Source organism: Mirounga leonina, unplaced genomic scaffold, assembly GCF_011800145.1.
Source record: "Mirounga leonina isolate KUSES-001 unplaced genomic scaffold, KU_Mleo_1.0 Mir_115, whole genome shotgun sequence".
Lineage (NCBI taxonomy): Eukaryota > Metazoa > Chordata > Mammalia > Carnivora > Phocidae > Mirounga > Mirounga leonina.
The window spans coordinates 74,335,889-74,393,075 of NW_023270268.1; the positions used below are offsets into that span (position 1 = coordinate 74,335,889).

A 57,187-nucleotide genomic window follows, 5' to 3' on the forward strand; every position below is an offset into this window, starting at 1 on the left:
CAGGAACAGAGGGGAGGGGCAGAGGGAGAGGGAGGGGCAGACTCCCGCTGAGCAGTGAGCCTGATGGGACTCCATCCCAGGACCCTGAGACCATGACCTGAGCCGAAGGCAGGCCTTTAACCTACTAAGCCACCCAGGTGCCCTGTACTGAGGTTGGAAGAAGGAATCAACTCGATTCCATTCTGTCCTCAAGGAACTCAGTTTGGTAGACTCAGTGACAGCAACTATGCTTTCCAACAGACCCTAAAAGGGCCACATGAAGGTCACTTTCCTCCATCGATACCTGGTCAGAACCGCCCGCCCCCCGGGCCGCCCCACCCACCTCTGGGGACCAAAGTGACCCCAGGCTGCTGAGGAACAGCCGATCCCCCTGGGGTCCAGAGCCAGGGCCTTGATGAGTCCGCGAACGCGGCCATCCTGGTGAGATCTGCCCTTTCCTGTCTAGGGAGCCTAGGCGACCGCCACCAAGCTCCCCGCAGGCCAGGGAGCGGAGCGCAGGCGGCCGAGCTCACCGCTGGGTGTCCGCGGGGCCCGGTAGAGGGCCCGGCCATCTGCCGTGAGGCCAGCGAGGCGCGGAGGCGGCCAGGGGCGGAGCTCGCGCCGGGGCGGGGCCGCGCCGGGGTCGGGGGAGGGGAGCCGGCCGAGCCGCAGCGCAGACCCGGGTAGGGCCGCGGCCACCGGAAGAGTCGCAGTCTCCAGCGGAGCCGGGAGAGTGGGGAGCGGAAGCGGCGGCCGCGGTGGCGGCAGGCGGCGCTGGGACCCGGGAGCGACCGGAGAACAAGGGAGCTGGCGCCGCGGCCGGCCGCCGAGCTAGGCTGAGCCGCTGGGCCGCGCCGAGGGCCGTCGCCGCCCGAGAGGCCCGGCCCGGCCGCCGGAGCAGGCCGCGCGCGGGCCGCCGGGCCCGAGGCCGGAGCCATGGGCGAGACCAAGATCATCTACCACCTGGACGGGCAGGAGACGCCGTACCTGGTGAAACTGCCCCTGCCCGCCGAGCGCGTCACCTTGGCGGACTTTAAGGGCGTTCTGCAGCGACCCAGCTATAAGTTCTTCTTCAAGTCTATGGACGACGATTTCGGGTGAGGATGGCCCCCGCCTCACCTCCGGGGGACCCCGGCCCCTCCGGCTTCTCGGGGCCCACTCGGCCAGTTTGGACTCCCCTTGCTACACTGGCTTCTGGCCCTACTCTGGATTCCAGGGGGCGACTTGGGCATTTGGGGCCCCTCTGGCTTTTTCGGAGGCTGGAGTTCTAGCCCCTTTAGGGACTCTCCTTTTACCTCTTGTGGGGGACCTAGGCCCCCCCAGTTTTAGGGGGACGTCCAATTCCCCAAGAGCAACCAGAGTTCCAAGTCCCCTTCACCTCCTCAGAGACCAGTGGCCTACGTAGACGGACACACACCCCCTCCACCCGATTCCAGAGCCAGAGTCCCCAACCTTCTGCCCGCCAGGGGAGCCACCTTTTTAGCAGAGACTTGGGGTGTTTGGCACTCGGCCTTTGCCCTCTCCATCTTTTCACCTCCCAACTCAAAGCCGTATTTGGAGTAGTGCATCCAGGGGCTATGCTGTGGGACTTTGAACTGGGGGGAGGGGGAGTTGGGGTGGCGGTTCAGGGGCCAGCAGGCTAAGGCCAGCAAGCCTAATGTTTATTTAGCTGTCTCCCCTTCCTTGTGGGGTGTTAAGGATGTTGTCAAAGAATTGGAGTGCCTGACCCCTGAGAAGTCCCCACTGGCCTAGGTGCTGATTTCCCTTCAGAATTGGGGCCTTTTTCCTCCAGATGGTGGCCAAGGGGGAGACCTTGGAAAGGGCCTCAGAGCCTGGATGGGAGGGCCAGGAAGAGTCTCTTGGTGTTCTTCATCTTCCTCTGCCTGGCGGGGTCTTCTCCACCCATCTGCAGGGCTTTGGGCAGGCGGAGTTTGGAAGCAGGGACTTCCCCTTTAAGAGGGGATGGAATGTTGGAGCCGGAAGGTTCTGTAGCAGCTGGCCTGGGAGGGGGAGCCTGGCCCATCCCCTCACCCCCCCCCCATCTCCCAGGGGACTGGGGGAGGGGGAGGCCCCCAGACTTGCCTGCCCCACACTAACTGGGCACTGGGCCTGGAGGCCTGTGGGGAAGGCCTTCCCGGGCCCTGAAGGCCTAAAGGCTGTCTCTCCAGCCCCAGCCTGAGGCCTGCACTGCCCTTTGGAGCTGAGGCCCCAGAGCTGAATGAGGGGAGACAGTCTCCTCCCTGGTGTTGATGAGTCTGGCTTCTCTTCCAGGACCCCTGCCCTCTTGGCCTGGGAAGCAAGCACCTTCTCTGTCTTCTGCCTAACATGTTTTGCTGTCATCTTTCCCCACGGAACTCAGGGTTTGATGAGCCCATGAGAGCCTGTGTGTGAGAGTGCTTTGAATGTGGGACGTGGGTCGTGCTATGCAGCTTCTGACCATTCTTGCTTCTTTTGTTGTTCCTATGCTGGGGTGGGGTACTCCTGGTGTAGTAATGATTGTCTGGCTTCAGTCCAGAGACAGACACCCCTGATGGGAAGATTCTGAAGAGGGATCGATCTGCAAGGGGTGAGAGTGAGGGGGCAGAGGCCTTGGCCTGGTAAGAGAAAAACAGAGTTGGAAGAGACCAAGATGCCGCCTCAGGGTATGGGATAGGGGAAATCAGCTAGAGTGCAGTGTGCTGGAGCCACCCTGGGACTGGATGCCTTGAGGGACTGGGATAGGCCTGTGCCTCTACCCTCAACTCACCCCTGAACCCAGTGGGCTTAGCCCCCACCTCCTAAACTTATACCTCTCTGGGCTACCTCCCACTCCCGCCAGACTGCTGTCAAACCAGGCCTAACCATAGTCATAGGAGGGTTCCCATTACATCTGCTCACGGTTGACTTAATATTGTTCTTTAAATCCAGTTCACGCTCTCTTTCTTAGCTTGACCCAATCAGTAATATGAAATCACAGGTCTGATTTTCTACTTGTATTTCTTTCTAAAATATGTTAAAAATAAATACTTAACTATTGAATTAAACATTCATTCAGGTGCACCTGAAGCGATCTTGCATACATGAGTGGTACTTGAACCATCCTTTGCAAAATATTATAGTAGACTGTTTTAACAGGATTGAGAACAAACCTAAAGGAGGAGATTGATTTTGTTTTTATCCCCAGAAGGATTATTGAGCAGGAGAGGGCTAGAGCTGTCTTGTCACAGAGAACTGGTAGCTGAGAAGTATATATATTTCATGTATTTAACAAACTCTTTTTATGGTACTTCAGTGTGCATGCACTGATCTGAATGCTTTTCAGATCTTTACTCATTCAGTCATCTTAACAGCCTTATGAAATAAGTAGTAATATCCCCAGTTTATAGATGAAGAAATGTTAAGTAACTTACCCAAGGCCACACAGCTAGTAAGTGGCAGAGCTTGGTTCTGCATCAGAAATCTGGCTCCAAAGGCTAAGACCTTAATCACACAATTGTAGGTGTTATTATTATCATCACCATTGAACAGCTACATCCTCTCTGAGGGAGATGCTGAGCCTTGGCAAACTGTAGAGGTGATAGGGCTGCCACTTATCCTAGCCCCATGAGACCAGGGTTGGGCAGAGGCCAGCGACCTCTGCTGACAGATGGGAGAGTGGGTCAGAGGAGAAAGGCTGCTCTCCAAGCTTACCCTCTGAGGTTCTGGTTTGTGAGGACTGAGGACTCCCCAACTCCCATCTGGTCTCCAGAAGTATTTGTCAAGTTAAGGTAGGCCAGACCCTCTTAAATTACTTGGGAAATGGAGGAAGAATAAACATTTTCACCACTGATGGATGCTAGAGTGGCCTTGAGCTGTGGGCGGGAGCAACATGGGAAGTTGGACTACAAACCGTGTTGCTCCCCGCTCCATGTCACATACTGCCCTGCCTCTGGGCCTTCTACCCTGAGCACACTGCTCTTCCCTTTTCTTCCCCAGGTCCAAATTGCCTCATCTGCATTTAGCTTTTAAAGTTATGATACTTTATCCCATTTATCCTTACACCTACCCAGCTCCTAGCCAGGACCTGACACCTAAGTAATACTCAGCAGATGTCTGTCCAGTGAGCACATCTGCTGTTCTTATGGTTCTGACCACTTCCCACTTGCCATATACTTGTATGAACTATCCATTGGGCCATAACCTCCAAGGACAAGGCAGGCTCCTGGTCTGGTGCTTCTTGAGGTTTATACAATGGCAAGCACAGGACTTAAAACCCACTGGGCTCTTAGCAAAGGCTTTTTAATTGAATGAACGATGATGGACAATGAGTGATGCGTAGATTTGTTTGGTCCCCGCCCTTAGAAACTTACACCTAGTTGGAAAGAGTATGGAACCTGCTAAAAATGGACACAGCTAATAACTAGCTTTTATTGTAAGCCTACGTCATGCCAACATTTACAAATCACACTTACCAGGATAAGACAAAGGTTTGGAAAAGTTAAGAAACTTCCCTAAGATAGGAGGGCTAACAAATAGCAGAATTAGAACCCAGATTGGTTCAGCTCTGCTTACGGCGTGTGTGTGTGTGTGTGTGTGTGTGCGCTGTGCAACCCTGAGCCATTCATCTCCATGGTGGGAGGGGGAGGTCTCTCTGAGGTCCCCAAGGCTGTTGCTGAAGATCAGCTGATCGTTATGAGTCAGCAGAGCCTTGGCGACCTGTCGGTGACCCCTAGAAAGAGAGGAAACATCTGTAGCATTGGAGCTATGTGGTGGGGCCTGCTGGGGGAGGGAGTGGTGGGGACTCAGCAGCAGTTTCCCACTGCAGGGAGACCCCCTCCAGAGCAGGTCAGTCTCTGCCCTAAGACCCACATACCCCATTTTCCTTTGAGCCCCAGTTCCCATATTGGACTGCAAGCTTAGGGTAACCCTGTGGCCAGCCTGGCTCATGACTCTGAGCTACCTCCATGTCCCTTCTTTTCAGCATGTTCTATCCCTAGGCTTTCTGCCATCGTGGGCTTGACCAGGATGATTAGAGCTGCTTTCCCAGGGTCTTTGTGGGGTTGGAAATGGTGGAGGAACCAGAGCTGGATGGGAGGGAGAAGGGCAGGCTCGGTCTTCGAACTTGGCTGTGAGTCCAAGAATGTGAGCATCACAAGGAGCCAAGCATGTTCCCGGCTCTGGGCAGAAGCTGCTGCAAGAACAAGGAAGGACTAGGCTTCCCAGCCTCCCTCTCTGCTCACAACCCCAGGCATGTGTCTTTCTCTTGCCCCTGATCACATCTTTCCAGCTCTGTACTCCTGGGGTGTTTGAAACAGTCTGGGGCCCTCAAACTTCTTCATTCCTTTCCCTGGCCCCAAACTGTAATCATGGTCTGACTTCTTGCCTTGATGCATCCCCAAGCCAAACTGCATGCCTATACACATCCCACCCCCTTCATGCCCCACATCACTGTCTCCCCCCACAACACCACACACACACATCCACATCACGTGTCACGGTATGAGAAGAAAATGTGAAATACCATGGAAAGACCATAGGTTTTGCAGTCAGGCAAGCTTGGGGCTGAATTCCAACTCTGATATCTTCCAGGCTCTGTGACCTGGGACAAGTTACTGAATGTTTCTCCATTTCTTTACTCGTAAAATGAGAATCTTGTCCATACAATGAAGGTGATGTGAAGATTATACATTCTAACTCTAGGGAGATAAGATGGTATAATAGGTAAGAATAAAGGCTAAAGAATCACGCTGACCAGCATTCAAATTCCAGCTTTTATTAGTGGTGTGACCCTAAGTGAATTTCTGAACTTACTAAGCCTTAGTTTCCCCATCTGTATCTGTCTTAAATGAAATGACACAAGCAAAGTGTTGGCCCATGATACATGCTTAATAAATGAGAGCAATTGGTACTATTATCATAAAGGCAGTGGAGGGTGTTCAGTAAATACCTTTTCTCCTTCTCTTTCCTAATTTCCTTAAACTCCTCATCCAAACCTCCCAGAAGAATGTCAGGATTCCCAAGAAGGGAAAGACAGAAATAAGGATGTACTTTTTCCTAGTTTAGGGTCAGAGGGAAAGAGTAAGTCTAGTCCAGAAGAGATATATTGGGACTGGGTAAAGCACTCTCATGATTCTAGGGAGTAGCCACATTCATGAGGGACAGCAATTTGTCAGGTGTAATTTGCAGTCACCTGGTAACTGAGAGGATACCCCAGGATGGCATCCGGCCTGGGCAGGGCTGATGTCTTCCTGGTGGTGCTAAAGAGCTGTCCCTAGGTGACTCCCACTTCTGCTCCCATCTGAATAGGCTTAGGCTGGTGGCATGATTCCCAGTTTAGGGTGGGGGAGCCCCTGAGTTAGGATTGTGAGGACCCTTCCATTTCCACCTCAGAAAGCTCACTTGGACACCCCCACACTTTCCCTGCAGAGTGGTGAAGGAGGAGATCTCCGACGACAATGCCAAGCTGCCCTGCTTCAATGGCCGGGTGGTGTCTTGGGTAAGAAGCCCTCCTCAACCCTTCCTCCTCCTGCGTTCCTGCGGTGGGCTAGACAGAGGAAAAGCGTTGCTAAGATTATAGCTGGTGGTTTTATACTTCAATATCGGCCTCTGCCCTGAGTTTTCTACCTGAACTCTTTCTCACCCCAGATTCTGTAGCCTTGGTGAAAGATGGGGGGCCGGGGGGAGGTGGAATATGGAGAGAGGGAGGGACAGAAACACTCATCAGAGACACAAATGTCTCCGACGCCCTTTGAGGCACTTTGCCTCAGGTTCCAGCCAACCTCTGCCTTAGACCACTGACCCTTGTTCTCTGCCTCCATCCCACTTCAATAGCTCATGCCTCCCATCCTCCCCATCCACCAGCAGTGAGTCCATTCCTCATCTCAGCTGACCTTGCATAGTCCTGTTCCTTCTACCTCCATGTCCCTTGCTTCATTCTCCCCAAGTCTGCATGCCCTGCCAGAAGCCAACCATCTGCTATTTCCCTGGTGCCCCCTGTACCACACTACCCACCCATTCTTTCCCCATCAGTTGGTGTCTGCTGAGGGCTCACACCCAGAGCCAGCTCCCTTCTGTGCTGACAACCCATCAGAACTGCCACCGCCCATGGAGCGCACGGGAGGCATTGGGGACTCCCGGCCCCCATCCTTTCAGTGAGTGTGGCCTGAGGGTGGAGCAGGCCCATGGGGGAGGGATGCATCAGCTCAGCCCAGGGCTGGGGGGAGGGAGCCCCCAGCCTGCCCCCTCTCCCACCAAGTCCTCTCTTCCCTGCAGCCCTCATGCTGGTGGAGGCAGCCAGGAGAACCTGGACAATGACACAGAGACAGACTCCTTGGTGTCTGCCCAGCGCGAGCGGCCACGCAGGAGGGATGGCCCAGAGCACAGTGCGTCTTCCCTGAACAGACACCTTCCCTCCCCACCCCCACCCACGCCTACCCCCACCGCTTCCATTCAGCTACCCACTTCTCTGCCCTTTCCTGAGCTCTGGGTATGCCTGGCCCCAGTGCAGCCCCTAGCCCAGCCCTGTGTCCTCCTTTCCCTCCTGCATCGGCATTGTGAACCCAGCTGCCTCTGTTCCCTGCAGCAACCCGGCTAAATGGAACTGCAAAGGGGGAACGGCGGCGAGAGCCAGGGGGTTATGATAGCTCATCCACCCTTATGAGCAGCGAGTTAGAGACCACCAGCTTCTTTGATTCGGATGAGGATGACTCCACCAGCAGGTGGGGCTTTGGTTTCATTGGTACTATGGGGCAGGTGACCCCCGAGCAGCCCTGACCCCATCTCCCCCCAGGATGGTGGGACCCTGGGAGGGCTGTGGGCTTTGCATGGGGGACTTGGGCCCTGTGGTGCCTCTTGTGGGGCAGGGCTGGGCCAGCCTGGTGGGGAACGACTGTGGGCCCCCCAGGTTCAGCAGCTCCACAGAGCAGAGCAGCGCCTCACGCCTGATGAGAAGACATAAGCGGCGGCGGAGGAAGCAGAAGGTTTCGCGGATTGAGCGGGTACGGGGCCTGAGATGCCTGGGTTGGGTGGGGGCAGACTGTGCCCTGTCCAGGCAGATCCAGGGTGTGTGCTTCCTTAAACCTCCTCCTATGGGGCCAGCATTTGAGCCTTTTAGGGGAGGGGTTGCTGAGGGCTCGCCTGGAGGAGGACCTAGGTGGGAGCAGTGAGTTCTTGCCAGCCCTACATGCTGCTCAGGGCCTCTGTCTGTTCCAGTCCTCGTCCTTCAGCAGCATCACGGACTCCACCATGTCACTCAACATCATCACAGTCACTCTCAACATGGGTGAGTCTGGTGAAACAACACTCTTGAGGGCCTACTATATGCCAGACACTGGGCAGACTTGAAGAGTTCAAAGAGGCACAAGATATGTTCCCTGACCCTGAGGAGCTTTCATAAACATAAACCAGTACATAAACCGATCATCTCAGTAGCTCGTGATCAGGGCTATGACAGAGACAAGCACAGAGAGCTGTGGAAGCAGAGGGATGGCATCGGGGAAGGCTTCCTGGAGGAAGTAATTTCTGATTCCTATCCCGCTTCCCTTTTTCAGCCGATGCTTGTTGCTCTCTGATTTCTGCCCTAGGTACTGTCTCTAGGAGATAGCTGGATGTCGTAAAAAGAGCCCCAACCTTAGAATTTAAGTCTGTGTTTGAATCCTGGCTTTGCCACTTAATGGCTTAGAAAAGTCACTGAAGCTTTTCGAACCTCAGTGGCCTGCTTTGTGAAATGGGATGAAGAGTCCCTGTGGCAGAGCTAGCAAGGCCTGAATGGAAGCATGCTTGACCATGCTGAACACAGGGCCCGATTCAGGTTTGATGAATGTTAGTTCCTCCCATCCCTTTCCACCCTTTTCTAATAAGGAACTCAGAATTTGGGTGGGAACCTTGTTCCTCTCTTAAGGTTGTATTACTCTCTGTAGAAAAGTACAACTTTCTGGGCATCTCCATTGTGGGCCAAAGCAATGAGCGTGGTGATGGAGGCATCTACATCGGTTCTATCATGAAGGGGGGTGCTGTGGCTGCAGATGGACGCATCGAGCCAGGAGATATGCTGTTACAGGTACCACTGCCCACTGGAGATGGTGGTGTGGATGGGGAGTAGGGAGATAATGCCTGCTCATTTAGAGGCCACTTCTTGGTAGGGGGAAGACCTGATCACCAACCTCAGCTTCCCTATCTACCTCCCCAACCCAGCTGCTTATCCCACTTCTGGCCCTCTCTCCCAGGTAAACGAGATCAACTTTGAGAACATGAGTAATGACGACGCAGTCCGGGTACTGCGGGAGATTGTGCACAAACCGGGGTATGGATGGGATGGGACATTGGGAAGGAGGGGGCAGGCATTTCTGGCTGTTAGGCAAGGGGATTGGTCTGGACTCCGTGCATCCTGCCCTCACTAGGGACACCCTTGCTTTCAGGCCCATCACCCTGACTGTAGCCAAGTGCTGGGACCCAAGTCCACGTGGTTGCTTCACACTGCCCAGGAGTAAGTGGCTGGGGGACCTAGCCCTAAAGCTGGTGCTTGGCACACGTGAACCCTGTCTCTCCTTCCTTCTGTGTTGCCCTGAACCCTCATACCTACCCTGTGGGGCCTGCCAGTGGGCAGCGTGGGCAGCCCCTGACTCTCATCCTCCCTGCAGGCGAGCCCATCCGGCCCATTGACCCTGCAGCCTGGGTCTCCCACACTGCAGCCATGACCGGCACCTTCCCTGCCTATGGCATGAGCCCCTCCCTGAGCACCATCACCTCCACCAGCTCCTCCATCACCAGCTCCATCCCTGACACAGAGCGTGAGTGTCCAACCCTGCCCCCGAGGCCCAGCAGACGAGGCCAGGTGGGAGGGACTGATGAAGGCCCACATGGAGACTCTTGCTTAAAAGTCAGAGGGGGCTGGAGAGGGGGCTGAGTTTATTCCAGCTACCTCACACTGCAGCTTCCCAGAGTGGACACAAAACCCTCACAAAACAATGTTTGCCTCTGAACCTGTATTGAGCACCCCGCGAGCCTCAGTTTCCTCTAGTAAAATGGGACTAATGATACGCACTCTACCAGGTTCCGGGGTGAGGGAGGGGGTTTTAACAAGAGGGTATAAGTGAAGCCTCGATCCCAATATGTGGCATAAAGTAAGCACTCAGCAAATGACTGCCATTTTTATTATAACACACATATTATACACTTTGCTAAGCACCTTCATTCATATTATTTAATTCTCTCTTCAAATACCCTTGGAAAATATGGGGCGCCTGGGTGGCTCAGTTGGTTAAGCGTTGGACTCTTGATCTCCACTCAGGTCTTGATGTCAGGGTTGTGAGTTCAAGCCCTGTGTTGGGCTCCACATTGGGCATGGAGTCTACTTTAAAAAACAAACAAATCCTTGCAAAATAAATATTAAAGTCCCTATTTTTACAGAGGAGGAAACTAAGTGTCCTAGAAGTCCATAATGTGCCCACCATTGGTCCATAGTTATTAGGCGATAGAGCTGCAGTGCAAACTCCTCTCCACCTAACTCTGTAGCCCCTTTCTGCCTCACCATTCTGCCTCCCACCCCCAGGCCTAGACGACTTCCACCTGTCCATCCACAGTGACATGGCCGCCATTGTCAAAGCCATGGCCTCCCCTGAATCTGGGCTGGAGGTCCGAGACCGCATGTGGCTCAAGATTACCATCCCCAACGCTTTCATCGGTGAGAGGGCCCCATGGTGGGATGAAGGGCGGGGTGGGGAGAGGTGGGGCAGGGCCGGCTGGGGGCTGAAGATCTCCCTTAGGCCACTCCTTGGAGTTGGCACCAGCCCCAGCCTTGTGGCTTCTGTGAGGTCAGATGAGCCCCAGTCAGGTGGGCCTCCCAATCAAGTGGCGGCCTTGCCCCCAGGCTCGGATGTGGTGGACTGGCTATACCACAACGTGGAAGGCTTCACTGACCGGAGAGAGGCCCGCAAGTATGCCAGCAACCTGCTGAAAGCCGGCTTCATCCGCCACACTGTCAACAAGATCACCTTCTCTGAGCAGTGCTACTACATCTTCGGTGACCTCTGTGGCAGTATGTGCCTCCCCCACCTCCTTGCTTTGTCTCCTGGCTGGGAGTGGGGAGGGGCCCCGGGATGTGGCAGCAGACCCCAGGGAGCCCACATGAGGCGTGAGCAAGGCAGCCAAGGTGGGGGCCCAGCTTGAGGCCTGACACGGGCCTCCCTCTCTAGTAGAAGCAGATCCCAGTCAGGCCTTTTCACCTGCTCTGCGTCCCCGTCTTGGGGCTGGCATTTTCTAAGTGCCTCCTCTGTTTCTGGCACCATGCTGGTTTCTTCCTTTCTTTCTTTTTTTTTTTTTTAAGATTTTATTTGTTTATTTGACAGAGAGAGACACAGCGAGAGAAGGAACACAAGCAGGGGGAGTGGGAGAGGGAGAAGCAGGCTTCCTGCGGAGCAGGGAGCCCGATGCAGGGCTCGATCCCAGGACCCTGGGATCATGATCTGAGCTGAAGGCAGACGCCCAGCGACTGAGCCACCCAGGCGCCCCGTGCTGGTTGTTTCTAAGCATCATCTCACTCTCACTCAGTCCTCACAACCCCGCCTCCTCACCTTTGAGGAGATGGATCACTATCCCTATTTCAGCTGAGGAAACAGACTTAGAGAAGTTAAATAGTCCACTCATTCTCACAGTCAGACACAGAGGAGTTAGGCCTTGGGTCCAGGTCTTTCTGGCTCCAGAGTCCTTTTTCTTACTACCATTTGGAGCTGCCTAGGTGTGTGGTGTTGCAGAAACATTATCTTAGCGAGGTCAAAGATCCTACCGTTGGCCCTGATCACCCTCCCAGCACCAAGCAGGTTCCACCAAGGCAGGACCTGGGGCTGGCTTGAGGCCCCAAGTCCCCAGCCTCCTCAGACCCTTGAGGGTGGGCTGGGCCTTGGGATGAAACTGAAAAAAACTGTCAGGGCTGAAACTGAAAAAAAACTGTCAGGGCCAGCTTGTAGAGGACTCTGCAAGCTGCCCCAAGCTTGACTTGATCCCGAGAGAGTACAAAGTCAATGAGGCTTTTTAAGGAGGAAAGGTCTGCAGGGAACCCTCCCTTCTCCTCCTGAGCATATAGACAGCCCTTGGGAAGAAAGGGGAGTCCTCAAAACAGGACAGCATTGCTCAGCCTGGGAACAGAAGCCCACTCCCAGCAGCCGCCTCTGCCTCAGGGAGCCTTTTGTCATCCCAGTGGCACTTGCTGGCTAAAGTCCAAAAACTGACTTAAAATGCTTCAGGTTAGGTTCTAGGACTAGAAAGGCTGTTGCTGCAGAGCACAAGGTCATGATGGAGGGTGCATAGGGCTTTGGAGTTGGACAGTTCTGAGTTCAAATCCTAGCTATGCCCTCACTGTGTGAACATGAGTTAAGTGACAGCCTCTCGTTGCCTCAACTTCTTGATCTGTAAGTTAGAGGTAATAGTAGAACCTATCTCAGAGCTTTTTAGAGGTTAAGACAGTGTGTATAATGCTTTTAGCACCATGTTTGGCCCACAGTACGTGCTTTAAAAAATTCTCCATTCATAAATTTAATTGATTCTAAGGTGAACATTTCTTTCACATTTCGATATCTCTGAAATTGGGGTGCATCTTATAATTAATGGCTTCTTAGACTCAATCCTGTGTGGTTATTATTATCATCATTAGAAGAAGTCAGCCCTGACCCTGAACCTCCAGGGACCCCTAAAGCTTCTCAAGACAGCTGTGGGTTTTGCTCAAGACCTATTGTTCTATCCCTGGGGCCTCCTGGGTCTTTTACCCATTGGCCAAGACCCCCCAGAGGCCCAGCTCAGGGATAGGCTGACAGGTCTTTTTCTTCTCACTGGCCAAGATCTCAGCCTCCTCAGCAGGCTCAAAGGAAAGAATTGGGGACCCCAATTCTTTGGGGGATCCCCAGGAGCCCACAATCACTCCCCTCAGGACAACAGCTCGGAGGCTGAAATAGTCACCAGCTCTTGGGGCATGAGCCAAGGCAGCCCCCTGTTCCTCACCACCACCACCCCCCCATGCTAGCTGCAGGCCTTGACAGGTTGATGGCTTAGCTGGTAGACTCCACAGACAGCCTCCGCCCTCTCAGATCCCCCTTTCCTGACCTCTTCTTCCCTGGAAGGTTGGGCTGGCTTACTTAAGGAATTGGAACAAAGGGCTCCATCTGTATCTAGCATGGCCCGTAGGGCAATTCCAGCTCTGTCAGAGCTCTGGGACCTGGTATGATGAGGTGTGAGCAAGGGGTGTCCCAGGCAGGTAACACTTCTGGTGGCCCCGTTCAAGTAGTTCCAACATTGGTGGGGGCAGCCTTGCCCTTAAGGAGTGAACAATTTACTGTGGGAGCCAGAGTCATGAAACAAGTAATGTTAATACTGTGAAGAATGAGGCCTGGCTGGGAATGGGGTAGAGGGCACAGAGGAGGCATCTAAGTTGTTCTCTTTCTGAGCCCTTTCCACCTTCCCCAGCAGCACCAGGAAATCCATCTGGACCAAGAGCCTTCTGTATGGGGAGGCTCTGAAAGGCCTATGTTCGTTCTGGCCTATAATGAGTATTTTTTTTAGTCCTAGATGAAGGGAGAGGGCAAAATTTCACCTAAATTTCCCCAAACTGCTCCCTACTCTTTATTAATGACTCACCTGGAAAGATAAGAAGAAAGTAAGCAACTCCTAGCTTCTGCTCTGGCTACAATTTGGATTGACCTCAGGTGGGTCATTTAACCTCTCTGGACTTCACTTTCCTCATCTGGAAAAAATGTGACTAATGCCCTCTTCATAGGATGGTGGTAACATTTGCATGAGGTGAAGAGCTTTGTATCGTGCCTAATGACTTGCAGGTTTGCAATACCTGTCTGCTATTTCAGCTTCCCACACTCCCCCCAAGTGAACAGAGGAGAACATTGCCCATTTAAGATTTGTGCTCCTTCTGCCAGCTTACTGAGGAAGGAGGAGAAACTGTCAAACCTTTGGAAGGGGGCCTCCCTGGGCCTGGGAGTTGGGTGTCAGGATTGGGCATTGAGCATCTGAAGTGGGGGCTTAGGGCCTTCCTGAGGAGGGTTTTCCTTGTGTGGTTTGTGTCTGCAGGGTCTCCCTCTCCACCGTCTCAGGTAGGTGGCAGAGGGGGTCTGAAGAAGTGAGAGATCTCTGACCTGTGCCTCTGCTCATTTGGAGGATAAACTACCACTGCTGTTAGGTGTCATCACAGATGTACCCCCCTCACCTAGACCGGGGACCTCTCTCTCCTGACCTAGGGGTGTGGGGGCATGGGATAGACCCAGCTCATCTGGCCCTCCCCTCCACAGACATGGCCAACTTGTCCCTCCATGATCACGACGGTTCCAGTGGCGCCTCTGACCAGGACACGCTGGCCCCTTTGCCGCACCCAGGGGCCGCCCCTTGGCCCATGGCTTTCCCTTACCAGTACCCGCCGCCCCCACACCCCTACAACCCGCACCCAGGCTTCCCAGAGCTGGGGTACAGCTATGGTGGGGGCAGCGCCAGCAGTCAGCACAGTGAAGGTAAGGTGGAGGGGGGCGGTGGTGGGGGCACAGGCGAACCCCAAGCTGCTGCTGCAAGCCCTGAGCGTCGCCCGCCCTGCGCCTGCCTGTCCCCTACAGGCAGCCGGAGCAGTGGCTCCAACCGGAGCGGCAGTGACCGGCGGAAGGAGAAGGACCCGAAGGCGGGGGACTCCAAGTCGGGCGGCAGCGGCAGCGAGTCGGACCACACAACCCGCAGCAGCCTGCGGGGGCCGCGGGAAAGGGCGCCCAGCGAGCGCTCGGGGCCTGCCGCCAGCGAGCATAGCCACCGCAGCCACCACTCCATGGCCGGCAGCCTGCGCAGCCACCACACGCACCCGAGCTACGGCCCCCCTGGCGTGCCCCCTCTCTACGGTCCCCCCATGCTGATGATGCCCCCGCCGCCCGCGGCCATGGGGCCCCCGGGAGCCCCCCCGGGCCGCGACCTGGCCTCTGTGCCCCCCGAACTGACAGCCAGCAGACAGTCCTTCCGCATGGCCATGGGAAACCCCAGTGAGTTCTTTGTGGATGTGATGTGAACAGGGCCCCTCCCCCACTTGCATCCCACTCCCGCACCCGGGCGGCTGCGTCCCTCTCTCCGTCCGTCCGTCTTTTTTACTTTGTCTGGTACCTGAAAGGGAAATAAATTGAACTAAATTCAGGCGCGCTAACTGCTCGCTGGGCGCAGCGAGGGCGGGGTGCACCCACCGATCGCCACTGCGGCCCCTAACCTGCCACCGGCCCCAGCTTGCCCCTCTGTCCACTAACCGCTGAGGGCCTTCCCAGGATCCTTCATGTTACTGGGACCCGACTTGCTGGTGCTGCTCCTTATTCCCCACACACACTTCAGGAGTTGAACCCAGCGGTGCCCTTGAGGGCCTGCTCACCCCTTTATCCCCACCTTCCCCCCCCCCGCCCCCCCCCCACCGGCACCCCCGCAGCAACCTTGCACCGTTCATTCCAGCTACATCAGCCCTCCATTAACCGTATCCCCTTGAGCATGTGTGCCAATCTCTTAACTTTTCCCCCACAGTACTGACACCAAAAAATACTTGCTTCAGCTGCCCCTCTTCCTAACTGCTCCCGCCCCGCAGTGGTGGGGGGCTGCCACAGTCCTGCACCCTAGAGCTGTAGTCACTTCCAATAACCATCTAAGCTATCTCAGCTTGTGCCTGCCTTTACTAGAAGCCCGAAGGGCCCCCTCAGTTGCCTGAGCTGCTAGTGGCTTCCAGGAAGCATATCTGCTCTACCCCTACATCTGTACTCCCATGCCTGTCCTGTGTGCTGGTTCCTTCAGACCTCTAACTCTACTAACCACTAGGCTCATCTCACCTCTGGGCCTGAAACATTTCTTTTCTTTCTTTTTTCTTCCCTCAATTTTTCCTGGGCCTGGAGCAGCCAAGAATTACGGGCTGTTTGACTTTCTGTGAGCCCCCAGCAAGGGGAGGCCCAGCCTCCGAGGAGACCAGGAACTCTGCTTCAGCAGCCCCTCAGGGCTTCCCAAGGATGTTCAGCTCCCACACCCCCACTTCAACATGTTGAGTCACTAGGCTTTTGGGGGGGGCTCCAGCCTCTCACCCATGTATGAGACTCTGTTCCCCTTTCCAGAGAGTGCCCCATCCTTATGTCTCCTCTCTCTCTATTTCTCTCTCTCTCTCTCTCTCTCTCACACACACACACACACACACACACACACACACACACACACACAAACACACACATACCTATGCAAGTTCACTTAAGCCTCAGGGCTGGTCCCTACCCAGAGGGCTGGATCTTCTCTCCCAGGTTGTAGGGCTGGTTCCCTGACTTCCCTCTCCCCTTCCTTATAGCCCTCAAGCCTCCCACACATGTCCCCATCATCTTCCTACTGGATAAAGCTCATAAGCTGGGTGTCAGTTTAGGCTCAGCAGAGGACTCCCCAAGCAACTGGCAGGTTGTTCTCACCCTGCCTCTTACCCCACACGCCCTTCCCTGATTTCATAATTACCATGATGCCCCAGAGAAAGGTTGGGCAGGGGGACTTCTGGGACTCCTACTAAAGTGCCAGGTTTTATTTTTTTACCTTATTCTCCAGTTTAAGCAAATCATGACGTTCTCTTTAAACCTCGTCTATAAGTTCTCCTGGCTTACCTAGGTGTCCATATTTTTAGGACTGGGGTGTCAAGATTAAGGATTAAGTCTTAAGCTCCAGGCTTTGGGGCAAACCAGGGTAGGGACATTTTGGCGTTCATTCATTTAACCAAGACTTCCTGGGTTTTTGGTGACCAAGGGCTGTGTTGGAAGCATGACTCAGTCTTGCCTGCCTTCTAGGAGCTCTAGGTTTGCTCCCAACCCAGGCCATGGCTTTCTCTAGCCACCACTACAGAGCTGCCTCCTATACTTTTCCTTTCCTGACTCTGCCATGTTCAACTCCCTTGAGAATTCCTCCACTATTGCTCATGCCTTCAGTGTTGGTGCTCCCAGTGTTCCATCTTTGGTTCACTTCTCTTTCCTCTATGTTTACTCCTCAAATGATGTCATCTATCCTGATGTCCTCAATTGACACTGATATGCTGGTGATTCTAAAACACATATCTTCAGCCACAATTTCCCTCCAAATTTTAGATCTGTATTACCACCCACTGGACATCACCATGGACATACCCATATGGACTCAACTCATTTCCCGCATCAAGTGTGTTCCTCCTGAATTCCAATCTTGGTTATTTTTATCACACTCTACATAGGCACACCAGCTAGTAACACTTATGGGCTTAAATTCCTCCCCATATCTTACTAGTCATTATATCATATCCATTCCACTCCAACGATCTTTCTTGAATATGGTCCTTTCTCTCCCCCCTGCCTCTACTCTAACTCACAGGAGCATGGGATTTGGAGTCAGGTTGTTCTGGGTTTGAATCCCAGCTCTACTACTTTTTGGTTTCGTGATAAGAGAGTTATTTAATCTCTCTGAGCCTCAGTTCCCTTATATGTAAAATGACGATAATAATACCTACCTCACAGGGTTGTTGTGAGGATTTAAATTAGATAATGTACGAAAAGTGCCTAGCACAGTGCCTGGCACACAGTAGAATAGGTGCTCAATAAATGGTAGCTATTATTATTATTATTATTATTATTATTATTATTATTATTATTATTTACTCTAAATGGTAGGATATTACTGAAGATAAAGCTTTTGGAAAGGTAGCAGTGAAGCCTTGAGTGCTGGTTCAGGAATTAGAAATGCCTATATTCGGTCACTTAATGGATTCACATTGTGACCACCGTTTGAGGGAGACCAGATCTTTATCCTGCCATGTCCTGGCTTGTAGCAAGAGGATGCTGGGACAGTAGGGTTTGCAACCAGGTTTGCCCCTTTTTGTCCTTCCTCTCATGATGGGCTCAGCAGCAGTGAAGGCAGCAGGGCATCTCTCCCTACAGAAAGAGAAGAGCTAACAGATTTTCTTTAGGTCCTGCAAGAGGAAGTAGGCCTTTCATGTCTGAGGGTTTGCTGTCTCTTCTCAGCTTGGATTTGAAGATTAACTCTGTTCATCAGAGAGGGGATTTCAAATTCCATGTCCAGTTAAATTAAACTTGCCAACGGTTTTTTAAGCAACATATATGCTGTCACTAGAAGGCACACAGGTTCTGGGCTTGAGAGGTCACATACGTATGTATAGCTGGGATAGAACAGACATTCTTGAAAAGCTTTGGCTAGTTTCTTACAAGTATTTGCCTTCTTGCTCCCTGCCCTTTTACTTGGGTCTTGAACCCTGGGAAAAGGCTCATGTCTGGAACAAATATTTGATGAAAAACTCTTGGGAGAATCAGAGGTGGTGTTAGAAAGCAGGAATTTCAGTACAAACACTTCTGCCAAGTCGTGTGTGTGTAAAGTGAGCACAGCCAGTCCTCGGACTCCGGAGACAGAAAAGGCCTACAGCAATCTCAGGCTTGACAGATGGGCTTCAACAAATGGTATTAATTCTCTGAAGCTTTCCTCAACACTGAAATAGGAACAGGATGGATTGCAGACTACAATTCCCAGAATGCTCAGTAGGGAAAGTGAAGTGAGTGGAGTGGCGTATGATGGGATGTGTATTTCGTGAAAGGGTGGATAAGGCCACGCCTATTCCTCCCCCAAGGCACGCCTTCCCAGCCGAAGGCATTCGGGTAGTTGTAGTTTTGCTAAACCTAGAAAGCTTAAAATTGTAAGCGAGAAGGTCGAGGGGCCTGACGGGATATGTAGTCGGCGCGATCGGTGGACGCGCACGCGCAACTGTGTTCGGGGCGGGGCCGCGGCACTGCGGTGAAAGCCGAGGCAGCGGGCAAGCGAGCAGGGGGTGGGCGGACATCTTGGGATCTGGAGAGTGGCCGGGCGGGCCGAGCAGGGGGTCGCGGAGACCAGGTAAGCTCGGGATCTGGTCAGGGGTGAGGGAGAACGCCTACCACGCTGCCCAGCTTTGCCCTTCCCTGCACTGCGCTACGCGGAAAGCTGCCCACACCCAGGACTGGCCTCAGCCTTCAGATCTGGAGGGAGCTGACGGCGGGGCGGGGGCGCCCGGGGCGCGGTTGCAGGACGGGCCAGGAGCGGCGCCCTCCACCTGACCCGTCCAGCGCCTCCCGTGAGAGGGAGACTTACTGGAATCCTCCCAGAGCGGGGACGCCGCGCGGCGCCCCCCTACCCGGGATCGTGACAACCCCCCCCGCTCCTTGGCGCCTCCTCTCAGCGCAAGGACAATTCCCCCATCTCCTAGGACAGTGACACCCCCTTGTGCCGCCTCCTTGGACTGTGACAAGCCTCCCACCCTGCGGTACCCCCTCTTCCCAGTTGAGTGACACCCCGCGGCTCTTCTTCCTCAGGCCTGTGACAGCCCCCGCACCCCCGTGGAGCCATATTTTTCCCGCGATGTCTTCCTCCCCAGGGCGAAAAGCCCACCACCCGCTCATGCCTCTACGCTTGAACCTCAAAGCAAGTTACGCAGCCCCAGCTTTCCCTTATTCACCACTGTCAGTCTCTCCCTACTGTTTTTTCCTCTTCAAAGCCTTACCTTTGTCACACTGGAAACTCCTTCCTCCAGATGTTCCCCCCAGCCCTGTTGCTGCTGCAGGCTCACCTGAAGTAGACCGCCTGGCTGTTTCTACCAGTCTTTCCCCTTAACTCAGTATTCCCTTCCTGCCCTGGGCCCCACCTTTGCTCTTTGGTGCTCTGAGGTCCCTACCACTTGATACCTGTGAACTTGCTTCTTTGCTCAGGGCTCTACCTCCATTTTGCATTTCTTCTCCCAGCCTCTTTGGGACTGAAGGGTGAAATGTGTTCACCACCACCTTGAGAGACCTCTCACTGAGTTTGGGAGGCCCTGATGGCCACAGTAATAGGCTCTATTTTCCAGTTTAGAAAAGTCTGCTAAACTCCCTCTGCCCTGTGAAATTAATAGCAGAGCTAATTCAGGAAATCTAGAACTAAATTAACCCTTTTTCTCCTTGCAAACAGTCTAAATTAATTTGACCCAAATAATTTGGATAATTCACATATTCCGCCCCTTGCTTGTAGGTACTCAGGCCAGAAATGAGTTATGTCATGGGTCTGGAATCATAGAATTTCAGCTGGATTGATCTCTTCATTTTATGAACTGTACCCTCACCCCTCACCCCCCACCCCCCTTATTTTTATTGCCTTTGGGAGCTGAGAGGGATCCTCCCTTTTTGAAAGGGAGGTGGTTAAAAATAACTCATAAGCAGCTTGGGTCATTGAAGTGTAGTCTGCCAGGACTGGGGCCTTTCTGCTCTGCTCTTTTGCCTGCTTATCTGACTGCCTGGGATTGGTTGGAGCCACACTCCTCGGTTGGTGTCAGGGCCTAAGGCCTCCCTTCTCTCCTCCCCACGCCCTGCACACCCTTTCCTGGAATGTTTAGACTTCTGTGAATTAGAGAGCAGCAGGTTCAGGCCCTGCAGTCTTCTCAGAAGGGTAGTGGAGCCTGAGAGACTGGGTGCTCCTAAAGCTGTGCCTGGGGGCCCCAGACCTGAACAAAGTGGAGTAATTCCTACCGCCATTCCTGCAGCCGCAGGCAGGCCTTCACCGTGACTCACTGGCTACAGTCTGAGTGAGAGTCTGCACAGGAAGGGGCCAAAAAGGATCCGTGCTGAGCTCAGCACTGTGAAGAGGGGGAGGGGGCTACTCTCTGGGCTCAGCCCCAGAAAAGGGAGGGTCAAAATGGCCTTAGAATCCTGGGCCCAAGTCCCTCTCCATTTCTTTCTCCTTTCCAGTGTGGGATAAACAGGAACTGGAGCCTGGCTAAGGGGAGGGGCATGCCTGGGGAGGGCCTCAGGGTCACTTACTGGAGGGTTGAGTCAGGAAAAAAAGCCCAGCCAGTGACCTGCACAGCCCCACAGAGGATGTTGGCAGAGGTTCTCAGGCCTTCCCTTACCCTGCCTCCGCCTGTCCTAGGTCTGTTCTCAGAGCGATGGGCCTTGGAGACTGAGCTGCCGCCATGATTGGAGGCTTATTCATCTATAATCACAAGGGGGAGGTGCTCATCTCCCGGGTCTACCGAGATGACATCGGGTGAGTCCCCTGGCTGAGCCAGCTGTGCCCCCACCCTTCATCCCTCCTCCCCAGCATGTAGGACCAGGTCCGTTCCTACCAGAGACTTGACTTGGGCCACCCCCATCCCTTGCTGCATCCTAGAAGCTCAGCTAATACAGCCTGGTTCCCATTAGGTCTGGTGGTATTGGCCTGGCAATAGGCGGGACCTGTGGAATGGTGTGGCCCCCACAGTCTTAGGAACTCTTGCCCTTCCTGCCGTCTGCTTCCCTTAGTGACAGACCTACTTGCTGGAAATGAGTGCTTTTGCCCTGGCAGATTAATTCCTCCTCTGAGGAGGAGGGAGATCTTTCTCCAGGGGCTGAAGTTAGTGGCCAGGCTAGTGGTAGTAGTCTGTCTAAGTCTTGCTCTCAGAAGCCCTTCTCATGATGAGAGCCTTCACTGGATTCTCTTGAAAGCCTCTCCAGGCTTCCAAATCCTCTCCCACTCCCTTTCTCGGGAGGAGGCAGGCTGCTGACTCAGCTGTTTTCAGTTCCTTGGGGCCACTCCTAGAAGAGAGGTTGTGAGCAAGCCTGAGGCACTCTCCGGGTCACTAAGGGAAGGGCAGGGAGCCATGTGGCCCTTTCTGGCCTATCAGAGTAGACCTGGAAGAGCTCCTTGTTCTGGGTCCCTCAGACCTTAACAAGGAGGCACAGCCTGCCTTCTCATTCTGCCCCACCCTGCATGCCGCTGTTCTTTCCTGAGTGAGGGGACACATCCTAGCCTCAGCAGCTCTAATGAGATTAGGCTCCTCTGGTTCATGCTGCCCTGTTTTTCTTCCTTTAAGAGTTTAGGATAGATAGTTATAGAATGGGCCTGCTGCAGTGCCCTAGCTCCTTGGCTCCCAGCTCCCTGGCTAGTGGGCTGGCCTGGCCTTTGTGGCTGTTTGTCCATTGGCTGGTGGTGGGCATGCACTAGAGTTGTGGGAGTGCCTGGCTTGCCTGAACCTGGCTGGCTACACCCATCTGCACTCCCTCCTGCCCTGGATGGACCTGCTTAAGCCAGGGCACATACTGTCTTGCGTGCCTTGCTGTGCTTTCCCACCCCTTGCCTGTTGCTTGTCAGCTTCCACCTCATGGTGTCTGCTGCCCACCCCAGTGTGTTGTGTGTCTAATCCTCTCTCTCGTTGCTGTCACTCTCCTCTTCTTGCTGGCGTCATTTCTCTCATCCCATCTCATTGGCTGCCGTAGCAATAGGTAAGCAGCCTATCAAGCTGCCGCCCAGGCACAGGTGGGTGGGGGGCCCTGCCCCCCCCATCATTGTTTTCTTCATCTGTTTTCATTCCCTGAACTCGTCCTGGAATTGGATCCTGGACAGGAATGAATGGTCCAGCTCCATGGCCCCTTGGTGCTTCTTCCTCAGTGGATTAGAGCCTTCTCCAAAGTCACGGTGGCTTTGTCTCAGTTCTAGAAAAGCCACGCCTCCCCGCTGGTAGGATCACAAGTGGGAGAACTGAAGAAGAAGAAGGGTATCTTTCTCATTTGGGCCTGGAGCTTAATGAGAAGTTAGAGAGGTGGCAGCTGGGAAATTGGGGCCAGGCCTGGGAGTCGGGAACATACCTCCTTAAGCCTGATGGACTTTACTTTATTAACACCACACCTGTCCTCCTGTCATTCCCACCTGACTTCCCTTCAGACACCAGCTCAGCTCCGGCCCTACTTCCATGCCTCTGCTGAGAGCCACAAGGGAACTGCCCCAGTGGTTTAGGCATTGGCTTCAGAGTACATGTCAGACTTAAGCAGTGAAAGGGGGAAAGGTTGTTAGCAGCTGTGGCTGATCCCCATGGAGTGAGGTTTGACGGGGTGCTGAGCAGCCCCTCTGTACCTTTTCCCTCAGGAGGAATGCAGTGGATGCCTTTCGGGTCAATGTTATCCACGCCCGGCAGCAGGTTCGCAGCCCCGTCACCAACATCGCTCGCACCAGTTTCTTCCATGTTAAGCGGTCCAACATCTGGTTGGCAGCTGTCACCAAGCAGAATGTCAATGCTGCCATGGTCTTCGAATTCCTCTATAAGATGTGTGACGTAATGGCTGCCTACTTTGGCAAGATCAGCGAGGAGAACATCAAGAACAATTTTGTGCTCATATATGAGCTGCTGGATGGTGAGGCTGGCAGGGCGGTGGGCCCAGGGTGGGGATGGACCTGATGGGGCCTAGCCTGGAGGTAGGGGCACATGTGAGGTTCCTTCCAGTGTCCTGTGAACTTTCTTTCCTGACTGTCTGGTCTTTTGAGCCCTGAAAAGGCCAGTCTAAATTCAGCCCTAAAGGCTGCTCTGAAGTAGAACACAGAAATAGGCTAGCGAGTGGAGGTATGGGGAGATGGGGCGGAGGACCAAAAGATCTTTCAGGGGGCTAGGAACCTAACTGTGGGGCTTGGTAGCTGGGCCTCCTGCAGTTAAGCACATTTCCCTCTTACCTTTGTGGTTTGGGCCTTAGTTCACTGACTGTCCTTCCAGCTTTCTATCTCAACAGCTGCCTCAGAGCCTGAAGGAGGGTGAGATATTACCAACTGCTGGGGTTGCATTATCTCTGTTCCTCTGTAGGGTATGATTTAAGGGAACAGAGTCTTCCTTCCCAGATCTGTTTTCTAAGGACTCAGTGCCTTTTTTTTTTTTTTTTAAAGATTTTATTTATTTATTTGAGACAGAGAGAATGAGAGACAGAGAGCATGAGGGGGGGAGGGTCAGAGGGAGAAGCAGACTCCCTGCCGAGCAGGGAGCCCGATGCGGGACTCGATCCCGGGACTCCAGGATCATGACCTGAGCTGAAGGCAGTCGCTTAACCAACTGAGCCACCCAGGCGCCCAAGGACTCAGTGCTTCTTGATCTCTTACCCACTGTCCGTGAGATTCTTCTGATTTTCTCTGTGAAAAAAATCTGACGTTTTAATTATGTTTTCTTATGAAGCACAAATCCCAGAGTAAATGCTACAAAGCTAGAGGACATTGCTGCAGATGATCCCGTACTCTTCTAGGGCTGTGCTGGCCAGATAGATCCAGACCAGGGGAGGGATTGGACTGAAGGAGCCTTCAGTTTTTTCCAGGGGCTGATGGTTCCCTTCCTTTTGCAGAGATCCTGGACTTTGGCTATCCACAGAATTCAGAGACAGGAGCACTGAAAACCTTCATCACTCAGCAGGGTATCAAGAGCCAGGTATTCAGTGGGACAGCCACAGCAAGGGTGGGGCCCATCCTCATTGAGCCCCCCCCCCCCCCGCCCCACGAGCCTTGTCCCAGCTTACTCAAGAGCCCGCCTTTGACAGGAAGTGCTGGCCTGAGCCCTCTACCATGATTGAGGGCCTATTTTGCTGTATGTGGCCCTCCACCCTAGGAGCAGCTGACTCAGCATCTCTGTTACTGGGAATACAGTTCAAGCAGTTTCCTTCTGCACTGGGGGAAGGAAGGGTGTGGGCTGCCCTGGAGGCCTGGTGTTCCTCAGGAGGAGAGAGCGTGGGCCCTCCTCTAGGATCCAGGCCTTATAGCTGCCTTCTTCTTTTCTGCCTGCTGCTTCCCGTCTGTGCTCCCCTCCTGCTTCCTGTGGGCATCACATTGGCCCTTTGGCCTCCAGCATCAGGTAAGCTGTTCCCTCAGCTTCCACCTTTACAGCTTTGCTCCAGTTTTCTTCGGGCCCTGCCGCATGGAGCTCATGGGGAGGATGAATTACAGGGTGGGGACTAAAAGGGAGGGGGAATGAGTGGAGTGGGGATAGAGACAGGATCATTGAAGGTGGAGAGGAATGAGGCCATCAATATTTTTCTCTGTCCCCCCATGTAGACAAAAGAAGAGCAATCCCAGATCACCAGCCAGGTGACCGGGCAGATTGGCTGGCGGCGGGAGGGCATCAAGTATCGCCGGAATGAGCTCTTCTTGGATGTGCTGGAGAGTGTGAACCTCCTCATGTCCCCCCAGGGTGAGAGCCCTCTCGTGATGAAGCTAGAGAGGCAGGATCAGGGCAGGATTCTCGTCCTAACTCCAGTGTTCCCATGTATCTGTCTATCACCAGGGCAGGTGCTGAGTGCCCATGTGTCAGGCCGGGTGGTGATGAAGAGCTACCTGAGTGGCATGCCTGAGTGCAAGTTTGGGATGAATGACAAGATTGTCATTGAGAAGCAAGGCAAAGGCACAGCTGATGAAACAAGCAAGAGGTGCCTGAGCAGGGTTGCTGGGAGAGGGTGGACCTTGGAGGGGTGAGCAGGGCTTGGGCTATCACAGGTTCCTTCAAGATACCATTTCTGCAGTAATGCAGACTTCCTCTTCCCGAGGGTGTGCTTGCCTGGTTGCCAGCTTTCTCCATTCTGGTAGCTTTCCATAGTCTGTAGCACAGGCCTTACCCAGGATGTGGCAGCTTTTGGGGGTGGGATAGCGTCCCAGCCAACTCTCTCCTGCCACACTCCTGTACCAACGAGGAGACCTTCTGCCCCTGCTCGCAGTGGGAAGCAATCAATTGCCATCGATGACTGCACCTTCCACCAGTGTGTGCGACTCAGCAAGTTTGACTCTGAACGCAGCATCAGCTTCATCCCACCAGATGGAGAGTTTGAGCTAATGAGGTGCCATTGGGGTGTGAGGAGGCAGGGGGTGCTGCTGGCCAAGAGAGATGGGGGAGAGGGAGGAAGACAGGCTCTCCTATGCCAACCTTGCTCCCCACCCCTAAAGGTATCGTACCACCAAGGACATCATCCTTCCTTTCCGGGTGATCCCACTAGTGCGAGAAGTGGGACGCACCAAGCTGGAGGTTAAGGTGGTCATCAAGTCCAATTTCAAGCCCTCATTACTGGCTCAGAAGATTGAGGTGAGAACAGGGAACTTGGGGAGGAGAAAGCACTGTCTCCAGGTATAAAGGCAGCTGATGTCAGGGCTTGACAGAGCGCGCTGACCGTTGTATGGCTTCTAGGTGAGGATCCCAACCCCACTGAACACAAGCGGGGTACAGGTGATCTGCATGAAGGGGAAGGCCAAGTACAAGGCCAGCGAGAACGCCATCGTGTGGAAGTGAGTCTCCTTCACGAGGCCACCGCAGGGCTCAAAATGCTTTGGTGTACCCTCTTTTTAAGTTTTACCTTCATTGTCTTGAGAGAGAGAGAGTGTGTGTGTGTGGTGGGTGGGGGGAGGGTACCTGCCTTTTTCTCCAGGAACCTCTGCTTGTGCTCTCACTCCTGTACCTCTGTGTGAGTGTGCACATGCCTGCACTTGGGTGCATGCATGCGTTTATTTATCAAAATGTTTCCATGTTTTTCCCTGTTTGCCCGTGTAATATTTCTGTGAAATAGAGAGCAGGGGATAGCATGCCTGTGTATCTAAGCTGAAACTGCAGCCAATAGTGCTAAAGGAATAGCATACCTCAGGTTCCATAGCAAGTGGTTATCAGGTTCTTCCCCATACTTTTTGTCCTAGCACCTCCCACAAGCTCTTTAGTTCCCTTCCCCTGACCCCTCCAAAAAGGCACCCTCCACCTTGAAACTCCTCCAAGCTATCAGGGGCACTTCCTGCTTATTGCCCCTCTCTTCCCAGGATCAAGCGCATGGCAGGCATGAAGGAATCGCAAATCAGCGCAGAGATTGAACTTCTGCCCACCAATGACAAGAAGAAATGGGCTCGACCCCCCATTTCCATGAACTTTGAGGTATGGCAAAGGAGGGGCCTAGAGCCATGGCAGGGTGTGCTAAGAAAGATCTTAGGATTGTTCAGGTCAATTTCTGTACCTTACTTCCTGCATATGAGACCTAGAGAGGGGAAATGACTTTTAATTCATAGACCCATTCCTTCCCCCTTCAGGCCTCTTACTAGAAATTGCTATTCACACTGACAAATACCTTTGACTTCTAAAGCTGTCATAAAACAATTTTTTGGAAAAATTTAGATTGCTTGAATGCCAAGTAAGACACAAAGTTTATTTACAGACAGGAGAATGGGCTGACTTTGCTTTGTGCATGTTAGACATATAATTTTCTCCACCTTATTTTTTAAGCCCATAATATTGAGCAGGATAAGTGTGTTCTACAGTGGGTCTTTGGTTGTTGCCTCCTGCTGATTAAAGGAATTGATTCAGGTTATCACAGGCAAGGCCTGACTTCAAACCCAAGTGATTATATTAGTTACTCTTGGATATGCTCTCTTCTTTAGTAACCTCTTAAGAAGACTCTTCTTAAGCTTCCCCCAGCTTCTTTCAGGACCCCAAGCATTCAAACACCTGTAGTAGCGAGAGATGAAGTAGGTCAGGGCTACAGAACTTCCCAGAGTAGAGCAGCTGTGAGAGGAAGACCACATTCCTAACTGGAGCTGTCCTTTGCCCAGGTGCCATTCGCACCCTCTGGCCTCAAGGTGCGCTACTTGAAGGTGTTTGAACCGAAGCTGAACTACAGCGACCACGATGTCATCAAATGGGTGCGCTACATTGGCCGCAGCGGCATTTATGAGACCCGCTGCTAGCTGCCTAGTAGCAGCTAGCCTGTCTCCCCACCCGCCCTTTTCCACAGGTCTGGGTGCCCTGGGCCACCACACTTCAGTGTCTCCTCCCTCCTGCTTTGCTGCCTTCCCTTTGCACCAGCCCCTGAGTCTAGGTCTGGACCAACCACATTGCGAGTGGGACTGGTGGAGCAGTCCCCGGGCTCCCTGGGAGGGTGGTTTCTGGGGCTCCTACTTCACCATCCGTCTGCCCTGGCCCAATGCCAGGCTCTGTGTTCTGTGACCAAAGCCAGGTGGGCTCCCTCTCCTCCCCTCCCCTGTGGCCACATCTCTCTGGAGTGGGAGGGTTGGCTGCCCCTCACCTCGGAGCTCCCCCAAAGGCCAGTAACGGATCCCCAGCCCTCAATCCCTACTCTGCTTTGGGATAGTGTGAGCTTCATTTTGTACACGTGTGACTTTGTCTAGTTATAAACCCAATAAACTCTGTAGAGCGGAGTTGCTAAGTGTTAATGCGGGAGCTCGATGGGGAGGGGGACTGTTGGAATTGCTCTTCCCGAATCTCACGCTGCCTGCTATGAGTAGAATTTTACATTCTGAATTCTCTTAAGACTCTTATCTTGTGTCGATTGTTAGGCCCTTCATGTTATCCAAGCCCTTATCCTGACTGGTGTTACCCCAGGTCTCCTGTCTCCCCAAAACACAACCTCAAGGGCAAGCAACTCCACCTGGTCCCAGTCCCCTGAGGGTAGAGATTCTGTCCCTAATTCACTTTCAGCTTTAGGCAGGTATTCTGTAATTAGCAGAGATTAAGCAAGTTTTACATTTGGATTTTCCCACCATCCTGAGAAACTGACATCTCAATTCTGTCCTCTTCCCAATTACCCAGGCTTCCCAAACATTGGTGAGTGGGTGATAAAAGAGATTCTCTTTTCTGTAACTTCCTCTTCTCCAAAGAATCTTGTGATGAGCTTGTCCTTGAGGGGAGTATTCCATACCCTGCTGGTGTATTGGAGCAGATAAAAGCAAATTTGCCCTCACCATCTTTCCCTTGTTTGTCTTCAGCTATTTTAAACCTAGAAAATCTATTAGAGAAAATTCCAAATATAAACAGAAGTATCGAGATATAATGAACCTTCGTGTCCTATCATTCAACTTTAACAATTATCAGCTCATGGCCAGTTCCTTAGTATCTCATGATTTGTGTTCACACATAATCCAAGAGTCCTGTGGAATTTTTTACTTGTGTCTGGATCTAAATAAACAAGGTCCACTGTGGTCAATGAATGCTATTTATTTATCTATTTATTTATTTGAGAGGGGCCAGGGGAGGGGGAAAGGGGCAGAAGGAGAGGGAGAGAATAGTAATCAGGCTCCTCACCCAGCATAGAGCGCAATGCAGGACTCAATCTCATGACCCTGAGATCACCACCTGAGATGAAATCAAGAGTCCAGTACTTAACCAACTGAGCCACCCAGGCGCCCCTCACTTTTTAAATTCTATAAACCATAGGTTCTCCTCAGCTCTTGCAATGTTGTTGAAGAAGCCATCGTTTGTAGTTTCCCCATCAATTCCTCTTCCAGGGGCACTTAACCAGGACGCTTAACGAAGCGTCTGCCTTTGGCCCAGGTCATGATCCCAGGGTCCTGAGATGGAGCCCCACATCGCATCTGGCTCCCTGGTCGTCGGGAAGCCTGCTTCTCCCTCTCCCACTCCCCCTGCGTGTGCTCCCTCTCTCTCTCTATCAAATATTTTAAAAAATTCCTCTTCCATCTATTGCCTATAAAGTGGTTGTTAGATCTAGTAGCTTAGCTTTTTAAACTTTTTTTTTAAGTTTTATTTAAGTAATTTCTACACCCAAGGAGGGGCCAAACTCGGGACCCTGAGATCAAGAGTTGCATGCTCCTCTGAGCCAGTCAGGTGCCCCAAGCTTTTTAAACTTTAAATAGTTGGATTATCTTTCTAGATGGCAAAAGGATAATGGATCTTAGGTGAAAATCTTCAGGTTGGGAGAATATTCATGTTAAATGTAAAGCAGTAGCGTCATTTGGGGGAACTTCCTAACTTCTAGAGGGAATCAGTGAAAGTAGCTTTATACACTCATTTACTGAGCTTCCTGGTGCAAAGAAGCCTGTTTTGGGTGTGTAGGTAGGGAATAAATACTGATGAATTTGCACTGGTCGATCTCGTTTTCTTGCCCTTTGGCGGTTAAGTGAGCTTGTGCCTTGGGGTGACGTTTGGACTGAGTGAGCACAATTTGCACAGGTCCGCTGACCTGTCAGAGGTGAGAGAACTGAGGCTGGCCGCCCGGCTAATACAACAAGCCCGTAGGCCCTGGGGACCAGAACAAAACCCGTGGGCCGCCCAGAACTGTGCAGGAGGCTTCTGAGAGGCCAGGGACCGACCATGAGTCAGCAGAGCTCTCGGTGGTCTCCAAAATGGACCCGGCTGGGCGCGCTGAGACAGGCGCGCCTCAAGGGAACCCAGAGATCTAGCGAGGCCCGTGTGCTTTATCAACCTCCTGTCTCTTGGGAGGTTCCCACCCGCGGGACCACGGCCGTCTCGTGCACGCCGCCGCCGCCGCCGCCGCCTTTCGGAGCGCCACCTCCCAAAAGGCAGCGAGAATCGCACATGTGGCTAGTTTTTCCGCGGAAACGGCGTTGCGCAAGCGCAGAGAGCAGCTCGAGCGTAGGCTCTGAGCGGCGCTTGCGCACGATTCCTCCAGCCCCGTTCACCCGGTCCACCGGGTTCCGGGCACTCCGCGCCTTTCTTACATCACCACTACGCATGCGCCTTGGAAGGAGGGGCGAGCTTTTGGGAGACCGGCAGGAGGCGCGTCTTGGCTGCCGCCTAACGGCGCCTGCGCGGACGGGAGCCCGACTGGAACATGGCGACTTGCGCTGAGATCCTGCGGAGCGAGTTCCCCGAAATTGACGGACAGGTCTTCGACTACGTGACGGGTGAGCCGAACCCAATCTGCGCGCTGGGGAGGCCAAAATGGAAGTCATTGGGAGAAAGACTAAGGGAGGGCAGTGCCGGGACCGCTGCTAGGCCTCTCCTCTGCGTGACCTCTTGTCCCGAGGGCAGGTTAGGTCTGGAGCGCGGAGTGGGGCCGTGTTTCGGGGACTAAAACGGCTTGTGTGTCTACCCTACCCGGTATCTTCCTCGACCTGCCACGCCCGGCCCAGGCGTCTTGCACAGCGGCAGCGCGGACTTCGAGTCTGTGGATGACCTGGTGGAAGCGGTGGGGGAACTGTTGCAGGAGGTGTCCGGGGACAGCAAGGATGACGCGGGCATCAGGGCTGTGTGCCAGCGCATGTACAACACTCTGCGCCTGTACGTGCCAGGGTAGGGGGATTCGTGGGGGCGATGGGAGGGCGGACGGTAAGGAGACAAGACGTAAGGGAAGAAGGTCTGATGGCTGTAGAGCTTTTAACTCAATTCCTAACTCTGCGCTTTCTGTTCCTACCCTAAAGGGATGAGCCACAGACCCAGGGAAACAGCCAGGTGCTACTAGACGCCCCCATCCAGTTGTCAAAGATAACAGAAAACTACGGTGAGAGTGAGGGAAGATTGAACTAGCTGCTCTCTGCCCTTGTCTCAGCCTCCATCCCCCACCCAGCCAGCCTTCCCCTGGAGCCCAGGACTCCTGGTACCCCTTTCCAACAGAACGAGGATGTAGAAGCTAGTTGATGTCTTTACTGAGGGCAAAAGAGGCCACTGATGAAGGGAGTAGGGTTGGAGAGTTTTCCAAGCTCTTAGGTAGGGTAGGAAGCTTATGGGCCTTGGGGCTGGACACTTAGGTTTACTTACCAATTTTGTGACTTTCTAATCAACTGCATGAGCTTGTAGGAGTTGCTTATCTGCCTCAGTCTCTATTCTTAATCTGGGAAGTGTTTTTTTTTGGTTTGTTTTTGGTTGAAATATGGGGAGGATGATAGCTATTTCTGGGATTGTAAGGCTTTCCTTTAAATGTCTATGTCTGTGTCTGGTTCATACTAGTTACTCAAAATGTTAGTTTCCCTTCCCTCAGGGAGAAGGTGACTGCTTTTCTTATCGCTTACAGACTGTGGCACCAAACTTCCAGGACTGCTAAAGAGGGAACAGTCCTCGGTGAGGAGGAGGAAGAAAGGGAGGGGTCTGTGTCTGTGGTTGGGGTGGAAGTTGACTATCTTTAAATATTGGAGGATTTTTTCCAGGGGTTTCTGATTATGTGTTTTGTTGAAAGCAGGGTAACTTAAGATGTTCTTTCTGGGGCTCCTTTCTGAGCCTGCAACCTAGGCTGAAATGGTTGTGTTTGGACCTTTAGACAGTGAATGCAAAGAAGCTAGAGAAGGCTGAGGCTCGACTGAAGGCAAAGCAGGAGAAGCGCTCAGAGAAGGACACACTCAAGACCAGCACTCCTCTGTGAGTCTAGCAAGAAGGGCTGAGAAGAGAATAGAGCAATCTCTATTGGGATGGAAGGGTGGCCGGGAATGCTAAAAACCATTCATTTCTCCCTTTGAAAGGGTCTTGGAAGAGGCATCAGCCAGCCAGGCAGGCAGCAGAAAAGAGAGTCGGTTGGAATCATCTGGCAAGAACAAATCATATGATGTGCGAATTGAGAACTTTGATGTGTCTTTTGGTGATAGGTGAGGGAGTGGCAGTGGGGAGGGGTTACGTTTTTCTTTTTCCAATTAAAGGAGAATTTGGATAGATGAAATGGGGCTTAAAATAACATTAGGTTTTTTGAGGTTCAATTTGCTGTATACTTGTCTCTGGAGCAGCACCCTTTGTCTTCTTCCTACTACCCCTGCAGGGTACTACTGGCTGGAGCAGATGTGAACCTGGCGTGGGGCCGCCGCTATGGGCTGGTGGGTCGAAATGGGCTGGGGAAGACGACACTCCTGAAGATGTTGGCCACTCGGAGCCTGCGAGTTCCAGCCCACATTTCCCTGCTGCACGTGGAGCAGGAGGTTGCTGGAGATGACACCCCTGCCCTGCAGAGTGTGCTAGAGAGTGACACCATGAGAGAGGACCTTCTGCAGAGGGAGCGGAAGCTCAGTGCCCAGATTGCCACTGGCAGGTAAGGGCTCCAGATGGGGAATAACCAGCAGCCACGGTTCTTCAGAGAGTGCGTGTTGTACTGCCACGATCCATAACTTGCACGCTCATCCTAGTGAGCAGCAGAGCTTAGATCCTGGCGCTGGTGAGCTGTAAAGCCCTGTTCCTTCCACAGTGCCCACTGGCCTCCCTGACTTGAGCAGGTGCTTCCTGTAGTTCATTCCTGTCCTGGCAACAAGGCAGTCAGTGGCCTGCTCTCCAACTGCGTAGCGTCCAGGGCATTCTCCCTAGACTGCCCCCAGTCAGGCTGAGCGCTCTTCCTCCATTCCCACTCCAGGGCTGAGGGCTCAGAAGCTGCACAGCTGGCGGAAATATATGCCAAACTGGAGGAGATTGAGGCTGACAAGGCACCTGCCAGGTATTTAAAATTCCCCTTCCCTCCTTCAGATTTCACCTTTCCCTTCTGTTATCTGTTTCAACCAAGTTCTTCCATTTCTTCATTTCTAGGGCATCAGTCATTCTTGCTGGGCTTGGCTTTACCCCTAAAATGCAGCAGCAGCCCACCCGGTGAGTGGCCCTTGCCATTCTTGGCTGTGAACACTGTTGGCTTTGCCTCTGCCTATTCTGGTGAACACCTACCCCTGATGTGATCTCCGTTTCTTTAGGGAGTTCTCAGGTGGCTGGAGGATGAGGCTGGCCCTGGCCCGGGCTCTGTTTGCTAGGTGAGTCTCCTGGGTCAGTGTATGGATACTGTGGAGGATGGGCCTTGGCTCGTGGGAAGTCATGAGCTGCTGACCTAAAACCTCAAGGCTTACATTCTTCTTTTCTATAGGCCAGATCTTCTGCTGCTAGATGGTGAGTTTGAAAGGGGGCACCCTGACTTTGCGGTGGGGAAGGATGGCAACATCCAGGTTCTATAGCACTTTAATCCCAAATGTATCCTCCCCCACTTTTCCAGAACCCACAAACATGCTGGATGTAAGGGCCATCCTGTGGCTGGAGAATTACCTGCAAGTGAGTGCCTATAGGTGTTAGAGTAGGTCTAGGGAAGGTCTGCCTCTAAGACACCCGGGGGGCTGGAAGCTGACTGCTCTCCCAAACTGGGCCTGCATCCTGTGACCCCTCAGACATGGCCCTCTACAATCCTGGTCGTCTCCCACGACCGCAACTTCCTGAATGCCATAGCCACAGACATCATCCACCTGCACAGCCAGCGACTAGATGGCTACCGGGGAGACTTTGAGACCTTCATCAAGAGCAAGCAGGAGCGGCTGCTCAATCAGCAGCGGGAGTACGAGGCACAGCAGCAGTACCGCCAGCATATCCAGGTGTGGGGACAGGCTGGGGGGCCCATCCCGTGGGCATTGGAGTTGGCCGGAGTGAGGGAACCTGACCAGTGCTGACGCTCGTCCGCCCACAGGTTTTCATTGACCGATTTCGCTACAATGCCAACAGAGCCTCTCAAGTGCAGAGTAAACTTAAGATGCTGGAGAAGCTGTGAGTACAGTGCCCTTGACCGGGCCCTGACTCCTAGTCTCTTAATTTCTTCCCTCACTTTGCGGTCCACCCCTTACCCTCCCATTCTAGATCTCCCCTTTTCTAGAAACCAGCTTTAGTTTCCTCTCCAACAGGAAAGCAGAGCATTTTACACTGCTGTTAGTCTTGCTTCCCCACAGGCCTACGTAACCACTAATTTACTTTCTCTAATCTCTTTGCTTATTCTGGACATTTCATATAAATGGAACCCTATAATATGTGATGTTTTGGGCCTGGCTTATTTCACCTAGCATAACGTTTTCGAGGTTCTTTCATGCTGTAGCACGTATTGGTACTTCCTTTCTATGGTCAGATAGTATTTCATTGTAAGGATATACAGCATTTTGTGCATTGCTTCATCAGTCAAGAGATATTGGAAGTTTCCTTTTTTTTGGCTCTTATGAATAACAGTGCTATGAACATTTGTGTACAAGTTTTCATATGGACATATGTTTTCTATTCTCCGGGGTATATACCTCAGAGTGGAATTGCTGGGTTACAAGATAATTAATTCTATGTTTAACATTTTGAGGAACTGCCAAACTGTTCTCTAAAGCAGCCATACCATTTTATTTTTCTACCAGCAATATACAAGGGTTCCAATTTCTCTGCATCCTTGCCAACACTTATTATCTGTCTTTTTAATTTTAGCCAGCCTAGTGGGCGTGAGTGATATTTCACGGTGGTTTTGATTTGCGTTTCTTTAATGACTAATGATGTTGAACATTGGGGGCTTAATCTTAAAGCAACCTTCCTAGAGGTGCTGGTTGGAGGAGGGCAGGGAGGCGAGCCTAAAATCAAAGGCTTAGGTTTTTGTGACATTGAAATACTTATCACGGTATCTTAACTGGTAGGCCAAAAACCTACAAAAAGGATAACCCTATTTTTTCAGCATATAGTGAACTAGAAGAAGGTATTCTAAAATAAGGATGTAGTTTGGATGGTGGGAGTACAAGCCTTCTCTAAGTTTTCTCTGAATATATATTACTTGTATAATAAGAACAAACAAAGTTAGTTTTAAAGCCATAAATTTAGGGGTGCCTGGGTGGCTCAGTCATTAAGCATCTGCCTTCGGCTCAAGTCATGGTCCCAGGGTCCTGGGATTGAGCCCCACATCCGGCTCCCTGCTCGGTGGGAAGCCTGCTTCTCCCTCTCCCACTCCCCCTGCTTGTGTTCCCTCTCGCTGTGTCTCTCTCTGTCAAATAAATAAAATCTTTAAAAATAATAAAATAAATAAAGCCATAAATTTAGTCTGCCCCCTCTCTCCTCAGGCCAGAGCTGAAACCTGTGGACAAGGAGTTGGAGGTGGTGATGAAGTGAGTGCTGGGCCGAGAGGCTGGTGGGAGCTCGTGTTTCTGGCTGCTCCCATGTTCCTCACGACCACCTCCTGCAGGTTCCCTGATGGATTTGAGAAGTTCTCACCGCCAATTCTGCAACTAGATGAGGTGGATTTCTACTATGATCCTAAGCACATCATCTTCAGCCATCTCTCCGTCTCTGCTGATCTCGAGTCCCGCATTTGTGTGGTATGGTTGCTGTTTCTCTGTTTCGTGAGCTGGGACTCTCCCATCCCAGCACATGGTGCGGCTTGGCCCAGATCCTCAGCTGCAAAGGGAAGTGGTGTGCAGGAGCAGGAGTTGGCCTGGGCCAAGGACTTTGCTCTACTTCCCTGCAGAGATAGAAAACCTGTTTGGTGGTATTTTATGAATATGTAGGGCAAGACTTTATCTTCCTAGTCTCAGATCTGAGTTTTCTCAAACCACGGAATAGGGAGAAATCAGGGTCAGATTTCAGGTCTTGACTCTGCCAATTGCTAGCTTGGTCACTAAGTGGAGATAGCAGCTACCACTCGGTTACTGGGAGGATTCAGTCCCCTGCACTTAGTAGGTATTTAGCTGTCAATTCCCTTTACATTTTTACTAGTTCCTTCATCTTTATGTCTAGCTTCTTAATATTTTTTTTTAGTTGTTGGAGTCATTGGTCAGAGCCAGTTCTCCTCTCCTTTGCTTCTGTGTTCTGCACATGGCCGCTCTCCAGCATTCTCATGGTTCTTTGGACAGGTTGGGGAGAACGGGGCTGGGAAGTCGACCATGCTGAAGCTGCTTATGGGGGACCTGGCACCTGTTCGGGGCATCAGACATGCTCACAGGTAAAGCCCTCGGTCCCCAACGACTGTGTAGCTACACTCCTCTATGGGCATCGCCTCCCACCCCATCTTTCCCCCTCTCTTTCTGCCTGTAGGAATCTGAAGATCGGCTACTTCAGCCAGCACCACGTGGAGCAGCTGGACCTGAGTGTCAGTGCTGTGGAACTGCTGGCCCGCAAGTTTCCCGGTACCGTAGGGATTTGGGTCGAGAAAAGAGGTGACCCCTACAGCTAGGCCTACCTTGGGGTGGGGTGCTGAGCGGCGAGCCCTGAGTCTAGGGATAAGGACATGGGCACTTGGAGGTAAGGCTGAGGGGAGGGTGAAGGGAGGGAGTCGGGTCAAGAACCCACTTGATGGGGTGAGGCCTGTTCCAGGGCGGCCTGAGGAGGAGTACCGTCACCAGCTGGGCCGGTATGGCGTCTCTGGAGAACTGGCCGTGCGCCCTGTTGCCAGCTTGTCTGGAGGCCAGAAGAGCCGGGTAGCCTTTGCTCAGATGACCATGCCCTGGTGAGTTCTTGCCTTCTCCTCTCCCCATCTTGCCTAGTAGGAAATGTTTGTCTTGTCTTCGTATCAGGGGAGTTCATTTTCTCCCAACCCCCATAACTGCCTGCCTCCCTGGGTACTGCCTTCCAGCCCCAACTTCTACATTCTGGATGAACCCACAAACCACCTGGATATGGAGACGATTGAGGCTCTGGGCCGTGCTCTCAATAATTTCAGGGTGAGTGTGCCTTCCGGCTGCCCACTCCTCCCCAAGCCTCAGCACCCCTGAGGCCCCCCCAACCTGAGTGCCTCCCGCTCTCCTCTCTTTCAGGGCGGTGTGATTTTGGTGTCCCACGATGAGCGCTTCATCCGGTTGGTGTGCCGGGAGTTGTGGGTGTGCGAAGGCGGCGGCGTCACCCGGGTCGAGGGCGGGTTTGACCAATACCGCGCCCTTCTCCAGGAACAGTTCCGCCGTGAGGGCTTCCTCTAGGGCCACAGGCTGAGGACTGTGCCCAGGACGTGGACTGGTCTCTCAGACCCCTGGGCCACCATGTAGGCAACCATCTCCAGGCCACGGACTTCCCCCGACTTTGGGGACAGCCTTATCTCCGAATCTCCTTTTGACTGGAGCATCCTCTGCACAACCCAGGGAGCCGCATCTAAGTGTCTGTGAGGACTGGTCTTCAAGGGAAGGGGTGGGAGGTGCCCTCTGGCTATAGATCCCCCCACTGCCCTGGCTCTGACTGGGCCCCAAGTGGCTGCTGTGTAAATTAAATCTCCCCCTGCATCTCCCTGGCCTCCTCTCTGCTGCTCCCTGGCAGGACTGCAGGACTTGTCCACTGTTAGGGGGTGTGGGCTCTGTGGTTTGGGGTTTTTATAACACTTTTATCAGTCATGCAGATGAAGCCATGGCAGAACGAGTCTCTGGAAGGAGACGTCATTAAAGCCGCTGGGCCTCAGAGGTCACCTGCCTGACTTCAGGTGGGCCGAAGGGCAACGTAGTACATCACTGGGGTGCTGTTCCCCATAGCCCAGGCTCAGCCTTAGCTGAAGGGGGCTTGGGTTCTGCTGCCTCAGCCCCACTGCTTGTGGGAGTGAACTGATGCTGTAAGCTGGTCTCCAACATGTTTTGTCAACTGCTTAGTCCAGTGGTCTCTGACTTAGGCTCACCCTGCTTCTCTGATCTAGACCCTCAGATGGAGCTGAAGAGAAATCAAGAAACTAACTTTGTCCCCATTTTGCTTGGGTGGTTTCATGTTCTTTATTTTCCCTCGAACCACATAGGTAGGGGCCTAGGAAGTAGGGAATTGAGAATGGGGTCGAGTGGGAAGAAACAGCACTTTGTTTTCAAATGAAGTGATCTCGGAGAGGAGATGTTTAACAGAGGTAGTATGGCTTATCAAATTGTTTCTTGAGGACTCAGCTGCTCTATGTAGTTGTAGGAGGCACTAAAATAGGAACCTTGCGTTTCTGAAAGATAACGGAGAAACCAGAGTCTGCAGAAGGAACTGGCTGGCCTCATGGAGAATTGTAGTCACAGAGCTCAACCTAGGATTCTTAGCCTCTGAGGCTATCGTGGTGTGTAGGTAGCTGGGGGAAAGAACCTGTTTTGGAGGAAAGGAGAATAAAGACAGGAAGGCTCTGTTAACTACAGAGCAGGTGCTGATGGACACAGGAAGCTGGCCAAAGGGCCACTCGTCGGCCAGCCTCCTCAACCTCCCTCCCTCTCCCATGTCTGTGGCCATGCGCACCCTCAAAGTCCTGAGAGCCTTCTCACAGCCCCCACCAAACTCCCAACCTCAGGCCTGCAGGTGGGCCAGTCGGGGGCCATCTGGGGTGGGCTCCGTGCCTGCCTGTTTGCCAGGCTCTCAGCCCTTTCACCCCTCAGTAACTTGTGAATCCCTGTAGGAGTCTTCAACTCCTCAGTCAGTAAAAATGCAGTGGAAGGGTTCTGTGACACAGAGTCTGCTTCTTTGGAGGTGGCTTTGTGTACAGAGAGCACAGGCATTGGAGCTGGGCCTGAGATCAAGTCCCAGCAACATCACTAGTCATAGAGGGAACCACCAGCATTAGCTGGGTAACCACAGCAAATCGCTGAACCTTTTTGAACACCTGCCTCCTTGGTTTTTCTTTATAGGATTGTTGTGAGGATTAGCTGGCAAGCACATAATACATAAGCACTCAGAAAGTGATTCTTGGGCGACCAGTCTATGATTTGAAGACTATTATTTGAGAAAAGAGGTAAATTTTCTCTTGAGTGACTCCAGAGGTAGACCAGTTTGGGCTCAAAGGAAGGAAAACTTTTTAAATAGCTCAGGCTGCTTTCTGAGAGTGAATCCCCATCTCAGACTGTTCAGCCTTGCCAGGCTCTGGAGAAGGGCTCTCCGGTAGGAGGAGCACTAGATAGCCTCCGGGTTGGCTTCCAATTTTATGATTCCATGAAAGAAACATGAAGAGCTTTTATATATGACAATATAAGCCTATGCTGCAGGACTTCAGAAAGGTAGGATGAATGAGTTGCAGCAGCTGAGAAAGACCCTACAGTAAGTAAAAAGTGAACTTCTGGAAATTAGGGAAGGGGAGTTGGCAGAAGATGGTTGTCTTGAGGGATGGAGAAGGTGGGCAAAGTCACGCAGCTCCATCGTAGAGAGCACAGGGCAGGGAGGAGAGAGGCAGGTGACACAGAAGACTGCTCTTGATCATCCCAGGTAGCCCATCATGGCAGCCGCCCCTTTCATGCTGTGGAGAGCCTATCTAACCCCAACCACTGGGAAGCTGATCCTTCCACAGCTGCTGGTGCTGGAGCTGCCCTGCCCACGTGAGGTCTTTAAACCAACCCCAAGCTGGCGGGGTTGAAAGGCCTCAGTCTGCAGGCTCTTCATTGAGATCCTGGCCTCCCTGCTTCTGCTGGCCTTCCCACACTCAATGCCTTCTCAGACAACCTGGCCGGTTCCCAGTGGACCGGGGTGCGATGGGTCTCTATACCAATCTGCATGCCGTTCAAAGATGCCAGTCACAGAATTATTTATTCCGGTGTGATCTTAACTGTCTTGAGATTTGCTCGATGTAGACATTCTACTAAGCTCTCACTTGTTTCCAGGTAAATTTTAGCACAGAATAGGAGAGAAGGTGCCTCTTACCCTGTCTGGCCATGCCCCAGCCAGATCTGTCATTTTGGAACAGAACATCCTGCTAGGAGCTCCTCCCCAGGCCTGGTCGGGTCCACCCACAGATAGAAACCAAACAACGCCCCGCTAGCGTCAGAGCACCGTGGCTGTGCATCAGCCTGAGCATGCAGACTCGATGACAGCCTCCAGGAGGTGCCAGGTGGGCTGGCAGGGTAGGTTCATCACCCGACTGCAGGGCTGGGAGGGTTTTTCAAACCCGGAGCAATGGACTCTGCTTCAACCCCACGCTCCTTCGGGTGGGTTTCCCAGGACTGTGCTGCCCCCATGACAAGCTGCATGCGGTTATTATTAAGATCGTAGTTTCCAGGTTGCCTTGATATCCCTGAATGGCTTGCTCGTTTTTGCATCTTCTATGCATCTTCCAAGCTCAATTAAAATGCTTGGTAAGTGAATATTTGGGGAACACTGATGTGAGAAAAAGTAGACAACAGCATTGGAGGAGGAGAGAGCAGAGGCAAGGAGACCAGCAGGGAGGCCATGACCAAAGTCCAGGCCTAAAGACATGGGGTCAAGATGATGGAGGCGGAGGTGAGACCAGGGAGGGTGGTGTGCAGACTGAGCAAGAGGTTTTGAGTTCTGCCCAAACGAGGGAGGGCTCCTTTTTCTGGGCCTGAGTCTTGAAATAAGTGAAATGAAATGAAAGCTTTACGACACTAAGGTTAAAAAGGGATCCTTTTGAACCTCCCCTTGTTCCTTTCCACACAATGCTAAGGAAATACTAACGGTTACTATTTATTGGGGTCTTTTGTAACAGGTACCATTGTAAGTGCTTTACTTGCCCTAAATCAGTCCTCACAACCCTACAAACTGGCAAAGTTATTATCCCCATTTTACAGATAAGGAACCAGAGTTGACAGTGGGTGTCAGGGCTGGGATTCAGGCCAGGCTGGCTCCAGACCTCAGCTCTTAAGCTGCCAGTTAGCTCCTGCTGTGACAGGCTGAACGGTCCAGTTCGTAATTCCAACACTTAAAACTCATCAGTCATTGCAAGGGGCAGGAGAGGGGTGAGGTTTGAACAAGCTTCTCTCAGGAGCGCAAGCTGATGAACGGGAGTACCTGGCACAGGGCCTGACATGCTAGGTGCTCAGGGAATCGTTAAGTGGTCTGAAAACACACAGTACAGCGAAGAGTCTCACGCGGGGTCCGTTAGCCCAGCTCTACCACTGAGGGCATCTTGGGCAAGTCAACCTCTCCGAGTAAATTCTCCTTATCCATAAAATGGGCATAATGCAGTTTGTCCTGCCTGCTTCTTTGGGTGGTTGGATGGATTAATTGAAACAAGGTCTTGTACAAACTGAATAAATTTTTTCATAAACTATAAAGTGCTATGGATCCCAAAGGGTATCATTTCATGGGAGAACTGATGTGGCAGCAGCCTAGAGTCTCCTCTGGAGATGAAGAATCAGACATGAGCACACACATGGTCAGGGCCATCATCAGGATGTCGCCGCAGGAGGGCCACCCCACAGCCCTCCTTGTCTGCTGCGCCAGGTGTCAGCGTGTGCGCGGGAATGCGGCACGAGAGCGCCCAGCACCCGCTGACTTGCATGCCGTTGGGCAGAAAACACCGTGTAATTTAAGCCCATTATAATATGTATACGTCATGCCCTGTCAGTAATTCTAGGTTTCTGTTTTCCTTATGTTAAATAAATGGGTGGTTTGGAAGTGATTTCTGCTTTACTGTATATAGAGAGACCGTTGAAACCCTAAATTAGAGTACATGAATGTCGACCGACGCTACAGCATTTTTAACCCTGAAGAATGCTTCACAGATGTTCTCTTTTGGTCTTGTCCTCCCACTAACCTTGTGTTAAATGGCTTTTGCTGAGTTATTCCCATCTTACAGAACAGGGGTGTGAAGCAGAAAGATGTAAGGTGTCTTGTTCAGGTTCAAATACCTGTTTTCATGCAGAGAGGGGCTGAGAACCAAAATATGTGGGTTTCCAGCCTCGCCACATCTCTCCAGATCAGCTGTTCACAGCTTTGTTCTCCTGCTCTTTGTACAATGGGTGACATTTTCCTGAGCATGCCCAGGGTCAGGAGCCCTTTTGTCCTCTTAGGGAAGTATTTGAACCTGGGATGAGGGTAAGTGACTGTGAGTCTGATTTGTTTTAACTTGTAAATTAGGGAGCTAGCTCTGGAATCAGAAAGAACTGCATTTGAGTCTGGATTCTATCATTGAATGGCTATGTCATCTTGGCAAGTGAAGCTGCTCAGTGCCTCAGTTTCCTGATCTATAAAATGATAACAGCAATGGTCCTTACACTGTAGGTTTATTGTGAATATTAAATCAGATAATACAAGCAAAACTCTCATCATGGGCCCACTAGTTCCATAAATGTTAGCCATTATGATGATAATTAATATTTGTTGTGACCTTCACTGCTTTACTGATTTTTAGTGAGGTGATATTTATGATGCCCTGTGGCTGAAAACCACTGAATTTAGTCATGGTGCCTCAACCAAAATGACAGGTACCTACACCTCCAACTTTGTGTCCTTAGGCCTAGAAAGGACTCCTTCTTGGATTCCTCTCCCACTGCAAAGACTTTTCCTCCAGATTCTTCTACACATACACACACGTGCCCCTAGACTCTAATTCTTTCTGGATATTCTATACTCAATCTGTTCCATCACTCAATACTTTGTTCCAAGTTGGGAATTCTCCATCAGTAGAGGAGTCTAGGTTTTTCTTGACTGCTAGGGACCTTTGAGTATAGTCATTCTGAACCTCTTACCCCCAAAGATTTCTTCCTCCTCTTCTTCCACAAACTCTATAGTCAGAACAGATGTATGGCACACCCAGGACTTGGAAGTAGAGTTACCTTAGAGTAAAATTTGTAAGAACAAATGAACAATGGTTGAGATGTGGAAGTCATTCAAGAGATTGTTCATTGTGGTTTGCTGTCAGGGTTGGGGGAACATTTAAGAACTATCAGGTGAATGAGGCACAATTAGCCAAGGAAGAATAAGTGATTGGAATCAAGAGTGCCAGGATCCTGCAATGGAGAAGAGAAAGGATGAGAGACCAAGCATTTTCAGTGGGTCCCCAGACCTGCTGGGCAGAGGCAGACTCTACCTGGTCTGGGTTCCTTGGCTTGGGACTTGGCTTGTGTGGCCTTTCTCACCCAGAGAGGATGTACCGACCAGTAAAGTTAGATTTTCAGGTCTCCTGTCAGCTGCATTTCTAATGACACATTAATAAACTGACATCTGGTTTAAGTGACTTGGCAAGTGGCTTGATCTGAGTCTCTTCTGAGATTGTGGCTTGATCTAACAGTAATATACAGAGCACTATGTACCAAGCATTGTTCTAAGTGTTTTACATGAATTGACTAATTCTCACAGCAAAACAGTGAGGTATGGGTTATCTTTATAAGTGAGAAAATGGAGGCCTAGAAAAAATTCAAAAAGCAAAAGAAAACTTGCTCAGGTCCAGCCAGCTCGTGAGGCTCTGAGCTGGGCTTGTGCTGAGGTCACGGTGAGCCCAGAGCTCCAGCCTACCCACTCTAGCACAGCAAGGCGCCTCGACCACGTTAATATTTAGTACCTGAGGTGGTGAGGAGCAGCTCTGTGCCATGGTGACCTCAGCAAGTACTGGGGCCCGAGGAGGGCCACATCTGAGCAGCCTGCCAGCCCTCCTGGGGCATACTGCCATGTTTCAAAAGATAATATGAAACAAACCTAATTTGTTAAATAATAATTTTCCCATTAATATTTAATCAAAAACATAATATGGTACTAATCGCAGTTTCTGATCAGCCTTAAATAATCACAGTTGCCAACCCAAGTTAGTTGATTCTGGCCCCAAAAGAAAAGAAACACTTTTTTTTTTAAAGATTTTATTTACTTATTTGTCAGGGAGGGCCTGTCTGGGAGCAACTAGCTCAGGTCCAAACAGCCCCACTGAAAACAGCTGATAGAGGTAACCCCAGGGTGGCCCCCCCAAGAACTTGGAAACGAGGGCATAAGCTACCTTCTGAGAATCAAACTGAATGATCGGCTCCTAATGGACCAGAGAGAGGATATAGACTAGCTGGTCTAAACTTCCTAAAAGAGGGATGTATCAACCAACAGTGTCTATCCCAGCACCAGCCAGAAGGGTGGCCTCGAGGCTGCTTTAAGTGCCAGAGCTCCTAATAGGAGACCCTTTCCTGTAAAAATGAACAGGTCAGGCCATCAGAGCCTGGTGCCATCAAAGTTCTAATCATGCTGGCACCCCCCTTATTTTGATTCTGTGTTCATGAAGTGATCCCTTGAGGATCTCGTTCCCCCAAGCTGGCCTATTAGGGAAGATGTGGCCAAAGCCTGAGCCCGGGACTGGGACAGAGCTGGCTGCCACCTGGTCCTGCCATTTATCAGCTCAGTGCCTCAGTCCAAGTTCTCTAACTTCTCAGACTACAATTTTCCTTTGGACAAGATGGGAGGATAATTTGCATAAACTCACTAAAAAGACTGGGGCACCTGGCTGGCTCAGACCATACAACTCTTGGGGCGCCTGGGTGGCTCAGTTGTTGGGCGTCTGCCTTCGGCTCAGGTCATGGTCCCAGGGTCCTGGGATCGAGCCCCGCATCGGGCTCCCTGCTCCGTGGGAAGCCTGCTTCTCCCTCTCCCTCTGCCCCTGCTTGTGTTCCCTCTCTCAAGGCGGGGTCACAGGAATGAAAGCACAAGTGCCCAGCTGCTAGGAACTTGTAGAAAACTTAAGGGTTTAGACAATAGATACACTGCTTTCCCTGCATTTTCAGATTCTCTGTGATGTGAATGTCACTTTTTTCTTTTCACATTAACATGGACCTATTTAAATTTAGAGGCACTTTACTGATTAGTGTTTTGGTTTTTTTTTTTTTTAAAGATTTTATTTATTTGACAGAGAGAGACACAGTGAGAGGGGGAACACAAGCAGGGGGAGTGGGAGAGGGAGAAGCAGGCTTCCCACTGAGCAGGGAGCCCGATGCGGGGCTCGATCCCAGGACCCTGGGACCATGACCTGAGCTGAAGGCAGACGCTTAACGACTGAGCCACCCAGGCGCCCTGGATTAGTGTTTGATTATAACCAGGTACTCTAGCCCAGCCAAGTTGACACAGGAGGCTAACCACAACCAACCCCATTTACTTCTACTCTAGTTCTCCCCTTACAGAGTGGGCTCACCCCAGCCAAACTCCCAGTGGCTCCCTCCGAGTGCTCCCCTTCTTCAATATCAGCCCATGCTTCCCAATGACCAGTCCCTGCCCTTTTTATTATGAAGGGAACATAGCAAAGGGCATTTGAAAGCGAGGGGGAAATTACTCACAATTTCATTACATACAAATTTCATTTGTATCTTGCCAGATCTTTATTCATGAACACACTACATATAATTGCATTTTTACAGTCATGGGACCCTTGCTGTTTTGTATTTGTCTTTAAAGTTAACATTATTGGGACACCTGGGTGGCTCAGTCAGTGAAGCGTCTGCCTTTGGCTCAGGTCATGATCCCAGGGTCCTGAAATCGAGTCCCGAAGTGGGCTCCCCACTCAGCAGGGAGTCTGCTTCTCCCTCTCCCTCTTCCTTTGCCCCTCCCCACCGTCGTGCTTTCTCTCTCTCTAATAAATAAAACCTTTAAAAAAATAAAGTTAACATTATTTTTATATCAAAAACTCTTTTTTGTAATTGCTATTACAGTTTTCATAATTAAAAACTTTAATGGATACAAAATAGTCTACTGAGCAGATGTATCGTAGCTTACTTAAACTTTTCTTTGTTGTTGGACATTTGAGTTGCTTCTAAATTTTCACTATTATGGATAAATGCTACAATAAACATCTGTGTGCACACCATCTGATTTTTATTTTTACTTTTTTTAAATTTGTTTTTTTATAATCTCTACAGGCGACATGGGGCTGGAATTCACGACCCCAAGATCAAGAGTCGCACTCTTTACTGACAGAGCCAGCCAGTCGCCCCTCTGAGTTTTTAATTGGTAATATAGGAATTGAAATATTTCCACTAAAGAGCTATAATGATTAAATGAGATAATGTGGGAGCATCTGGGTGGTTCATTTGGTTAAGGGTCTCACTCTTGGTTTTGGCTCAGGTCATGATCTCAGGGTCATGAGATCAAGCCCTGCATTGGGCTCCTTGCTCAGTGGGGAGTCTGCTTGAGATTCTCTCTCCCTCTCCCTCTGCCCCTCCCCCTGTTCTCTCTCTCTCTCTCAAAATAAATAAATATTTTAAATCTTTTAATAAAAACAGGGGCACCTGTGTGGCTCAGTTGTTAAGCGTCTGCCTTTGGCTCAAGTCATGATCCCAGGGCCCTGGGATCGAGCCCCACATCGGGCTCCCTGCTCAGCGGGAAGCCTGCTTCTCCCTCTCCCACTTCCCCCTGCTTGTGTTCCCTCTCTCGCTGTCTCTCTCTCTCTGTCAAATAAATAAAATCTTTAAAATATTTTTTAATAAATAAATGAGATAAGGGGTATAAAGCACTTGATACAGAGCTTTACATACAGTAGGTACAAAATAAATGGTGGTCACTATTATCAGAACTTAATTCATACCGATTTGGACCAGACTTTCTTTTGTGTACCTGCTAAAGACTCTCAAGAGAGGAAGAAGAAGCAAGGAAATTTTATAGAATCTGAAGGGATGTATCAAGGCTGTAGTCATTCGTTAAAGAACCTCTGTTACAGGATTTTTTCCTTCATCGGTGCCCACAGTTCTTGGTCACGCTGCTTCAAAGAGTGAAGAGGTAGACCAGACAGAGTGGTGGGCAGCAAAGCAAGGTTTATTGAGCGATAATAAAGTGACAGTACAAAGCTCCCAAGGAGGGAGGGGACCTGAGAGGATTGCCAAGGGAGTTTCTAAGTCTAGGGGTTTTTATGGGCTTGTTGGCGGCCGTTTTCATCTGATGAACCCTCCCTGCGCCTGTCATCCGGAGGGCTCCTTCCAGGATGGTGTAAAATCCTCCTAAGGGTGTTTTCCTCTTAGGGCAGGGCCCCTTGTCCCTGCCTGCCTGTCTTCCAACTATCTTTCATCACCTCCACAACTCTCTGCACTCAGTATCTCACTCACACTTCGTTTTAACTTTCCTGAAATTTTTTTCTTAGTATATACAGTAGCTTTATTTTTCTACAGTATCTTAGAAATCTTGTTTAGAGAACTTATTATGCTGGGAATTTTAAGATCAGCTCTCTATCTCTGTGTATCTCTGTCTTGGCATTGTATTCCCTAAAGCCTATTGAGCACTGGAGATTTTAAGTTTCTGAGACAGTGGAAATATAGACAAATTTTGTGCAGCAAAATGCATTCAGCTGTATAGAAAAGGTAAAATTACCCACACTCAGAGAACAGTTGAGCTTGCAGAACATGGTACAAGGTAGACAGTGTCAGAAAAATAAACAGATTAGGGTAATTCCTGAAAAAGAAAGAAGGGAAGCAGCATAATCTATCTCAAAATAACCTTATCTATCTATCTATTTACTTACAAAAACGCCTTCCTCCTGAAATAATCTCCCCTTTCTCCTGGATTCCAAAGGCACTTGGCATCCAACCCATTAGAGGGCAGAATATGTTCTCTGCCTTGAAAGGAGCCATCACTGGGATGCCTGGGTGGCTCAGTCAAATGTCTGCCTTTGGCTCAGGTCATGATCCCAAGGTCCTGGAATCGAGCCCCACATCGGGCTCCCTGCTCAGCGGGAAGCCTGCTTCTCCCCCTGCTTGTGTTCCCTCTCTCGCTGTGTCTCTCTCTGTCAAATAAATAAAATCTTTTTTAAAATTTTTTAAAAAGAAGGAGAAAAAGAAAGGAGCATCCATTCTGTCCAAGCTGCAGGACAAGGGAGGGTCAGCATTGGGCCAGGTACACAATACCAATCTCAGAAAAGGTTTGTGGAAAGGAATATTCTTCTCTCCTTAGCTACCCATCACTGGCCGCATCCCAGCAAGTCCGTAGGAGTATTTGCATGATTTGGTGATATATGTGGTTCTTTTGGTTGGAACAGCTGGTGCAGCAACTCTGGGACATAGAATATGCCAGAGCATTTATTTGGACATCCCTATCACCCAGGTTGCTAGTGATGATATTAATTGTGCATTTCAAGGCTTGATCTTGAACTTAAAAAAATGATGCCCTATGTTCTTTTATTTTGCAGTAGATCTTTTAAACAATTTATTATGAAAAATTGCAAACATATACAAGAGTAGAGACACAGAATAATGAACCACATGTACACGTTACCAGCTTCAACAATTATCTTCATGGTTCAGGTTAATCAATCTTGTTTCATGTGTACCCCACATTCTGCCTACCCTGTGAATCCCGCTCCCCTCCCTTAATTTGCTGTGCTTCATCCCCACCCCAGGATAATATTTACAGTGTTACATACTCCCATCAGGACGAATGTAATATTTAATTGCTATTTTGTGATAGTTTTAATATTTACAACAGGATAAGGCTCAGTTTTTTATTTCTCTTCATTTTCTTTGCAGTTTATAAAAGGTTTTCTAATAGAATTAGTAGTGTAAAATGTCAAGTTACTCATACAACCATTCTCCAGTAATCACCATGATAGTATATAAGTCAACACATCATAGAGATGCAATTTTCTTGTAGGAAGTAAAATCCTTTTTTTTATTGTTTTTTATTTTAATTTCCATGTAGTTAACATACAGTGTTAGAATAGTTACAGGTGTACAATATAGTGATACAACAATTCTATACATTACCCAGTGCTCATCGTGATAAGTGTACTCTTGGGGCACCTGGGTGGCTCAGTTGGTTAAGTATCCCACTGTTGGTTTCAGCTCAGGTCACGATCTCAAGGTCATCAGATGGAGCCCTGTGACAGGCTCTTGTGCTCAGCACAGAGTCTGCTTGTCCCTCCCCCTCCCCACTTGCACTCTTAAATAAATAAATCAACAAACAAACAAATATATAAATTAAATCTTTTTTAAATAAGTGTACTTTTGGGGCGCCTGGGTGGCTCAGTCATTAAGCATCTGCCTTCAGCTCAGGTCATGATCCCAGGGTCCTGGGATCCGGCCGCATCTGGCTCCCTGCTCAGAAGAGAGCCTGCTTCTCCCTTTCCCTCTGCCCCTGCTTGTGTTCCTGCTCTCGCTCTCTCTCTGTCAAATAAATAAAATCATTTAAAAAAAAGTGTACTCTTAATTCCCTTCATCTATTTCACCCATTGTCCCACCCTCTCCCTCTGATAACCATTAGTTTGTTCTCTATAGTTAAGAGTTTATTGGGGGCGCCTGGGTGGCTCAGTTGGTTAAGCGACTGCCTTTGGCTCAGGTCATGATCCTGGAGTCCCAGGATCGAGTCCCGCATCGGGCTCCCTGCTCAGCGGGGAGTCTGCTTCTCCCTCTGACTCTCCTCCCTCTCATGCTCTCTGTCTTTCATTCTCTCTCTCTCAAATGAATAAAATAAAATCTTTAAAAAAAAAAAAGTTTATTAAAAAAAAAAAGGAGTTTGTCTCTTTGTCTCTCTCTCCCTCTTTTTTTCTTTGCTTGTATTGTTTCTTAAATTCCACATGAGTGGAATCATATGGTATTTGTCTTTCTCTGACTGACTTACTTCATTTAGCATCACACTATCTAGCTCCATCCACGTCATTGCAAATGGCAAGATTTCATTCATTTTTATGGCTGAAGAATATTCCAGGGTGTGTGTGTACACACACACACATATATGTATACATGTGTGTATATGTGTATATATGTATATATATACACACCTCACATTCTATCCATTCATTTATCAGTGGACACTTGGGCTGCTTCCATAATTTGGCTATTGTAGGTAATGCTGCATAAATGCGTAAACATACGCTTTTCTTGCAAGAAGTAAAATTCTAACCTTTGAAAAATTGATTGATTGTTTAGAGAAGTTTTAGGTTCACAGCAAAATTGAGGGGAAGGTACACAGATTTCCCATATACCACGTGCTGCTACAAATGTTAGCTTTCCCCTATTTTTAATCCTCCCCATGGGAGTGGTACATTTGTTAAAATTAATGAACCTATATTGACACGTCACTATCACCGCAAGTCCCTGGTTTACATTAAGGCTCACTCTTGGTGGTGTACATTTTACGGGCTTGGCAAATGTATAATGACACATATCCACCATTATAGTATCATACAGACTACTTTTAAAAGTTAAAAAAGTCCTCTCCTTTCCTTCCCTTCTTTTTTTTTTTTTAAGATTTTATTTATTTATTTGACACAGAGAGAGACAGCAAGAGAGGGAACACAAGCGGGGGTAGTGGGAGAGGGAGAAGCAGGCTTCCTGCCGAGCCGGGAGCCCGATGCGGGACTCGATCCCAGGGCCCTGGGATCATGACCTGAGCCGAAGGCAGACGCTTAATGACTGAGCCACCCAGGCGCCCCTTCTTCCCTTCCCTTCTTGAATAATTCAATCCTAAAGCTGTTAAGTGAGGTAGAGCACGGTAGTTGTTCACACTAGGATGGGGTCTACCTCGGTGATCCTGAGCAGATGTCCGAACCTGAACAGGATGAGGAGGGCATCCGTGTACGAAGGTTGCCCCATGGGAAGCAACAGCGCCTGAGTGAGGTGAGGACATGCATGCATGGGAATAGCCCGTGGCAGGTATCAGAGACTCAACAGGGTTAAGACGGTGTACCTGCAGCAATGGGGGTGGGAGTGCAGCTGGGGTGGAGAATCAGAGCCCAAGCAGGGCAAGGAGGGTACTCTTGAGGTGGGAAGACCAGGACAGGGTGTTGGACAAGGTTGGAGTGGGGAGGGCCTTTGCTGAGGGGGCAGGAGGATGGCAACACATGCAGAGTGTTGGAGACCAAGTGGAGTAAGAAGGGCATCCGGATACGGAAGACGGAGGCAGCAATAGGGGGACTGAGAATACGAATAAATATATTAGGGAAAACAGGAGCCAGGTTTCTCACAGTCGGAGAAGGATATGACAATATGGAAAGAGAGTAAACTAGAACAAACATTGTGATACTGGATGAAAGTTGGAGCTATTGTTGTGAACTCCTGGTTTTCAATACAAAGAGATATGGAAATAAATACACTTAGGTGTGCAGGTAGCTCTGTCCCAGCTCTGGCTATTGAGAGGGCCTTAAAGACATGACACCTCCATTTCAATTGCAGTGAGCACACACAGTGCCTGAATCCTGGCTTCTAAATACCATTCTCCACTGTAAAGTCTCAGAGCTCTGTCATGAAAAAGCTGGTTCTTGGGCCGAGGGAGGAAAGATACAAGATGAGTCTAGAAATCTTGTACTAGAAAGCAAAGACAGGGCGCCTGGGTGGCTCAGTTGGTTAAGCGACTGCCTTCGGCTCAGGTCATGATCCTGGAGTCCCTGGATCGAGTCCCGCATCGGGCTCCCTGCTCGGCAGGGAGTCTGCTTCTCCCTCTGACCCTCCCCCCTCTCGTGTACTCGCTCTCTCTCATTCTCTCTCTCTCAAATAAAAATAAATAAAATCTTTAAAAAAAAAAAAAGAAAGCAAAGACATGAGGAAGGAACGATTGGGACATGTAAGAAGGACACAAAAGTCAGCTTAAAGTACTTCCACTGGACAAATTAGGGATGATTTTAGCATCAGCATAAATAATGATAGTAAGAGATTATAACCCCTGTATAAAATAGAAAACCATGAATCCATACTGATATATATAAACACATGAATAAATTAAAAGTTTGGTGAAGAGGGACACCTGGGTGGCTCAGTTATTAAGCATCTGCCTTTGGCTCAGGTCATGATCCGGGGGTCCTGGGATCGAGCCCCATGTCGGGCTCCCTGCTCAGCAGGGAGTCTGCTTCTTCCTCCCCTCTGCTGCTCCCCCTGCTTGTGCTTTCTCCCTCTCTCAAATAAATAAATAAATAAATAAATATTTTTAAAAAAACATTTGGTGAGGAATGAGATACTTACATATTTTCAAACTACTTCCACCCAAAACATTTATTATAAAAGAAAAAGGAGTTACTTTATAGTAGAGAAGCCTAGCAGACACTACTTTGAACATGTAATCAAAGCCAACATCATCAGTAATATAAAATCAGACTTTTGTGCCACCTAATAGGATACAGTCAAAAGAACACAGCATCCCTTCTGCAATATTCCTGCCAAAGAGCCATAACCGGAATCTAATCATGAGGAATCATCAGACAAACCCAAACTGAGGGACATTTTACAGAATAAATATCCTATACTTCTTTTTCCTTAAGATTTATTTATTTATTTATTTTGGAGCGAGAGCACAGGGTGGAGGGGCAGAGGAAAAGGGAGAGAGAGAATCTCAAGCAGACTTCCCGCTGAGCATGCAGCCCCACGCGGGGCTGGATCTCATGAGATCATGACCTGAGCCAAAACCAAGAGTTGGACGCTTAACCAACTGAGCCACCCAGGCCCCCTATCCTGTACTCTTTCAAAATGTCAAGGTCATGATAGTCAAGGAAAAACTGAGGAAGTATTCCAGAGAGAATAGACTACAGAGATATGAGAAAATGGAGCATATGATCTGAACTGGATACTATTATTATTATTATTATTATTATTATTATTACAGAGGACATTATTGGGACACTAGACAACTGGATTGGGGTTTGAGGATCAGATGGTAGAAATATACCAAGTTAATTTCCTTATTTTGATTGTTGTACCACAGTTATGTAGAAGAATCTCTTTGTAGAAAATACACATTAAATCAAGGGGGGGAGGGTCTTTGTACTGCAAATTTTCTGTATACTTGAGATTGTTTCAAATTTTAAAAATATCTTTAAAATATAAAAGTAATACATGAGTGTTGGAACAAGTTGAAGAATGTAGTGGTATATTCAAATAAAGTTAATACCCCCACTCCCTCCCAATTCTAGTCCCCTCTTCCATAAAGAAACCATTGTTACTGGTTTCTTAGACATCTTTCCAAACTTCATCTATATTCATATGAACATGTAAACATATAAATTTATATGCACAGAAACACTCTCTCTCATTGTGCCAGCTATTAACTTTCTCCTTCACTAAACAGAAATCCTTAATTTTTGTAAAATTTTATTTTGAAATAATTTCAGACTTGGAGAAACGTTGCAGAATGTTACAAAGCATTCTGCTCTTCCCCTCAGCCAGATTCCCCAAATGTTACCATGTTGCCACATTTGCTTTATCATTCTGTGTATATTTGTGTGTATGTATGTGTATAATTTTTTCCTAAACTGTATGAGAGTAAGTTGTGAACATGATGTTCCTTTATTTCTAAATACGCCAATATGTTGTTGTCTAAAAACAAGGACTTTCCTTACATAACCACAGTACAGTTATCAAAATCAGGAAATAAACAGTGATACAGTATCATTATCGATAAAGTTTATCCAAAATTTACCAGTTGTACCATCAATTTCCTTTACAGAGAAAGAAAACAAGACTTTTTTGATCCAGGATCACACATTGCATTTAATTGTCCTTTCTCTTTAGCCTCTTTAATCTGGAACAACTCTTCAGTCTTTCTTCATCTTTCATGACCTTAACATTTTGGAAAAGTACAGGACAATTATTTTGTAAAAAGTCCCTCAATTTGGGTTAGTCTGGTGTTTCCTTATGATTAGATTCAGGCTATTATTTTTGGCAGGAATATCACAGGAGTGAGGCTGTGCCTTCTCAGTGCGTCTTATCAGGAGGCATGTGATGTCAATTTGTCCCATTACTGGTGATGTTAATTTTGATTACTTGGTTAAGGTGGTATCTGGAGGTTGCTATGCTGTAAATTGCATTTTTTCCCTTTGTAATTAATTAGTATTTTGTGGAGAAGAAATACTTAATCTTTATGTAATCAAAATTATCAATGTTTCTGTGTGTCAACTATACTCAATAAATAAAAAATAACAAATAAATACAGCAAAATCATCAATGTTTTGCAAAAATGATTTGTTCTTTTAAAGGGTGTGGGTTCTTGGGGTGCCTGGGTGGCTCAGACTCTCGATTTTAGCTTAGGTCATGATCTCAGGGTCATGAGATCCAGCCCATCATCTGGCTCTGCGCCCAGCAGCGAGCTCAGTGGGGAATCTGCTTGAGATTCTCTCTTTCCCTCTCACTCTCTCTCAAATAAATAAATCTTTTAATCAATCAATCAATAAAGCGTCTGAGTTGTTGCCCACTACCCCTAGGTAACAGAGATTTTCTGTCACATTATTTTTCTTTTTTAAAATAAATAAATAAATATATTAAAGATTTTATTTATTTATTTGTCAGAGGAAGAGAGAGAGTGAGCACAAGCAGGGGGAATGGCAGGCAGAGGGAGAAGGAGAAGCAGACTCCCTGCTGAGCAGGGAGCCCAACATGGGGCTCCATCCCAGGACCCTGGTCATGACCTGAGCTAAAGGCAGACGCTTAACCAACTAAGCCACCCAGGTGCCCCTAATCTACTTTCTGTATACCAACTTTACTAAGTTGGAAACTTTATTTTCTGTATAAATAGTGGAGTAATGGGGCACCTGGCTGGTTCAGTCGGTGGGGCACACAACTCTAAATTCCAAGGTTGTTAGTTCAAGCCCCATGTTGGGCGTGAAGCCTACTTAAAAAATAATAATTAAATTAGGGGCGCCTGGGTGGCTCAGTCGTTGAGCGTCTACTTTCGGCTCAGGTCATGATCCCAGGGTCCTGGAATCAAGCCCCACATCGGGCTCCCTGCTCTGTGGGGAGCCTGCTTCTCCTTCTCCCTCACTTGTGCTCTCTAGCTCTCTCTCTGTATCTCTCCAATAAATAAATAAAATCTTTAAAAAATAAAAAAATAAAAATAATTTAATTAATTAATTAATTAATAGTGGAGTAAGTTTATTATGGTTCGGAAAATCCTCATGGATTTCAATTGGGATTGCATTGGATGTATAGATTAACTGGGGAAAAAATTAACATTGTTAGTTACTAAGCCATTACTTCCAAGACAGTGGAATAACTTTCCAGTTATTTTCACAGTCATTCTGTGTCCTTTGAGTTTTTTTTTTTTTTTTTTTTTAAGATTTTGTTTATTTGAGAGAGGGGGAAAGAGAGCATAAGCAGAGGGAAGAAGCAGAGGGAGAGGGAGAAGCAGGCTTCCCGCTGAGCGGGGAGCCCGATGCGGGGCTCGATGCGGGGCTCGATCCCAGGACGCTGGGATCATGACCTGAGCCAAAGGCAGACGCTTAACGACTGAGCCACCCAGGTGCCCCTGTGTCCTTTGAGTTTTAAAGTTTTCTTCATTGAGGTCTCATATAGTCTTGGTTAAGTAAATTCCTAGATCCTTTATAGTTTTTGTCATTATTGTGAAAGACATCTTTTTTATTGCATTTTTTAGTTGGTTATAGATGATGTAGAGATATTCTGATTTTTGTAGATTGATCTTATATCTGGCTACCTTGCTGATTTCTCTCACTAGTTGCAATAACAACTAATTAGTTTTCGGATCAGCTGAGTAAATAGCTAGGCATGTGATTGCTGGATTGTGGGGTAAAACTGTTTAGCTTTGTAAGAAAACTACCAACTTGCCTTCCAAAGCGGCTGTACCATTTTACATTCCTGCCAACAGCGAGAATTCCTACTGTTTCACATTCTTGTCAGCAACTGGAGTTCAGGTCTTTTGTTTTGTTTTGTTAGTGTAGTTGACACACAATGTTACATTATTTGCGGGGATGCAACTTAGTGATTGACAAGTTTAAACATTGTGCTATGTTCCCTGCAACTGTAGCTACTATCTGTCCATTACATCACTATCACAGTATCATCCGCTGTATTCCTTATGATGTGCCTATTACTCCTGTGACTTACTCATTCCCTAACTCTCCTCTTCACACATTTTGCCCAGCCTCTCACCCCACCTGCCTCTGACAATCATCAGTTTGTTTTCCGCATTTATATGTCTGATTCTGCTTTTTGTTTATCATGTGGGTTTTTTTGTGTGTTTTTTTAAGATTTTATTTATTTATTTGACAGAGAGAGACACAGCAAGAGAGGGAACACAAGTAGGAGGAGTGGGAGGGGGAGAGGCAGGCCTCCCGCTGAGCAGAAAGCCCGATGCGTGGCTCGATCCCAGGACCCTGGGACCATGACCTGAGCCCAAGGCAGATGCTTAACTAACTGAGCCACCCAGGCACCCCCGTGTGTGTGTTTTTTTTTTCATTCCTTTTATGAATGGAATCATATGGTATTTGTCTTTCTCCGTCTCACTTAATTCACTTAGCATGATACCCTCTAGGTCCATCCATGTTGTCACAAAAGACAAGACCTCATCTTTTTTTTTTTTTTTAAGATTTTATGTGTTTATTTTTGATGGGGGGGAGCACGAGCCGGGGGGGAGGTGCAGGTGCAGAGGGAGAAGCAGACTCCCCGCTGAGCAGGGAGCCCGATGTGGGGCTCCATCCCAGGACCCTGGGATCATGACCTGAGCTGAAATCAAGAGTCAGCTGCTTAACCGACTGAGCCACCCAGGCACCCAAGACCACATTCTTTCTTATAGCTGTATAATATGGAATTGGGGATTTTATCCATTCTAAAAGGCATATGGTGGTTATTTATTGTATTTTTAAAATTTCCCTTGTATTATTTTTAGTTGTAGTGCATTGTGGTTAGGGAACATACAATATTGATACACTGGAATGAATTTTGGCCTTTTTTTGTGACCTAATACATGACTTGTATTTGTAAATCTTTTGAATGCACATGAAGAGAGTGTTCCCTGTTTGTGGAATGAAGCATAACATGATGGTTCGGAGCACAGGCTTTGGAGTCAGATTGCCTAATTTCAGATCTTGCTCTATACGTTAATGACAGTATGAGCTCAGAGAAACTTATTTAATTTCCATGCCTCAGATTCTTTACTAAGTGGGAATAATAACAGTATTTACCTTTTAGAGTTGTTACAGGATTAAACAAGCTAATATTCGTAAAGCACTAGAACCATGCCTGACAAATAATAAGTGTGATCTAGTGTTTGTTAAATAAATAAATGTATCTAAACTTATATATTTTAAGTCTTTTATATTCCTTCTTTTTATTTTTAAAATCTATCAGTTTGGGGCACCTGGGTAGCTCCATTGGTTAAGCCTCCGACTCTTCACTTCGGCTCAGGTCATGACCTCGGGTCATGCGATCAAGCCTGGTTCCATGGTCTGTGGGAAGTCTGCTGGAGATTCCCTCTCTCCCTCTCCCTCTGCCTCTGCACTTCCCCCTGCTCCCTGTCTCTCTCTCTCTCTCTCACTCAAATAAATAAATAAATAAATCCTTAAAAAATAAATCTATCAATTTACAAGGAGAATGTATTAAATCTCTAACTATAATTGTTATTATACTTATTTCTTCTTGTTGGTCAACCAGCTCTTGTTTAGTATATTTTGAGACTTTGTTGTTATATTCATATTATATATATATATATATATATATATATATATATATATATATATAT

General features: G+C 49.7%; 3 protein-coding genes across 6 annotated transcripts; all 3 read left to right on the forward strand.

Annotated features, from left to right (window-relative positions):
- Nucleotides 1–669: 669 nt before the first annotated feature.
- Nucleotides 670–17,540, forward strand: DVL3 (dishevelled segment polarity protein 3). Of its 2 annotated transcripts, XM_034999702.1 has the most exons (16): nucleotides 670–1,076; nucleotides 6,364–6,433; nucleotides 6,967–7,088; nucleotides 7,210–7,319; nucleotides 7,520–7,655; nucleotides 7,841–7,934; nucleotides 8,149–8,218; nucleotides 8,856–8,995; nucleotides 9,162–9,238; nucleotides 9,354–9,421; nucleotides 9,576–9,725; nucleotides 10,487–10,618; nucleotides 10,805–10,972; nucleotides 14,223–14,438; nucleotides 14,538–14,948; nucleotides 15,834–17,540. In XM_034999702.1, the coding sequence occupies exons 1-16, from the start codon at nucleotides 916–918 to the stop codon at nucleotides 15,863–15,865; spliced, it is 2,157 nt and encodes a 718-aa protein (XP_034855593.1). In that variant the 5' UTR covers nucleotides 670–915; the 3' UTR covers nucleotides 15,866–17,540. The 2 variants fall into 2 exon arrangements, with proteins under 2 accessions (XP_034855593.1, XP_034855594.1); XM_034999703.1 differs by lacking the exon at nucleotides 15,834–17,540 and having other exon boundaries at nucleotides 671–1,076; nucleotides 14,538–15,096.
- Nucleotides 17,541–18,703: 1,163 nt separating this feature from the next.
- AP2M1 (adaptor related protein complex 2 subunit mu 1) lies at nucleotides 18,704–27,900 on the forward strand. Of its 2 annotated transcripts, XM_034999705.1 has the most exons (12): nucleotides 18,704–18,828; nucleotides 20,869–20,985; nucleotides 22,840–23,105; nucleotides 24,072–24,154; nucleotides 24,569–24,574; nucleotides 24,775–24,910; nucleotides 25,004–25,145; nucleotides 25,431–25,550; nucleotides 25,657–25,792; nucleotides 25,895–25,992; nucleotides 26,512–26,623; nucleotides 27,295–27,900. In XM_034999705.1, the coding sequence occupies exons 2-12, from the start codon at nucleotides 20,912–20,914 to the stop codon at nucleotides 27,427–27,429; spliced, it is 1,308 nt and encodes a 435-aa protein (XP_034855596.1). In that variant the 5' UTR covers nucleotides 18,704–18,828; nucleotides 20,869–20,911; the 3' UTR covers nucleotides 27,430–27,900. The 2 variants fall into 2 exon arrangements, with proteins under 2 accessions (XP_034855596.1, XP_034855597.1); XM_034999706.1 differs by lacking the exon at nucleotides 24,569–24,574.
- Nucleotides 27,901–30,216: 2,316 nt separating this feature from the next.
- Nucleotides 30,217–41,464, forward strand: ABCF3 (ATP binding cassette subfamily F member 3). 2 transcript variants are annotated; one of them, XM_034999707.1, is made up of 21 exons: nucleotides 30,217–30,363; nucleotides 30,592–30,739; nucleotides 30,880–30,959; nucleotides 31,470–31,516; nucleotides 31,713–31,810; nucleotides 31,912–32,034; nucleotides 32,202–32,468; nucleotides 32,784–32,864; nucleotides 32,954–33,013; nucleotides 33,112–33,168; nucleotides 33,279–33,301; nucleotides 33,405–33,460; nucleotides 33,574–33,774; nucleotides 33,867–33,943; nucleotides 35,254–35,298; nucleotides 35,376–35,508; nucleotides 36,043–36,131; nucleotides 36,224–36,315; nucleotides 36,503–36,635; nucleotides 36,762–36,849; nucleotides 36,943–41,464. In XM_034999707.1, the coding sequence occupies exons 1-21, from the start codon at nucleotides 30,291–30,293 to the stop codon at nucleotides 37,099–37,101; spliced, it is 2,130 nt and encodes a 709-aa protein (XP_034855598.1). In that variant the 5' UTR covers nucleotides 30,217–30,290; the 3' UTR covers nucleotides 37,102–41,464. The 2 variants fall into 2 exon arrangements, with proteins under 2 accessions (XP_034855598.1, XP_034855599.1); XM_034999708.1 differs by having other exon boundaries at nucleotides 30,293–30,363; nucleotides 31,437–31,516.
- The last annotated feature ends 15,723 nt before the right edge of the window (nucleotides 41,465–57,187 follow it).

What these genes read in the sequence shown, in the direction of transcription:
- DVL3 (XM_034999702.1), top strand. Translation starts at nt 916, where the DNA reads ATGGGCGAGACCAAGATCATCTACCACCTGGACGGGCAGGAGACGCCG. An exon ending in CACAGTCACTCTCAACATGG is followed by an intron (nt 8,219 to 8,855) that starts GTGAGTCTGGTG and finishes TACTCTCTGTAG; the next exon opens with AAAAGTACAACTTTCTGGGC. An exon ending in CTCCATCCCTGACACAGAGC is followed by an intron (nt 9,726 to 10,486) that starts GTGAGTGTCCAA and finishes TCCCACCCCCAG; the next exon opens with GCCTAGACGACTTCCACCTG.
- AP2M1 (XM_034999705.1), top strand. Translation starts at nt 20,912, where the DNA reads ATGATTGGAGGCTTATTCATCTATAATCACAAGGGGGAGGTGCTCATC. An exon ending in GCTGATGAAACAAGCAAGAG is followed by an intron (nt 25,146 to 25,430) that starts GTGCCTGAGCAG and finishes CCCTGCTCGCAG; the next exon opens with TGGGAAGCAATCAATTGCCA. An exon ending in GGAGAGTTTGAGCTAATGAG is followed by an intron (nt 25,551 to 25,656) that starts GTGCCATTGGGG and finishes CCACCCCTAAAG; the next exon opens with GTATCGTACCACCAAGGACA.
- ABCF3 (XM_034999707.1), top strand. Translation starts at nt 30,291, where the DNA reads ATGGCGACTTGCGCTGAGATCCTGCGGAGCGAGTTCCCCGAAATTGAC. An exon ending in ATGCAGCAGCAGCCCACCCG is followed by an intron (nt 33,014 to 33,111) that starts GTGAGTGGCCCT and finishes CCGTTTCTTTAG; the next exon opens with GGAGTTCTCAGGTGGCTGGA. An exon ending in GAGTTGGAGGTGGTGATGAA is followed by an intron (nt 35,299 to 35,375) that starts GTGAGTGCTGGG and finishes CACCTCCTGCAG; the next exon opens with GTTCCCTGATGGATTTGAGA.